Consider the following 72,089-nt stretch of genomic DNA (forward strand, 5'->3'; position numbering starts at 1 on the left):
GCTCCCTTTGTTGCAAACTTGTATATAGCCTGACTCCTCAGTTTTCTCGGAGCTACTGAGATGCTGTCTCCCAGGACTGGAGTTGTAAACATTCCCACTAAGTAAAATAACTTTCTATTTTCAGGTTGTGACTATATTTTTTAGTTGACAACTTCAGTTCAGTTGCTTAGTCGTGTGCACCCGATAGAAGGCAGCACGCCAGGCTGCCCTGTCCATCAACAACTCCCGGAGTTAACCCAAAGTTGTCCTTCGAGTCGGTGATGCCATCCAACCATCTCATCCCCTATCGTCCCCGTCTCCTCCCGTCTTCAAATTTTACCAGCATCAGGATCTTTTCAAAGGAGTCAGTTCTTCGCATCAGGTGGCCAAAGTATTGGAGGTTCAGCTTTAGCATCAGTCCTTCCAATGAATATTCAGGACTGATCTCCTTTAGGATGGACTGGTTGGATTTCCTTGTAGTCCAAGGGACTCTCAAGAGTCTTCTCCAACACCACAGTTCAAAAGCATAAATTCTTCGGCACTCAGCCTTCTTCACAGTGCAACTCTCACATCCATACATGACTACTGGAAAACCATAGCCTTGATTAGACGGACCTTAGTCTCTCCTTTTGAATATGCTATCTAGGTTCGTCCTAAATTTTCTTCCAAGGAGTAAGCGTCTTTTAATTTCATGGCTGCAATCACCATCTGCAGAGATTTCGGAGCCCCCAAAAATAAAGTCTGACACTGTTTCCACTGTTTACCATCTATTTCCCATGAAGTGATGGGACCGGATGCCAGGATCTTCGTTTTCTGAATGTTGAGCTTTAAGCCAACTTTTTCACTCTCCTCTTTCATTTTCATCAAGAGGCTCCTTAGTTCCTCTTCATTTTCTGCCATAAGGGTGGTGTTATCTGCATATCTGAAGTTATTGATATTTCTCCCTTCAATCTTGATTCCAGCTTGTGTTTCTTCCAGTCCAGCGTTTCTCATGATGTACTCTGCATAGAAGTTAAATAAGCAGGGTGACAATATACAGCCTTGATGTACTCCTTTTCCTATTTGGAAGCAGTCTGTTGTTCTATGTCCAGTTCTAACTGTTGCTTCCTGACCTGCATACAGATTTCTCAAGAGGCAGGTCAGGTGGTCTGGTATTCCCATCTCTTTCAGAATTTTCCATAGTTTCTTGTGATCCACACAATCAAAGGCTTTGGCATAGACAATCAAGCAGAAATAGATGTTTTTCTGGAACTCTCTTGCTTTTTCCATGATCCAGCAGATGTTGGCAATTTGATCTCTGGTTCCTCTGTCTTTTCTAAAACCAGCTTGAACATCTGGAAGTTCACGGTTCACTTATTGCTGAAGCCTGGCTTGGAGAATTTTGAGCACTACTTTACTACCCTGTGAGATGAGTGCAATTGTGCGGTAGTGTGAGCATTCCTTGGCATTGTCTTTCTTTGGGATTGGAATGAAAACTGATCTTTTCCAGTCCTATGGCCACTGCTGAGTTTTCCAAATTTGCTGGCGTATTGAGTGCAGCACTTTCACAGCATCATCTTTCAGGATTTGAAATAGCTCAACTGGAATGCCATCACCTCCACTAGCTTTGTTCGTAGTGATGCTTTCTAAGGCCCACTTGACTTCACATTCCAGGATGTCTGGCTCTAGGTGAATGTTCACACCATCGTGATTATCTGGGTCATGAAGATCTTTTTTGTACAGTTCTTCTGTGTATTCTGTCCTTTATTGAGCCCATCTTTGCATGAAATGTTCCCTTGGTATCTGTAATTTTGTTGAAGAGATCTCTAGTCTTTCCCATTCAGTTCTTTACCTCTATTTCTTTGCATTGATCGCTGAGGAAGGCTTTCTTATCTCTCCTTGCTATTCTTTGGAACTCTGCATTCAGATGCTTATATCTTTCCTTTTCTCCTTTGCTTTTCGCCTCTCTTCCTTTCACAGCTATTTGTAAGGCCTCCCCAGACAGCCATTTTTCTTTTTTGCATTTCTTTTCCCTGGGGATGGTCTTGATCCCTGTCTCATGTTCAATGTCATGAACCTCCGTCCATAGTTCATCAGGCACTCTGTCTATCAGATCTGTTCCCTTCAGTCTATTTCTCACTTCCACTGTATAATCATAAGGGATTTGATTTAGGTCATACCTGAATGGTCTAGCAGTTTTCCCTACTTTCTTCAATTTAAGTCTGAATTTGGTAATAAGGAGTTCATGATCTGAGCCACAGTCAGCTCCTGGTCTTGTTTTTGCTGACTGTATAGAGCTTCTCTGTCTTTGGCTGCAAAGAATATAATCAGTCTGATTTCGGTGTTGACCATCTGGTGATGTCCATGTGTAGAGTCTTCTCTTGTGTTGTTGGAAGAAGGTGTTTGCTATGACCAGTGCATTTCCTTGGCTATACTCTATTAGTCTTTGCCCTGCTTCATTCCGCATTCCAAGGCCAAATTTGCCTGTTACTCCAGGTGTTTCTTCCTACTTTTGCATTCCAGTCCCCTATAATGAAAAGGACATCTTTTTGGGTGTTAGTTCTAAAAGGTCTTGGAGGTCTTCATAGAACCATTCAACTTCAGCTTCTTCAGCATTACTGGTTGGGGCATAGACTTGGATAACTGTGATATTGAATGGTTTCCCTTGGAAACGGACAGAGATCATTCTGTCGTTTTTGAGATTACTTCCAAGTACTGCATTTGAGACTCTTTTGTTGACCATGATGGCTACTCCATTTCTTCTGAGGGATTCCTGCCTGCAGTAGTAGATATAATGGTCATCTGAGTTAAATTCACCCATTCCAGTCCATTTTAGTTCGCTGATTCCTAGAATGTCGACCTTCACTCTTGCCATCTCTTGTTTGACCACTTCCAATTTGCCTTGATTCATGGACCTGAGATTCCAGGTTCCTATGCAATATTGCTCTTTACAGCATCGGACCTTGCTTCTGTCACCAGTCACATCCACAACTGGGTATTGTTTTTGCTTTGGCTCCATCCCTTCATTCTTTCTGGAGTTATTTCTCCACTGATCTCCACTGATTTCTCTGGCATATTGGGCACCTACTGACCTGGGGAGTTCCTCTTTCAGTATCCTATCATTTTGAGTTTTCATACTGTTTATGGGGTTCTCAAGGAAGAATACTGAAGTGGTTTGCCATTCCCTTCTCCAGTGGACCACATTCTGTCAGACCTCTCCGCCATGAGCCACCCATCTTGAGTTGCCCACGGGCATGGCTTAGTTTCATTGAGTTAGACAAGGCTGTGATCCTAGTGTGATTAGATTGACTAGTTTTCTGTGAGCATGGTTTCAGTGTGTCTGCCCTCTGATGCCCTCTTGCAACACCTACCATCTTACTTGGGTTTCTCTTACCTTGGACGTGGTGTATCTCTTCACAGCTGCTCCAGCAAAGCGAAGCCACAGCTCCTTACCTTGGACAAGGGGTATCCCCTCACCACCACCCTTCCTGACCTTCAACGTGGGCTAGCTCCTCTAGGCCCTCCTGTGCCCGAGCAGCCACCGCTCCTTGGACGTTGGGTTGCTCTGCCCGGCCGCCCCTGACCTCAGACGCGGGGTAGCTCCTCTCGGCTGCCATCTCTGGCCTCGGATGTGGGGTAGCTCCTCTTAGCCGTTCCTGCACCATCACAGCCTGGCACTCTCGGCTGCTGCCCCTGACCTCGGACGTGGGGTAGCTCCTCTTGGCTGCGCTTAGTGAGCCGGTCACAGCTGCCGGCGCACTAGATCCTTGTTGGGGAGTCCAGATGAGCTGTTGCTTGGTACCCCCGACTGGATCTTCCTATTCAAAGGCAAAGATGGGCTGTGACACTGGGGCGAGGTGTATGCAGAAGAAGGCATCCTTGAGATCTAGGCAAGTATAAACTTTAGTCCTTGGTGAGAGGCGGCTAAGTGAGGTATAGGGGCTTGGAACAGTGGGGTGTAAAGTTACAGTAGCCTAGTTGACTAGCCTGAGATCTTGTACAGGCCTATAGTCCTGTCCTTCCTTTTTGACTGGCAGGATTGGTGTATTTCAAGCTGACTGGCACTCGACTAGAATGCCCACTTGTTTCAACCTACTGATGCAGTATGCCAGCCCAGGCCTCTATCGGTAGTGGGTACTGGCACTTTCTAACTGGGATGGTGCCTGGTTTGAGTTCTGTTATCACTGGGGCTTGATGTTTAGCCATCCTGGGGGTGGGAGGATGGGGGGTTGTCTTCCACCCAGACCTCAGGGGATAATTGAGTTAGCTCTCTCTCATGCTCTTCTGGCCCACCCGTTCTTCCTTTGGAGACTCATGCAACCTCCACTCATCTTGGGGAGTATTGAGAGAGCGAGCAAATAAGTCATAGTGCCCATCCGGAAGGTGGGCCTCTCCTCAGGGGAGAAAGTCACTTGTGCTCCTAGTTTGGAGAGCAAGTCTCTTCCCAACAGGGGTGCTGGGCACTCAGGAATGTAGAGGAATTCATGAATCACTTGGTGCCCGCATCTGACATTTTCTGGGCTGGCAAATGATTTAATCATCTCTTCTCCCGATACCCCAGTTAACAGCGGTAGTCTTTTTGGACAGTGGCGCCACAGGCTTTGTCACTACTGACAGTTCTGTTCCTGTATCCACCATGAAGTCAATGTTTTGGTCCCCCACTTTTAAGATTACCATGGGCTCTCGGGAACCCGGTATCTGAGCCCCAGCAGCCCTATTCAGTTTCCAAGCCAGCAAGCCCCACAACTGCAGGAGCTTCCTCTTCCTTCCTTGCCTTAGGGCATTCATTCTGCCAGTGGCCAAAACCTCACCACCAGGCACACTGGTTGGCTGCAATGGGGCCGGGGTCTCTGTTGGGACCGGTTGAAGGACTGTCCTGTCCCTGGAGCAGAGGAGGTTTCCCAGAGTAGCAGCTAGCATGGCAAATCTCTTGTCTGTTCTCTTTCGTTCTCTCTGGCTCTCTGGCAGAGCGCAGTCTCTGCTTAATTCCAACATCTCCCTCCCCTTCCTGTCAGTACTCACCGCGAGAGGCGGGTATAGCTTGTGCGGTTTGGCTGGAGCTGGATCCTGGAAGGGTTGGCCAGAGGCTCCTGCCACCAGGATCGGAGCCTGCCAAAACGGCAGCTCTATGAACTCCGGGAGAGCTGGTGGAGGAGCAGCGGCTGCTGCAGGAACTTCACCTGGCCCTGGATCGGGCATTAAGGTGGCCTCCGGAGCACTGGTGGAGCACTGGGCCGGTGGGCGCATCATTATCCAGTATAGGGGAGGGGCAGCTCATCTTTGTCCAAATCCTGCCAGATCTCAGAGGGAGAAGAAGGATTAGCGTGTCTTCACCTGCCGGTCAGCAAGGCCAAACCAGAACACTATGTGGTCCAAGACTGTTTCTCCCTTAAAGTCCGTTCTGCCTTGGTGGGCTTGATCAGGTGCAGATGAAAACATGAAAGTGAAAGTGAAGTCGCTTAGTCGTGTCTGACTCTTTGCGACCCTGTGGACTGTAGCCCACCAGGCTCCTCTGTCCATGGGATTCTCCAGGCAAGAATACTGGAGTGGGTTGCCATTTCCTTCTCCAGGGGATCTTCCCGACCCAGGGATTGAACCCAGGTCTCCTGCACTGCAGGCAGACACTTTAACCTCTGAGCCACCAGGGAAGCTCAGGGCTTCCCAGGCCATCTCTGGAAAAGCCAATTCATACTCAGTTATGTATCCCCCTCCTTCTAGCCTGACAATTCTGAAGGGGTCAAGAATTTCACAACAGATGGGACACCACCTGGGGGAGGGCAGAATATGAGCATACAAGGACCAGTTTCCTATCCTAAAAATCCCCTGGCGATCACTGGTAATAATTTTCCCTGAGATGGCATGGACACACCTCCTAAATGACCTTCGCAAATTCCCTTCCTAAGCCCTAGCACACTCGTTGACCTGTTGCAGGAAGGCGGACCCCTTCCAGGGCCTGAAACTGGGCTCTTGTCTAACACTTGGAAATGAATTGTTCGAGGAGACACATCTGCTGACAAAGTAAGAGATTTTATTGGGAAAGGGCACCCAAGTGGAGAGCAGTATGGTAAGGGAACCCAGGAGAACTGCTCTGCCGTGTGGCTCGCAGTCTTGGGTTATATGGTGATGGGATTAGTTTCCAGGTATTCTTTGGCCAATTATTTTAATTCAGAGTCTTTCCAGGTGGCGCACACATCACTCAGTCAAGAAGGATGCTAGCGAGAGGGATTCTGGGAAGTGGACGGACACATGGTGTCTCCTTTAGACCTTTCCTGAACTCTTCCGGTTGGTGGTGGCTTATTAGTTCCATATTCCTTGTCAGGGTCTCCTGTCATAAAACGACTCATGCAAATGGTTACTATGGTGCCTGGCCAGGGTGGGCAGTTTCAATCAGTGTGCTTCCTCTAACAGACCTGTGTACCAAGCAATCGCTGCCTGCCTATTTCAGGCTTCTGTGGGTCCTCACTCCTTCTAGTCCCTCCCAGAGGGGTGATCAGGCCCCCTCTTCCACCCTGCTGGGTGGATTCCTCTTCACCTGAGCGCTCAGTTCCTCTGCTGCCGTCCACTACCTGCTAACGTGAAAGGTCCGGGTGTTGAGAAGCAGAATCCTTCCAGAAGGGCGAGGCGCCTTCCTCCCTCTAGAAGATTCAAGTCACAAGGCCTCGCAGTAGTCCGAAATGGGAGCTGTCTCCTCAAAGTGAGGAGTTTCCCGACCAATGCACCAAATGTAGCCATGCGTCCCGGGAAACAAACTCATTCAGGACAAGGCAGATAGTGGAGTGCAGTTTATTATACCAGCGGGCCCAAGGCAGAGTCTCCTCTTAGCCAAGGACCCTGACCAATTTTTGTGAAAACCTTATATACCCTAAGTGTACTTGCTCAAACACACCTCCCCAGATTTCTTGAAACTAGTCTGGACAAGGTAAAAATAGAGATACGATCGAACCCTTGATTCATGTGTCACAAGACTAGATAAACAGTGGATATTTATCAATGGGCCTGATAAACATAATGGAATTTACCACTTTGTTCTGTTACAGAGATAATTAGCATATCCTTTTAGGCAACGGAGAGTCCAAATACAAGTCTTGAGGCTCTTTTATCCGGGTGTCTGGTTTTCCATTGGTATGCCATTTCTATAGACACTGGGCACAAAGCTCAGAGTCCACTGGGAGGGTGACCATGCATGTAGCCTAATGTTCGCAGCCTGGCCTAAGATGGAGTCCAGCTGTGTTTCCTCCTTCATGACCAGTGGCATAATTTCAGTGGCTCTTTTTCATGGTTGAGTCCATTGTCTATACGTAACACATCTTCTTTAACCTTTAATCTGTCAGTGGACATTTTGCAGATTCTGTTTTGGCTGTTGCAAGTAGAGCTGCAGTGAATGTTGGGGTGCGTGTGTTTTATTGAATAATGACTTTCTCAGGATATTGGCCCAGGTAAGGGGGTGTTGAATCCTGGGATTGACTCTCTTGAGAGTTTTTTTTTTTTTTTTTTCTGATGTACAGAGGCTGTGCTTTCTAGTGGCTGTTGTCAATGTCCATTTCCACTGAGCATGCCATGGGGTTACCTCACCTGCCAGCTCTCTCTTGAATTTATTGTTTGTAGACTTGTGAGGATGGCCAGTCTGGCTGGTAGAATCTGATTTCCCACTGTTGTTTTGATTGGCATTCCTGCAGCAATTAGGGATGCTGTTTATCTACTCCTGTGGGTGGAGGTTTGCTTTTCTTTTTTTCTTTCTTTCTTTCTTGTTTCCTTTATATTAAAGTGTGTGAAGAAAATTTACTGTGGCAATTGGCTTCTTGAAACTCTGTTGTGTTTGGAAGTTATTCCTGCAACCCCTTCCTCAGGGCAGCTGTCATTAACAGAAACCCCAGGCCTTGTGAATTAGAGGTACTGGTCAGCCTCTTTGGTTAAGTTATAGTTACAGGAAATGTTTACAGGTGACTGCACATTTTAAAACACATCTCTGGTTCCTTGGAAAGTCAGAATCCTGGGCTGTGGATTAGAGTAAATTGTTCCTGAGCAAACACCTAAGGGCTTGTGTTTCATTACTTTTCCCCAGTAAAGCATCGCACACACACATACACACACACCGGACTAATTATGACTGGGTCCACAGCATCCCGCTGAGTGTGCTTAGGTGCCTAGGAGGCTGCACTCCAGAAAGGAGGCTTGAGCTAGAATGCCCAGCACCAAGGGATGTGCTGGGTTTGTAATATTTGCTCCCAAGTCCCTGGAGGCTTGAATCCACTGGGGAGTCTGGTCCAAGCCAGACCATAGCAGACAGTAGATGTTTAAAAAAGGTTCAGTGACGGGCACCCTGCCAGGCTGTCTCAAACTCACCCCAGTCCAGCAGTAAGCTCCAGGGATGGGGTAGCAAATGCCAGCCAGGGAGGTCAGGGGGAATAAAGTAGGCACTGTCTCTGTTCCCTTCTCTTTAATATGCCAATGTTATGTTGCAGTATAGTCAATTTGCAATGTTCTAATTGCTGTATATAGCCCACCTGTTTCAGGTAAACGTCTCTATGAGATATGTTTATTCTCTTTTGGATTTTTTGTCATAGAAGGTCAAACAGGTGCTGGTAGATTATGTTACTCAGATACAGTTTTCTGTGTATACAAAGAAGGAAGGTAGGAGATAATTTCTGTGGATTCTCTCCTAGTAATGCAGATTTCCATGTATATGGGAAAGAAAGTAAAGAAGGGAGAAAGGAAGAGTTGAAAGTTGAACAGAAAAAGTTGAAAGGAAGGGAGAAAGGAAAAGTTGAAAGTTGAAGGGAAAAAGTTGAAAGGAAGGGAGAAAGGAAAAGAAAGGCACAGAGTTGCCAGCCTGAAATAGGAAATTTTCCCTGTTTCAGCCTGGGAACCTGGAGCACAGAGTTACTGGCCTGCAATAGGATATTTTCACTTTTGTCTACAGCCTCCATGCTGGATTTACCACTAACCTTGGAGCATCAAGATTCACAGTCTTGTATGAGATTTCTATACTGATGCAAGAATTCTCAGCACACCAAATTCACCAAAAGCCTGCATGGGCCATCTACCGTGAACAAGTGATGGGGATTCCACACAATCATCTCAACAGATGCAGCAATAGCATTTGACAAAATTCCATGTCCACTTATGGTAAACTCTCTTTTCAAAATGGGTACAGAGAGGGAGTTCCCTGGTGGCCTAGTGCTTAGGATTCCTGGCTTTCACTACTGGAGCCTGGGTTTAGGGACCTGAGATCCCACAGGCTGTACAGAAAAGCTCCCCACCCCAGCATCCCAAAAAAGGTGCCAAGGGAATATTTCACAGCATAACCAAGGCATAGTTGATAAACTAAAAGGTACTATCATACCTCTCAGTGTATGATATTAGATTTGGAGCCCCAGAGAGAAGTCAGACTCCGCATCATGATGTGTGGGCAGACAGAATGGGTGTGGCCTCCGAGTTTGATGGGGGTTGGGGGGGAAGAAGTGCAAGTCTGCAGTACTGGACCTTTGACACTGGACCTTAGAAAGTGTTTCATGCTGAGGAAAGTACTTTAAATGAAAACAGGAGACAGAGTCCATTGTCAGCAGACAGGCAGCAAAGGAGATTTTACATAATTTTAGAGTAAAAAGAAAATGGGCCCAGATAGAAGATGGAAAAGAAGAATGAAACAAGAAGCTAACAAGTAAAAGCTGTGTGTGTAGGCATGATTAAATGTTGAATAGAGGGAGAAGAGAACATCTTGTACAGGGTAGGTATTAAAAGTGTAGAATTAATATTTGAAAGGTCAATGGGAATTCTCATGAGAGAGCAGAACTGTGAGCACTTAACACTGAAGCCCTGGGACTGCACAGAACAAAGGGGAAAGGTAAATATCATTAGATTGCTATGGCTCAGTTATCTTCTGTGCTCTGTGAAAACCCTAATGTGAAAGTGAAAGAGCATCTAAGTCTCAGGCTATCAGAGAGGAAAATTAGCCAATGGGTTAGATCCACCCAAGACGAGCAGGCCCAGGTAGGATGGGGGGTGGGGGTGGGGGATAGGGAGTCCTGGTGAACCAAGGCAAGGAGTAAATGTCCTGCCTTGGAAGTTCATCCCCCAACACGGTCAGTTTAAGTGTCGGAAGTATGTTCAAAACTGCAAAGGGAAATAGTCTGGAGAACCATGACATATATTTCTTCTGGTCATGACCCGGTAGTAGATTTTTTTCCTCCCCTGAAAACAAGTACAAAATTTTCACAAGAGTGAAATATTTGTTGTCTCACATTGGGCACCAAGAGACAGTCCCCTGCACAGTCCCCTGTGCTGAGAGGGGATCAGCACATGCCCAGGGTGGGGGGAAGGAACCTACCACAGTCCAGGAGAGCTCCTTGGACAAAGACTAAAGGGAACACCCTCGGGGGCTCTCCTGTGGTCAGGGGCAGCCTCCCTCTTCACCCACTGGGGCAAGGGGAACACAGTCTGCTAATGAGGGGGAACATCAGATGGAGGACTCTGAAGGGTTTCACAGTGCACTGGGGAAATGTTGCTCCTATGCTAAATGCTGACCCAGTAAGTCCTGTGTTCCCGGGTAGCACTCATGGACACAGCCCTTCCACTCTCCCACTTCAGCTCTACCCTCTGCCTTGCCCTGCGACAGTTAGTAGTCCAGTCACTCAGTCATGTCTTTGTGACCCCATGGACTGCAGCATTTCAAGCTTCCCTGTCCATCACCAACTGCCAGAGCTTGCTCAAACTCATGTCCTGCAACTGTTACCTAATCCCATTAGGAGACCCACCCAACAACCCCCTTTTGTCTGTCAGTATCTCCTTGGTAGCAAGTGGCCGCAGCAGATGGTACAGATCTGGCTGCTCTGCTCTGGGACCCTGCTTTGAACAGTTCACATTGGCAGATGTCCCTGAGCTGGGCCCCAAGGCTGGCAGAGGGCTAGGTCACCCTGAGGGCAGCCCTTTGGCTGCTTGGGCTCTGGGCAGTGCTGGCTCCTGTCCAGTGTTCTCCAGGATGTCCTTCATGGCACTACAGCCCTTCAGAGGCGGTGATTCCCAGGAGGGAGCTGCACTGAGGCAAGGGTGTGCAGGTGCTGGGCTGGCTCTTTAAAAGCCTGTGTTTTGGGGGCCAGAGGCACATTATCCACACACAGCGCAAGAAATGATTTGGCCCAGACAACTGCCTCTGATGACTCAGGATGACCAAGGAACCCGCCAGATGGGCTACTCCTTCATCCCTTCAGACTGTTACTACCTCAGCTACCTGGAGGAGATTCCTCTGCCCGTCACCTTGGACACTTGCTATGGGGGGTCTCAAAGGTATCATGAAGTTGGATGATCTTACCTATGAAATCAAACCCATCAAATATTCTGAAAGGTTTGAACCTGTAGTTTCTCAGATTGTGGCAGACGCCAATGCAACAGGACCTGAGTATAGACCGAGACACAAGGAGGATAGGCAGCCATGGCTCCCTGAAGTTAATGAATGTCAATATAGCCCCTAGGGTTAGTCCTAGCTTGTTTGCAGCACATGAGGGAGTTTTAAGAGGATTTGCTCAGTTTTCTAATTCAGTGTATCATGTATACAATAATGTAACTAAGTGTATAGAAGCCCTGATATGTATGAGTAGTGTAATAGACACTTTTTATCAAGCTCTTTTTACAAGGTACCATCTCACTGCAATGCTACTGTACACTGAAAGAGATCCAGCTATCATGAATAATCATAATGTACCAGGTGGTACATATGCTCGTTATCATGGAGATAATTTGCTACCAGTTATATATCCCTCTACGTCTTTCATGATGAATCATGATGGGTCACAACAAGGTTATTTTCAGCCAAATATAGTGTATGTAAAGATAGCAATATTCTACTTTCTGTTAGTTATTTAGGCAGGCATTATTACATGTTAGCTGTTGTAACATCACCATTTATTTGTGAGAAGTGTGGGTCTGTGGCATAATAATGTTACCTGCTTTTTCATGAGATGGACAGCCTGCCTCCATGGCACCATACCCAGTCTTGTCAGATTCCTTCAGTAACTGTTCCATTGCACATTGGCAGTACATAGTAGGAATATGGGGCAATTGTATGTTAAACCTAACAGTGCATTATTTTAATGAAAGTCTGACAAAACCTCATTGTGGAAACACTATAGTGTAGGATGGGGAGCAATGTGACTGTGGCTCCTTCAAGCAGCGTTATAACAAGAAATGCTGTCAACAGGACTGTAAGTTTCAGGGAGATGCTGTTTGTAATACAGGACTATGCTGTACAAACTGTACATACTCTCAACCTGGAACACTCTGCAGAACAATCAATCAATGTCCAGCAGATTTTTATATGCAGGATGGAACACCCTGTACTGAAGAAGGCTACTGCTATCATGGGAACTGCACTTACCACACTCTGCCTTGCAGAGAAATCTTTGGAAGACACGCTAGTAACAGTAATGATGAATGCGATACAATATATAGCAGAGGCAGATGATTTGGACACTGTACAAGAGATGATAGGTTTTTGAGATTCCATGCTTGCGGTGCCAATGACCAAAAGTGTGGAAGGCTGCAGTGTGTCCATGTCACTCTTATCTGGTTGCAGGAAGGTGTTTCACTCTTTCAGTCAGAGGTGTCAGGTGTTTGGTGTTGGGGGTTAGGCATACACTATTCCCCAGGAATAACTGATGTCAGTCATGTGAGAAATGGTACCCCCGGGGCTTCTGGGAAGTTCTGTCTTGATAACAGCTGCAATGCTACTATAGAAGCAATAAATTATGACTGTGACCATAAGGTATGCAATCATAAAGGAATCTGCAGTAACAGAAAGCATTGCCATTGCCATGCAGGCTGGAAACCTCCGCTGTGCTTAAGCAGAGGTGAGGGAGGGAGCGTGGACAGTGGACCCACTGCAAGAGGAACATGCTCAGTGAAACAAAAGCAAGACCCAGCTGTTTATTTGAGACTGGTCTTTGGTTGCATTTATGACCTCATAGCTGCACTTCTCTTTGGTGTGGTCACCAATGTTAAGTGTCAAGACTTCCACGTTTAAGGAAGTGATAGTAGGTGAGGAAGGTAAGGAGGTAAAAGTAGATGCTGAAGTTCAGGAAGCCACAGTAGGTGTGAAGTAAATTATAAACCAGCTTGCCGACCCCCGTGCAACCACTGGTAATTTAGAAGTTATATCAGTACATGTGATGATAGCAGTAATAAGACTGCAAAGTTGAACTTCATGTTCAAGAAGTTTGCAGGAGACGACAGTGGACTTCCACACATCGGGATGGTCAAGAGGTATTGGCATTCTCATATCAGATCTCTTTGAACAGCACTTGCAAATAAATCTTGAAAAAACCACTTGTTGGTGTCCTGTAATATTTGTAAACTCTAAGAAAGCAAACTGAGCCAGAGACTGGCCAGAAGAGCGACCTGGGTCGGCAGCTGTTGGCAATTTGATCAATGGACATCTAGGTTGCTTTCATATGTTGCTTGCCTTCCTTCTTTTTGACAAAAAATTTTTAAATCTATTGATTTCCTTTTGGCTGCACTGGCTCTTGGTTGCTGGGTAAGGGCTTTCTTCAGTTGCCGTGAGAGGGGCTTCTCTCTAGTTGCGGTGCACAGGCTTCTCACTATGGTGGTTTTCCTTCTGGTGGAGGACGGGCTGTAGAGCATGGGCGCAGTAGTTGCGCTGCATGGGTTTAGTTGTTCCATGATGCATGGGATCTTCCCAACCAGGTGTAGAACAAGTGTCTCCTGCACTGGCAGGTGGATCCTTTACTACTGAGCAACCAGGGAAGCCCTATCTATCTATTTATTTATTGCCCACACACCTGGCTTGGGTAATCTTAGTTCTCCAACCAAGAATCAAACCTGGGTCCTTGGCAGTGAAAGCACCAAGCCCTAACCACCGGACCAGCAGAAAATTGCAAGCGTCCTTCTTCTTTTTATTTTTTGCATCTTCTTTTATTATCTTTTGTTGTAATCTAATGATTTTTCTTAGTGATATGCTTTGATTTCTTCCTCTTTTGTTTCTGTGTTTCAATTACAAGTTTTGTTCCATGGTTACTGTTAGGCTTATATAAAAATAACTTATAGCAGCACATTTTAAGGTGATAACTTCCTAGATTTTATGTTTTTATATCAGAATTTCATCATTTTATCATGTGAATTCACTACTCATTTATGCCATTATAGTTAATATTATCATTTTTGTCTACAACCTCCATGCTGGATTTATAGGTGAATTACCCACCAGCATTGTAACATTAGAGTATTCTGAAAGTAAGTATACATTTTCCTTTCCTGGTGAGATGTATTCTTTTATATGCTTCTCTGTTACTATCAGCCTTTTGTATTGGCTTGAAGCATTTTCTTTAAGAATCTTTGTAAAACTTCTCTAATGGTGATGAACTCTTTCACATTTTGCTTGTTTACACAGGTCTTGCTTCTGTTTCTCATCTGAAGGACCACCTTCCTGGGTGGAGTACTTTGGTTGGCAGGGGGTTTTCTCTCATCACTTTGACTGTTTATGCCACTCCCTTCAGGCCTTCAACATTTCTGCTCAGTAACCTGATGATTAACTTATGAAGTGAAGTGAAATGATGTCGCTCAGTCACGTCCGACTGTTTGTGACCCCATGAACTGTAGCCTCCTAGGCTCCTCTGTCCATGGGATTTTACAGGCAAGAATACTGGAGTGGGTTGCCATTTGGAGGTCCCATATATGCTCTTCTCTTATTGCTGTTAAGAATCTTTCCTTGTCTTTACATTTTGAAAATTTAAGTATAATTTGCTTCAGCATGGGTCTCTTAATTCATCTTATTTGGAGCTATCTGAGCTTCTTGAATCTAGATATTCCTTATTTTCTGCATATTTGGTAAGTTTTCAGCCAATTTAAAAAAACCTATCATCATCGTCATCATTATCTACGAGTATACACATATACTCATGCACTGAGTTGTGTCTCACTCTTTTATGACCCCTTGGACTACAGCCCACCAGGCTCTTCTGTCAATGGGATTTCCCAGGTGAAAATACTGGAGTGGGCTGCCATTTCCTTCTCCATGGGATCTTCCTAACCTATGGGATTGCGCCCATGTTTCCTGCATTGGCAGGCGAATTCTTTACCACTGAGCCACCAAGGAAGTCCCATATATATATGTAGGTATTTACCATCTGTGAAAGTATATATTAATATATTTTTCTGTATGTGTATATCTACCATCTATATATATGCATGTAAGTATTTATCATCTATCTGTATGTATCTACCTATTTTTCATCTACCTATGTATGTATCATCTGTATATTTGTAGCTGTGTGTGTATATATGCGTGTGTATAATTATCTATCTACATTACTTCCGTTTCTCTGGAGAACCATGACTAATATATTGACAGTTGCACAAGCTCATCCTTATTGGGCAGGGAGTGTATCTAGGTGACTATGACTTTGCAGTACAGAAACTAAACAATTAAGTATAATTGGAATTTTTCCAATGTTCACATACTGATGTTGAACTTTTTTTCTGTTACCATAGAGATATTTAGGACTGCCTTTTCTAAATTGTGATCTCTCAAACTTGGGAATAAATCAAATCCTGAGGATGTCTCGAAGTGGTGCTACAGAGGTTGGCATTTACGGAGTTGTCTTGTCTGAGATGTTCATGTGACACCTCATTTCAGGAAGAAGGTCATTTATAATTGGCTGGCATTCGAGGTGGGATACTGGAGGACAGAGGGAACTCAGTGTCCAACTCCACATTGTCCTGACCTTTTAGGTGGGAAGGCTTTATACTACTTGTTTCCATATGAGACTAAAATGCCACTGTGTTCACAGACAAGATCAGAGCACAAACTGAAATTCCCTAGGTCTGGGGCAATTCAGCCCTTTGTCACTGGTCATACTGGCACCTGCACACCTCCACTCCTGTGTGCTCTTGCCAGTCTGGAAGAGCAGAACAGGCTGGGCAGTTCTGAAATAGAGGGCCTTCAGGTCAGCTCTGGCACCTCTTTTTCTCTCTCACACACACTTTCTGTCTCTCTTCATCTCTCTGTCTCTCTCTCAAAGAAAATTATGACTCTTTTCCCCCCATTGTTATTGGATCTGGAGTGCAGTCTTAATTTAGCATTATTTATATAGTTGGATAAGTAATACCTAAAAAATATTTATCTCCAAACTAGATTATGACATAAGCGGAGGGGAAATGGCATTAGTATTATGTGCTTACCATGAGCATTTACGTGTACTCGTTCATTCAGTCCATCCTCAAAACTTTGTAAGTTATATATCACTGCTTTCATTTTATAAAAGAAGAAACTTAACTTCACAGGGGTAAATAACTCACCAAAAGAAAAACAGTGAATATGGTGCTGAGAGTGCAAATCAAAATTAAAATCTGTGCTTCAATGCCTCTAGAACTCATATATTTTCTACCAAAATGTTAAAAAAATAAAAAAAGGAGGAAGTGGGGGGGGGGAACAGAGAGAAGGAAAGAAAGAAGGAAGAAAAGGGAGAGAGAAAGAGAAAAACAAAATGGGTGTGTTGCAGGAAAGGGGACCCCTTTCAGGGCCCCAAAGTGGTCTCTTGTCTAACACTCAGAAATGAATGTCTGAGGAGACACACATGCTAACAAAGCAAAAGATTTTACTGGGAAGGGGCACCCGGGCAGAGAGCAGTAGGGTAAGGGAACCCAGGAGAACTGCTCTGTCATGTGGCTCACAGTCATAAAACCATGGTTCATGGTTTTATGGTGATGGGATTAGTTTCCAGGTCATCTTTGGCTAATCACTCTGATTCAGAATTATTCCTGGTGGTGCACACATTGCTCAGCTAAGATGGATGTCAGTAAGAAGGATTCTGGGAGGTGGCTGGACATGTGATAATCACCTTTTGACCTTTCCCAAACTCTTCCGGTTGGTGGTGGCTTATTAGTTCCGTTTTCCTTACCAGGACCTCTTGTTATAAAATGACTCATGCAGATGATAACTATGGTGCCTGGCCAGGGTGGACAGTTTCTGTCAGTGTGGTTCCCCTAATAACTCCCCACTGAGAGACTTCATACTCAAGATACTTCTTGGGAACTGGGATGGAGGTATCTTTTTTCTGCAATTTCTTCCTTCTTTGCATGGGTGTAGGCCTGCCTAGGAGAGCAGAAGTCTCTCTCTGCCTGATGTAGTCAGTCAGTCAGTTCAGTCACTCAGTTGTGTCCAACTCTTTGCAACCCCATGGACTGCAGCACACCAGGCTTCCCTGTCCATCACCAACTCCTAGAGCTTGCTCACTCATGTCCATTGAGTTGGTGATGCCATCCAATCATCTCATCCTTTGTCATCCCTTTTTCCTCCCACCTTCAATCTTTCCCAGAATCAGGGTCTTTTCAAACTACTCAGTTCTTCACATCAGGTGGCCAAAGTATTGGAGTTTCAGCCTCAGCATCAGTCCTTCCAATGAATATTCAGGACTGATTTCTTTTAGGATGGACTGGTTGGATCTCCTTGCAGTCCAAGGGACTATCAAGAGTCTTCACCAATACCACAGTTCAAAAGCATCCTTTTTCAGCACTCAGGCATCTTTATGGAACAGCTCTCACATCCATCCATGACTACTGGAAAAACCATACCTTTGACGAGATGGACCTTTGTCAGCAAAGTAATGTCTCTGCTTTTTAGTATTGTCAACTACAAATTGGCACTTGCCAAGACGGTTGCCCACGACTGAACAACAAGGGCATTTGCCATTTGCTTCTGCGGAGACTAAACTCTGCACTGTTGAAGCTGTCGACCTTCAACACCCCCTGAGGGAGTTCAGAGTGGAGTAAGGCACTCTGCTCCAGGCAGTCTGGTGGGACAGGTCTTGAGATAGATGTTTTAGGAACAGATTTTATGATCTCAATTCTTGCATCTCCTCATATCTAGAAATGGAGAAGGAAACGGCAACCCAATCCAGTGTTCTTGCCTGAAGAATCCCAGGGACGGGGGAGCCTGGTGGCAACCGTCTATGGGGTCGCAGAGTTGGACACGACTGAAGCGACTTAGCAGCAGCAGTAGCAGCATATCTAGAAAAGCACTAAATCCCTTCATGGTGACTGGCAAAAAACTTTTTGTAAAATGAATGCTTCAGTTCAGCTCAGTCACTCAGTCGTGTCTGACTCTGCCTCCCTGCCCATCACCAACTCCCGGAGTTCACTCAGACTCATGTCGATTGAGTCAGTGATGCCATCCAGCCATCTCACCCTCTGTCGTCCCCTTCTCCTCCTGCCCCCAATTCCTCCCAGCATCAGGGTCTTTTCCAGTGAGTCAACTCTTCGCATGAGGTGGCCAAAGTACTGGAGTATCAGCTTTAGCATCATTCCTTCCAAAGAAATCCCAGGGCTGATCTCCTTCAGAATGGACTGCTTGGATCTCCTTGCAGTTCCAGCGACTCTCAAGAGTCTTCTCCAACACCACAGTTCAAAAGCATCAATTCTTCGGTGCTCAGCTTTCTTCACAGTCCAACTCTCACATCCATATATGACCACAGGAAAAACCATAGCCTTGACTAGATGGACCTTAGTCAGCAAAGTAATGTCTCTGCTTTTGAATATGCTATCTAGGTTGCTCATAACTTTTCTTCCAAAGAGTAAGCATCTTTTAATTTCATGGCTGCAATCAACATCTGCAGTGATTTTGGAGCCCCCCAAAATAAAGTCTGACACTGTTTCCACTGTTTCCCCATCTATTTCCCATGAAGTGATGGGACCAGATGCCAGGATCTTCGTTTTCTGAATGTTGAGTTTTAAGCCAACTTTTTCACTCTCCACTTTCACTTTCATCAAGAAGCTTTTTAGTTCCTCTTCACTTTCTGCCATAAGGGTGGTGTCAGCTGCATATCTGAGGTTACTGATATTTCTCTCAGCAATCTTGATTCCAGCTTGTGTTTCTTCCAGTCCAGTGTTTTTCATGATGTACTCTGCATAGAAGTTAAATAAGCAGAGTGACAATACACAGCTTTGACGTACTCCTTTTCCTATTTGGAACCAGTCTGTTCCATGTCTAGTTCTAACTGTTGCTTCCTGACCTGCATATAGGTTTCTCAAGAGGCAGGTCAGGTGGTCTGGTATTCCCATCTCTTTCAGAATTTTCCACAGTTTATTGTGATCCACAAAATCAAAGGCTTTGGCATAGTTAATAAAGCAGAAGTAGATGTTTTTCTGGAACTCTCTTGCTTTTTTGATGATCCAGAGGATGTTGGCAATTTGAATGCTTAATGGTATTGAACTCCCCTTTCACCAAAACCTTATATATTGACTTTCCCCCACTGCCGCTTTGGAGCAGTCTCTCAGAGCCATCTGAGGTGCTGCCTCCTGGGCTGCAGTCCTCATTTTGCCCCAAATAAAACTTAACTCACAACTCTCAAGTTGTACATCATTTTTTTAAGTCAACAATATGCTGTCTAGGTTGGTCATAGCTTTTCTTTCGAACAGCAAGAGTCTTTTAATTTCATGGTTGCAGTCATCATCTGCAGTGATATTGGAGCCCCCCAAAATGAAGTCTATCACTATTTCCATTATTTCCCCATCTACTTGCCATGAAGTGATGGGACTGGATGCCATGATCTTAGTTTTTTAAATGTTGAGTTTTAAGTCAGCTTTTTTACTCTCCTCTTTCACTTTCATCAAGAGGCTTTTAGTTCTTCTTCACTTTCTGCCATAACGGTGGTGTTATCTGCATATATGAAGTTATCAATATTTCTCCTGGCAATCTTGATTCCAGCTTGTGCTTCATCCAGCCCAGCATTTCACATGATGTTCTGCATATAAGTTAAATAAGCAGAGTGACAACATACAGCCTTGATGTACTCCTTTCCCAATTTGGAACCAGTCTGTTGTTTCATGTACAGTTCTAACTGTGTACAGATTTCTCAGGATCTAAGTTGCGATATTCTGTGCCTGAAACCAGCATTCCCCCTTATAAGAAGAGCAATTTAATTGGAAGCTGTTGGTCCCTATCAGAGATGAAACAGACAGGGGTAAATAGGAGGGCTAAAAGGATGGTCATCACTGGGGCCCAGAAAGAGAAGATAAGATTTGGGGTGAGGGCTGCAGGGTGTGTGATTTTCTTCTGATTGGTTGGTGGTGAGGCAACAGAGGGGTGCTCCAGGAATCTTGTGTTCAGCCTGAAGTTACTCAAATACATTGTTATGCATATTTCTTGAGTAAGAACTAGGACCCTGCCTCAAGGCTGTATCATCCTTTGATTGCTCCTCCTGTTTCTATATCCCCTCCCTTCTCTGATTAGTGACTGTTTGAATCTGCCCTTTGGGACTTAGGGAAGGTCAAGGAGGCTGAATGAAGCCTATATCCCACAGACAAGAAATGGAGAACACAGAACAGATCTGTACTACAGAGCCCCTGGGAGTCCTGCTCAGTTTTAATTCAGAGAACTGGGCAACTATGACTATGATAACTTTTTGTCAAAATGGGGTATAGGACTGCCTTAGCTTAGAGAATAGACACTGAATTGCAAGTATTCCTGAGTTCCCTGTCCTAGATCTGAGTCTTGTATGATTAAAATCTCAATCCCTTGGTCTGCCATTTTGATGTAACAGACTCAATTAGAAGCGGTTGGAGGAGTGACAACTGGAATTTTAATAGACAAAATAAATCTCATTTTCTTTTCAGAAGAATAGGCCTGAAACCCAGTTTGGACTTGACAATTCAGGGAAACTTGTAACCAGGTAGCCAGTTTCCTAATTTTATTAAAAGTAAAGTTGCAGTTAGCCAGCTGCCAGCAGACATTGTTTTGAGAATGTCTGGTAGCATCCAAGCCTAATACAACTCAGAAAACTCAAGTGCTTAGCAATACAAGGTCTAGTCTGAAATTACACCCATAGTATTACCTAGTTATTACCTTGGATGTCTGAAACATAGCTACTCTATTTTGACTTTTAATTATAAAATTCTCCTTAATAGCCAAAGCAGATGTCACCATTAATGATGTCAGTGTTTCTCTGACATTGTATGAGAAGATGCAAGAATTGGGAACCATAAAAATCTTATCCTGAAAAGATTTAATGATCTGAAGGCCTTTTCTGTCAGTTTTTCCCAGAGCACAGAGAGCCTCATCCCTGATTTCTACCCTGAACTCCTTTCAGGGGTGTTTAAGGTCAGCAGCTGCAGTGGTCATGATTTAATCTTTGTAGAGGTAGATGGCAAGTGTCACTTTTCAGTTGGCAGGGCCACTTCTTGGTCATAAACTTGGCCATGATTTTGAAGGAGGGGATTTCATGACCATTTCATCCCATGGTGCTGTGAATGTCCCTTCTCAGGTCTGGCAAAGATTTTGTTGACAGGCCACTCAAAGAACTGTCACCGGACTAGGCCATAAAACAGTATTCAGAATTCTCTGGACCACCTGTTTTACTAGCCTTTTGGTCCAGGAAAACATTCCCTCTTGTTGCTTCTTCCCATATCTAGAGTTACACTGTTACCATCATTGATCTAATATGGAACTATATATTATTTTATCAGAGACCTCAGTCACATATTTGGCAGTATAAGAAACAGAAATTTTGTAAAACAGGCAAAAGACAAATAACATAGCCAGCAGTATTAGTAAAGTCATAAGTAAGACTTAAGCTAAAAACTTCCATTATATGTAGCCCAGTATATCTCAGGTCATCAGACTTAGTCTATTCTGTATGAATCTTTATCTTCCAGGGAAATTATATGTTAGCACTGTCTATAAGGCACATAGCCCAGTTTCCTAGTGTTATCTGACTGATTATCCTTAGTATGATTTAATTGTTTCCAACATAGAGGAGACTTTCAACCTAAATTACCATAGACTGGTATTATTTATATAAATCTATCCCATATGCTTTTGAACTGTGGTGTTGGAGAAAACTCTTGAGAGTCCCTTGGACTGCAAGGAGATCCAAGCAGTCCATTCTAAAGGAGATCAGCCCTGGGATTTCTTTGGAAGGAATGATGCTAAAGCTGAAACTCCAGTACTTTGGCCACCTCATGTGAAGAGTTGACTCATTGGAAAAGACTCTGATGCTGGGAGGGATTGGGGGCAGGAGGAGAAGGGGACGACAGAGGATGAGATGGCTGGATGGCATCACTGACTTGATGGACGTGAGTCTGAGTGAACTCTGGGAGTTGATGATGGACGGGGAGGTCTGGCGTGCTGCGATTCATGGGGTCGCAAGGAGTTGGACACGACTGAGTGACTGAACTGAACTGAACTGAATATGTTGACATCATGAGATGTGTTTATGTAGAAATGGACTAATTTCTGTAAGAAACAATGTCAGTAGGCATAACACAAAAATATTAAATGTGAATGATAAAAGAACACATTAGAGGAAAATCCTTCAACTATAACCTCCTGAGATGTGTGTCTTGCAAGCCTTACATAACACGATTAAGCCAGAGAAGCTGAGCTCATGGAGAGTATTAACAGATGGTGGTGAGTGCGCTTTACTTGAAAATGGGACATTAAAAAATTAATATCCAACATATCTTTTTCACAATTACATAAAAAGTGGATAATGCATTTAAAGTGCATATTGATGCATGGTACACAGAGAGCACTCAATAAATACCAGCGATTATTATTATACAGTGGAAGTGACAAATAGATTCAAGGGATTATATCTGATAGACAGAGTGCCTGAAGAGCTATGGACAGAGGTTTGTGACACTGTATAGGAGGCAGAAATCAAGACCATCCCCAAGGAAAGGAAATGCAAAAAAGGCAAAATAGTTTTCTGAGGAGGACTTACAAATGGCTGTGAAAAGAAGAGAAGTGAAAGGCAAATGAGAAAGGAAAAATATACCCATTTGAATGCAGAGTTCCAAAGAAAGGCAAGAAGAGATAAGAAAGCCTTCCTCAGTGATCAACGCAAAAAAATAGAGGAAAACAATAGAATGGGAAAGACTAGAGATCTCTTTAATAAAATTAGAGATACCAAGGGAACATTTCATGCAAAGATGGGCTCCATAAAGGACAGAAATGGTATGGACCTAACAGAAGCAGAAGGTATTAAGAAGAGGTGGCAAGAATACACAGAAGAACTGTACAAAAAAGATCTTCACGACCCAGATAATGACAATGGTGTGATCACTCACCTAGAGCCAGACATCCTGGAATGTGAGGTCAAGTGGGCCTTAGGAAACATCACTATGAACAAAACTAGTGGAGGTGATGGAATTCCAGTTGAGCTATTTCAAATCTTGAAAGATGATGCTGTGAAAGTGCTGCACTCAATATGCCAGCAAATTTGGAAAACTCAGGAGTGGCCACAGGACTGGAAAAGGTCAGTTTTCATTTCAATCTCAAAGAAAGGCAATGCCAAAGAGTGCTCAGACTAACACACAATTGCACTCATCTGACATGCTAGCAAAGTAATGCTCATCCAAGCCAGGGTTCAACAGTACATGAACTGTGAACTTCCAGATGTTCAAGCTGGATTTAGAAAAGGCAAAGGAACCAGAGATCAAATTGCCAACATCCTTTTGATCACTGAGAAAACAAGAGAGTTCCAGAAAAACATCTGCTGCTGCTGCTGCTGCTAAGTTGCTTCAGTCGTGTCTGACTCTGTGTGACCCCATAGATGGCAGCCCATCAGGCTCCTCCATCCCTGGGATTCTTCTGCTTTATTGATTATGCCAAAGCTTTTGACTGTGTGGACCATAACAAACTCTGGAAAATTCTTAAAGAGATGGGAATACCAGACCACTTGACCTGCCTCTTGAGAAATCTGTATGCAAATCAGGAAGCAACAGTAAGAACAGGACATGGAACAATAGACTGGTTCCAAATCAGGAAAGGAGTACGCCAAGTCTGTATATTGTCACCTTGCTTATTTAACTTTTATGCAGAGTACATCATGAGAAACACTGGGCTGGATGAAGCACAAGCTGGAATCAAGATTTCCAGGAGAAATATCAATAACCTCAGATATGCAGATGACACCACCCTTATGGCAGAAATTGAAGAAGAACTAAAAGCCTCTTGATGAAAGTGAAAGAGGAGAGTGAAAAAGTTGGTTTCAGTTCAGTTCAGTTCAGTCACTCAGTTGTGTCCGACTCTTTGCGATCCCATGGACTGCAGCATGCCAGGCCTTGCTGTCCATCACCAACTCCAGGAGTTTACTGAAACTCATGTCCATTGAGTTGGTGATGCCATCCAACCATCTCACCCTCTGTCATCCCCTTCTCCTCTCGCTTTCAATCTTTCCCAGCATCAGGGTCGTTTCAAATGAGTTAGCTCTTCGCATCAGGTGGCTGAAGTATTACAGTTTTAGCTTCAACATCAGTCCTTCCAATGAACATTCAGGAGTGATTTCTTTTAGGATGGACTGGTTGGATCTCCTTGCAGTCCAAGGGACTCTCAAGAGTCTTCTCCAACACCACAGTTCAAAAGCATCAATTCTTTGGTGCTTAGATTTTTTTTATAGTCCAGTCTCACAAAAGTTGGCTTAAAACTCAACATTCAGAAAATTAAGATTATGGCATCTGGTCCCATTACTTTATGGCAAATAGATGGGGAAACAGTGACAGACTTTATTTTGGGGGGCTCCAAAATCACTGCAGATGGTGACTGCAGCCTTGAAATAAAGATGCTTGCTTCTTGGAAGAAAAGTTATGACCAACCTAGACAGCATATTAAAAAGCAAAGACATTACGTTGTCAATAAAGTTCTGTCTAGTCAAAGCTATGGTTTTTCTGGTAGTCATGTATGGGTGTGAGAGTTGAACTGTAAAGAAAGCTGAGCACCAAATAATTGATGCTTTTGAGCTGTGGTGTTGGAGAAGACTCTTGAGAGTCCCTTGGACTGCAAGGAGATCCAAGCAGTCCATCCTAAAGGAGATCAGTCCTGAATATTCATTGCAAGGACTGATGCTGAAGCTGAAACTAGAATGCTTTGGCCACCTGATGTGAAGAGCTGACTCATTTGAAAAGACCTTGATGCTGGGAAAAGATAGAGGGCAGGAGAAGGGGATAACAGAGGGTGAGTTGGTTGGATGGCATCACCGATTGAATGAACATGAGTTTGAGTACGGTTCAGGAGTTGGTGAAGGACAGGGAGGCCTGATGTGCTGCAGTCCATGGGGTTGCAAAGAGTTGGACACGACTGAGCGACTGAACTGAATGCACTGAATGCAAGAAAGATGACCATCGTCATCCATGAGGCTCAGTTATTTCTTTTTGAGACTTATTTAGTAAAAGGCTAACTCCAAAGCTTCTCTGGTGGCTCAGTGGTAAAGAATCCACCTGCCAATTCAGGAGACATGTGTTCCATCCCTGGTCCAGGAATACCCACAAGCTGTGGGGCAACTAAGCCTACAGGCCACAACCACTAAGCACACACACCATAGAGCCTGAGAGCCACAACTTCTGAGCCCACATGCCGCAAGTATGGAAACCTGCACACCGCACAAAAGAAGCCACTGCAAGGAGAAGCCCATGCCTGGTAACTAGAGAGTAGCCCCCATTCGCTGCAACTAGAGAAAAGCAAATGCAGCAATAAAGACCCAGCACAGCCATAAATAAATACATACATAAACACTTTTTTAAAAGTCTAACTCCAATGACCCATGAGTGATTTTGACCCTGTTTGGTTCTGCCTCATCATGGAACTGTTAATATTTAATGGAAGCAACACAAGCAGTGAAACCTGTTCACTAAAACCTGTTTGTAAGGCCTTCCTCATAAACTGCAGGACATCAGAACTTGAGCATTTTTGACTCACCGGATTCTGGCGCTTCACACAATTCAAATAGGTCCAACCACACTCTCTAATAAAATATGTCAAGGGCGTGCTTGGGGTTCAGAAAATGGGATGTCTCATTTGCCCACTAGAATGTACAGTTCATGGGATGGGAACCTGCCTGGCCCATCACACAATATTTCCTCAATAAATATAGGAGTAGCCTTTTCCATGAAGTTTTTGAACTTACACTTGCCTCACATTTAAAGCAAAATGTTACTTGCTCCTTTCTCTGTTTTGCTTTATTTAAAACAACAAAACTCCTGAGAGAACTGTAAAGATGGCGGAGGAATAGGATGGGAAGACCACTTTCTCCCTCACAAATTCCTCAAAAGAACATTTCAACGCTGAGCAAACTCCACAAAACAACTTCTGTAGGCTGGCAGAGGACATCAAGCAACCAGAAAAGCAGACCATTGTCTTCAAAAACAGGTAGGAAAAAATATAAAAGACGAAAAAGGAGACAAAGGAGGTGGGGAGGGAGCTCCGTCCCGGGAAGGGAATTTTAAGAAGAGAGGTTTCCAAACACCAGGAAACACTCTCCCTGCCGAGTCTGTGGTGAGCCTTGGAAACACAGAGGGCAACATAACAGGAAGGAAAAATAAATAAATAATTAAAACCAAGAGATTACAAGCCCAACAGTAACTCCCCCAGCGGAAAAGCAGCACAGACGCCTGCATCCGCCATTGGGAAGTGGGGGCAGGGCAGGGATGCGCGGGAGGCGCGGGCTGCAGTGCTTTGTAAGAATCGGGCAGGAACGCCCCACGCGCAACCAGAACGATCTAACTTGGGCTAGCAAACTAGACTGTGGGATAGCTACCGCAGGAAAAGCTCGAACATAAGACACCGCCAGGACTGAGCACAGAACAAAGGACGGAACGGAAAAAGCTGGCTGCAGACCATCCCCCGCTGGGGACAGGCAGCCAGAGCCGTAAGGACTGGAAAGGGGCAATTGCAGACCCGGAGAGACTTTACTTACCTAACTGCAAGCAGACTCCTTTGCTAAGACTTCTGGGGGTGCTGGACAGTCACAATCTGCCTCACGGGGGGCGCCAGCGGTCCACCCAGAAAGATGAGCAGCAGCGGCAGAAAAGGTGACAAGCCGCGGAGATCGTGCTCACCAAACTCCTGAGCTACTCAGACCTGGGAACGGCACAAAACGCAGTCCCAACCGAATCTGTGCCTCTGAGGGCTGCCGAACCTGAGCGGCTTGGACCGGGGAAGTGCACGCAGCCTAGGGCCGGCCTCAGACGGTTCCCGGCTGAGCATCGTAGAGCCTGAGCGGTTTGTGCGCCGCGAGAAGGGACAGGTCAAGCGGGGCTGAGACACTGTGTGCACACGACAGTGCTATTTGTTTGCAGCATCCCCCCTCCCCACAGTGTGACTGAACTAGTGAGCCTAAAAAACCAGCAAACAGAAGAAGTTAAACAGAGGGAACCACCTTGGAAGTGATCCCACACAGCCCACAACATCAGAGAAGGGCTAGATATTTTTACTATTTTTAAAATCATTCCTTTTTTTTTGTTTTTTGTTTTTTTTCTTTTTTTTTCTAACTTTTTTAAATTGTTAAGTCTTCTATTTCTCCTCTAATTTTTATTTCTATAACCTACTATTACTATTTAAAAAAAAAAGACTTTTTTTTTTTTTTTTAAGGCAAACACCATATATAGTCTTTGGATGGTTGTTGGTGGTTTTTTGTGTGTGTTTTTTTTTTGTTGTTGTTTGTTTTTTTTAAATAATTCTTGTTTGTTTTTTTTCCTCTTTCTTCCTTTTTTCCTTCTGCTTTTCTTTAATATTGTATCTTTGAAAATCCAACCTCTACTCTAGATTTTTAATGTTTGCTCTTAGGTTTTTGTTGTCAGTTTTGTACATTTAAAAACCCAAACTTCACTACCCAAGTTTACCTGAGAGCGAGATTACTGGCTTGACCACTCTCTCCTCCTTTGGACTCTCCTTTTTCTCCACCAGGTGGCCTCTGTCTCTTTTCTCCCCCATCTCTTCTCTATCCAACTCTGTGAATCTCTGTGTTTTCCAGACGGTGGAGAACACCTAAGGAACTGGTTACTGGCAGGATTTGTCTCTCTCCTTCTCATTCCTCTCTCTTATCCTCCTGGTCACGTCTGTCTACTTCCTCCCTCTCCTCTTCCCCGTATAACTCCATAAATACCTCTGAGCGGTCCAGACTATAGAATGCACATAAGGAAGTGACTACTGGCTAGCTTGCTCTCTCTTTAATACCCCACTCACACCTATGGACAGATCAACTAAACAGAAAATTAACAAAGAAACGCAAACTTTAAATGATACATTAGATCAGTTAGACCTAACTGATACCTATAGGACATTTCACCCCAAAACAATGAATTTCACCTTTTTTTCAAGTGCTCATGGAACCTTCTCCAGGATAGATCACATCCTGGGCCATAAATCTAAACTTGATAAATTCAAAAAAATCAAAATCATTCCAAGCATCTTTTCTGACCATAATGCATTAAGATTAGATCTCAATTACAGGAGAAAAACTATTAAAAATTCCAACATATGGAGGTTGAACAACACACTTCTGAATAACCAACAAATCACAGAAGAAATAAAAAAAGAAATCAAAATATGCATAGAAACTAATGAAAATGAAAACACAACAACCCAAAACCTGTGGGACACTATAAAAGCAGTGCTAAGAGGAAAGTTCATAGCAATACAGGCATACCTCAAGAAACAAGAAAAAGTCAAATAAATAACCTAACTCTACAACTAAAGCAACTAGAAAAGGAAGAATTGGAGAACCCCAGAGTTAGTAGAAGGAAAGAAATCTTAAAAATTAGGGCAGAAATAAATGCAAAAGAAACAAAAGAGACCATAGCAAAAATCAACAAAGCCAAAAGCTGGTTCTTTGAAAGGATAAATAAAATTGACAAACCATTAGCCAGACTCATCAAGAAGCAAAGAGAGAAAAATCAAATCAATAAAATTAGAAATGAAAATGGAGAGCTCACAACAGACAACACAGAAATACAAAGGATCATAAGAGACTACTATCAGCAGTTGTATGCCAATAAAATGGACAACGTGGAAGAAATGGACAAATTCTTAGAAAAGTACAATTTTCCAAAACTGAACCAGGAAGAAATAGAAAATCTTAACAGACCCATCACAAGCATGGAAATTGAAACTGTAATCAGAAATCTTCCAGCAAACAAAAGCCCATGTCCAGACGGCTTCACAGCTGAATTCTACCAAAAATTTAGAGAAGAGCTAACACCTATCCTCCTCAAACTCTTCCAGAAAATTGCAGAGGAAGGTAAACTTCCAAACTCATTCTATGAGGCCACCATCACCCTAATACCAAAACCTGACAAAGATGTCACAAAAAAAGAAAACTACAGGCCAATATCACTGATGAACATAGATGCAAAAATCCTCAATAAAATTCTAGCAATCAGGATCGAACAACACATTAAAAAGATCATACACCATGACTAAGTGGGCTTTATCCCAGGGATGCAAGGATTCTTCAATATCCACAAATCAATCAATGTAATTCACCACATTAACAAATTGAAAAATAAAAGCCATATGATTATCTCAATAGATGCAGAAAAGGCCTTTGACAAAATTCAACATCCATTTATGATAAAAACTCTCCAGAAAGCAGGAATAGAAGGAACATACCTCAACATAATAAAAGCTATCTATGACAAACCCACAGCAAACATTATCCTCAATGGTGAAAAATTGAAAGCATTTCCCCTAAGTCAGGAACAAGACAAGGGTGTCCACTTTCACCGCTACTATTCAACATAGTTCTGGAAGTTTTGGCCACAGCAATCAGAGCAGAAAAAGAAATAAAAGGAATCCAAATTGGAAAAGAAGAAGTAAAACTCTCACTGTTTGCAGATGACATGATCCTCTACATGGAAACCCTAAAGACTCCACCAGAAAATTACTAGAGCTAATCAATGAATATAGTAAAGTTGCAGGATATAAAATCAACACACAGAAATCCCTTGCATTCCTATACACGAATAATGAGAAAGTAGAAAAAGAAATTAAGGAAACAATTCCATTCACCATTGCAACGAAAAGAATAAAATACTTAGGAATATATCTACCTAAAGAAACTAAAGGCCTATATATAGAAAACTATAAAACACTGATGAAAGAAATCAAAGAGGACACTAATAGATGGAGAAATATACCATGTTCATGGATCGGAAGAATCAATATAGTGAAAATGAGTATACTACCCAAAGCAATTTACAAATTCAATGCAATCCCTATCAAGCTACCAGCCATATTTTTCACAGAACTAGAACAAATAATTTCAAGATTTGTATGGAAATACAAAAACCTCGAATTGCCAAAGCAATCTTGAGAAATAAGAATGGAACTGGAGGAATCAACTTGCCTGACTTCAGGCTCTACTACAAAGCCACAGTCATCAAAACAGTATGGTACTGGCACAAAGACAGGCATATAGATCAATGGAACAAAATAGAAAGCCCAGAGATAAATCCACACACCTATGGACACCTTATCTTTGACAAAGGAGGCAAGAATATTAAATTGAGTAAAGACAATCTCTTTAACAAGTGGTGCTGGGAAAACTGGTCAACCACTTGTAAAAGAATGAAACTAGATCACTTTCTAACACCCCACACAAAAATAAACTCAAAATGGATTAAAGATCTAAATGTAAGACTAGAAACTATAAAACTCCTAGAGGAGAACATAGGCAAAACACTCTCTGACATAAATCACAGCAGGATCCTCTATGATCCACCTCCCAGAATTCTGGAAATAAAAGCAAAAATAAACAAATGGGATCTAGTTAAAATTAAAAGCTTCTGCACAACAAAGGAAAATATAAGCAAGGTGAAAAGACAGCCTTCTGAATGGGAGAAAATAATAGCAAATGAAGCAACTGACAAACAACTAATCTCAAAAATATACAAGCAACTTATGCAGCTCAATTCCAGAAAAATAAATGACCCAATCAAAAAATGGGCCAAAGAACTAAATAGACATTTCTCCAAAGAAGACATATGGATGGATAACAAATACATGAAAAGATGCTCAACATCACTCATTATTAGAGAAATGCAAATCAAAACCACAATGAGGTACCACTTCACACCAGTCAGAATGGCTGCGATCCAAAAATCTGCAAGCAATAAATGCTGGAGAGGGTATGGAGAAAAGGGAACCCTCCTACACTATTGGTGGGAATGCAAACTAGTACAGCCACTATGAAGAACAGTGTGGAGATTCCTTAAAAAATTGCAAATAGAACTACTGTATGACCCAGCAATCCCACTGCTGGGCATACACACTGAGGAAACCAGAACTGAAAGAGACACATGTACCCCAATGTTCATCGCAGCACTGTTTATAATAGCCAGGACATGGAAACAACCTAGATGTCCATCAGCAGATGAATGGATAAGAAAGCTGTGGTACATATACACAATGGAGTATTACTCAGCCGTTAAAAAGAATTCCTTTGAATCAGTTCTGATGAGATGGATGAAACTGGAGCCGATTATACAGAGTGAAGTAAGCCAGAAAGAAAAACACCAATACAGTATCCTAACACATATATATGGAATTTAGAAAGATGGCAATGATGACCCTGTATGCAAGACAGGAAAAAAGACACAGATGTGTATAACGGACTTTTTGGACTCAGAGGGAGAGGGAGAGGGTGGGATGATTTGGGAGAATGGCATTCCAACATGTATACTATCATGTAAGAATTGAATCGCCAGTCTATGTCTGACGCAGGATACAGCGTGCTTGGGGCTGGTGCATGGGGATGACCCACAGAGGTGTTATGGGGAGGGAGGTGGGAGGGGGGTTCATGTTTGGGAACGCATGTAAGAATTAAAGATTGTAAAATTAAAAAAATAAAAACTAAAAATGCATTGTAAAAAAAAAAAAAGGCGAGAGTTCCAGGAAAAAAAAAAAAAAACACAAAAACTCCTAAGTCTTCTATTCTTAAAGTTTTCATCATATCCAGACCTAGTCTTCCTAGAGAGCCTTGGTTGCCTTATTCAGAACTAACAACTATAGAAAAATTAGGGAAAAAATATTTTTTCTCCCAATACAAGGGGTCTGGGTTCAATCCCTGGTCAGGGAACTAGATCCCACATGTCACAAACAAGACCAGGTGCAGAAAAATAAATAAATATCTAAAAAATAAAAAAAAGTTTCTATTTCTTATGAGATTGTTTCAGAAACATTTCAGACCCATGATACTGTATTTTCATATGTATGCACAACAGGTTTTACAATAATCAATGCTATAGTATCATAGAGCATGACATTGAGAATAATCTTCACCAAAGACCAGATAGGTCTTAAATGATATGACATTGCTTAATTTACTGCAGTCCAATACTGGTCTTCCATTTCATCTGTATTACAGTAGTAAAATGTACAAATAAAAGCATAAATATACCACAGTAAAAGTAAAATAAATAAGTACTGTGGTCAAGAAACCGTGGTCAAAGGCCCTCCATAGTTTCTCGACCTAGAGCTCCTCCCGGAGAAGGTGATGGCACCCCACTCCAGTACTCTTGCCTGGAAAATCCCATGGATGGAGGAGCCTGGTGGGCTGCAGTCCATGAGGTCGCGAAGAGTCGAACACGACTTAGCGACTTCACTTTTACTTTCCACTTTTATGCATTGGAGAAGGAAATGGCTGCCCACTCCAGTGTTCTTGCCTGGAGAATCCCAGGGATGGCGGAGCCTGGTGGGCTGCCGTCTATGGGGTCACACAGAGTCGGACACGACTGAAGCGACTTGGCAGCAGCAGCAGCAGCAGCAGCAGCAGCAGCAGCAGCAGCAGCAGCAGCAGAGCTCCTCCAGGCTCCACCTGTGCCCCATTCCCACTCTACCTCCTCAGGACACCTGTCCTTCCTCACCGCCCTGCCAGCTTTTCAGATGAATTCAGGAACCCTCCTGCAGCCCCTCATATCAGTCGTGAGCAACAGTGCAAGTAAGGTGAGTGTGTGATGTGTTTACATTTTTAAAGATTAAATTATAAATGCCAATAAACTAACAATATGTGAATCTTCAAGACAAGACTTTAAAATGTGTGAAATTATGAGTGCTATGCGACTGAAATTTGACAAAATATCCAAGACTGCTGACTCTCATTGCACAGCTTTCATGTTCTGTTGACGGGAAGGGATATTTATACAAATAATTGAAAACAGTGATTTTGCTGAAATGAAGGTAATAAAAGTTTACAAAATATAACTCATTTTTCCCCCATGTAAATACCACTTTCCCTTCAATAGATCACCTTGATTTGTTCAATCAAAATTATATTACTTCAACATTATCTTTAAAATGAAAAGATACATTAGAATGAGAAAAATAAAGAAATCAGAATGACTTGAATTAAGCTGAATTTAAATGCTTTTGAAGATGTAATTAAATAATTTATTTTTATAAAGATAAGACTAATGCTTATCTAGTTTAATATCATTTACCTGCCAAAATAAATTACGGATGTAACATTACACTCATGTTTCATCTAAAGCTACCAATTTGAGAATGGTGTTGTTTAACATGGTAAAAGTTTTGTAAAGTATTGTGGTCCTTTAAGACTATATGAATTCTATGATAATTTGGGAGAAATTGATACTTTTATTTTTCTCTCTTTTCCATTTTGTTGACATTTTCCATTACTTCTTTCAGAATGACTCGATTGCTTTATTTATATAGATCCTGTGGCTTTCTTGTGGACATTGTTTATAAGCATTTTATTATTGCTCTATCATGGAAAGATTGTTTCCAATTCTATTTCTAGGAAAGCCTTGCTATCCTACAGATAAACTATTGATTTTCGTATTTATATCTTTTGTCAACTTTAGGCTTTAGCAAAACACTGTCAAAAAACCCCACTGAGCAGACAAAGCTTACTTTGCTGGGTTTGCTGAAATAAGAAAGGAAAACACCCTTGCAGAATCTTAACCGCCCAGACAGGAAGAGTGGAGTGAGGGGTTTGAGGGTCTGACTGGGTGACAAGATTCTCAGACAAGTCTTGTGAGATTGGGAACTCCTTGGGAACTGGCAGAGACACAATTGGGAACTGTGAGACACAATAGCTTTATACTCATGTGCATACAAGACCAAGTTCTGAGCCAAGTCTGCTCGACAGTCTTGATAGTTCAGGTGTTTTTGCTAATTTATAGCTAATATTCAGGGCTAAGTATTTCCCAGAGCCAGACTTACCCTTTCATTTTTCTCAACCTTCACACAGTGACAATAATGTATCTTGGGGATGTATAGTTTCTAATCACGGGGAAAACCAAAACCGTGTGGGTTTAAGCTCTCAGCCCCTCCTTCGTGACATCCATGTCACCCCAGGATGGAGATCACAACACCACTGTCTGCAAACAGAAGCGATTTCCATCTTCACTGCTTTTTGGTGAGCTGCGGATATATGCGAAGACTCTGCTGGCAGTTTTCCAGAATCTATTACTGTCAGATTTGCTACTTCTCTTTGCTCAAAGATCACTTGTTGGATCACTTGAAGGGACAAAGTCCATTTCTCAGTATTTCTGTTTTGGTGATGACATATATCTTAGCAAAGTGACATGGAATAATACTAAGAAAGACATGTCTCAGGGTTTGGAGTCCTGTATTCAGCAGGAGCTCATTGGAAAAGACCCTGATGCTGGGAGGGATCGGGGGCAGGAGGAGAAGGGGACGACAGAGGATGAGATGGCTGGATGGCATCACCGACTCGATGCACATGAGTTTGAGTGAACTCTGGGAGTTGGTGATGGACAGGGAGGCCTGGTGTGCTGTGATTCATAGGGTCACAAAGAGTCAGACACAAACTGAGCGACTGAACTGAACTGAATTGAAGGGTGCCCAAGCTCTATTTCTGTGAAACATGGGCTACAAAGTTGCCAAGGGTTGTTATTGTTCAGGCAGACATCTTCACGTCTAGGTCTTGATGGGAGTTTTATTTTTCTGGCCACTTGACCCATTGTTCTGTCATTTACAAAGTACTTATTGCTTGATTCCAGTTACACAGAAAATCACCTTTCTTATTGCAATGAACTAGCATCAGAGGAAGCTGGTTGTCATTCAAACGAACACAGGCAAAAACAATAATTACATTGAACGTGCACCTTAATCAAAAGACACACAAAGGAGTGACTCAAAGTATTGAAAGAAAAAATAAAGATGGGAAACATATACACATTGTAGATAAGAGGCTTGAGTATCTGTTAATAATCTAGATTCTTAAGTAAGTGAAGAAGAAAGTGAGAACGCAAGGAGAGAACACAGGAGAGCAGGTTGAAAGAGGACCACCTGTCTCTGCTATTGGGAGCTACCTTCTTGGGTCTTCTGGAGAAGTAGTCTCCTGGATGAGTCGTCATCTTCGTTGGTGTTCTGGGATTAGGTTTATGGCCCCTGAAAAAGTCACTATAAACTTCTTGAGGAGCCTGGCTTGAGATCTCTGGACCCTTTAACTTAAAGATGTATGCTCACTCCCGCTAAAAGTTGCGGGGGAGCAAATTTTGAGTAGAGACCAGGAGTAGCTCTGGAGATAGCTGGAGGCATTTGAGAAGCTGCAGAAATTCAGACCATGAAAACCAAGGTACAGTCCCAACAGATCTTAACAAGACAGTCAATTTATGAGAGTATGAACAAAAGATACCTAGATTTTTTTTGCTTGAGAAAAGTTGAAAATGTTAGTCACTCAGTTGTGTTTGACTCTTTGCAACTCCACGGACTGTAGCCTGCCAGGCTCATCTGTTCATGGGATTCTCCAGGAAAGAACAGTGGTGTGGGTTGCCATTTTTAAAAATTTAATGAGCTATAATTAATAATTTATGCACATTTCCACAATGTAAGCATGTTATGATTAAACATGAACTTAAGTGTGATTGACCCTTACTGTCATATATTTCAAAGTCCTGCCTACCTCCTTGGATACATGAATGTGAAATTTAAAACATAACTTTAGAAAGTATTTGAAGCAGTATTAACTTCCCCCATTCAAAGAAAAAGAAACTCAAATTTCTTTAAAAAGTGTATAAAAAAAAAAAGTGTATCAATCTGATTGCCAGAGTGTGTTAATGGCCGGGAGAAGAGTATTCTAAAAAGATTCTGGGGGTTTCTCTGGTGACTCAGTGGTAAAGAATCCACCTGGCAGTGCAGGAGGCATGAGTTCCAACCTTGATCTGGGAAGATCCCACATGCTGCAGAGCAACTCAGCCTGTGCCACAACTACTGTGCCTGTGCTCTAGAGCCTGGGAGCCACGACAAGAGAAGCCACCCTGCACCACAGCTAGAAAAAAGCCCACACGGCAATGGAGACCCAGCACAGCCATAAACGAATAAATAAAGAAAAATTTTTAAAAGATTCTGTGCTGTGCAGTAGGTTCTCGTTAACTATCTATTTTATTCATAATATCAATAGTGTATATATGACAATCCCAATCTCCCAAATCATTCCACCCTCTGTCCCCCTTGGTGACCAAAATGAGAAGGAAATCCAAAAAAAGAGAGGATAGATACATACAGCTGATTCACTTTGTTATACAGTAGAAATGAACAGAACACTGTAAGGCAATTAAAATAATTAGGCAATTAATTAATAATTTTAAAAAAAAATGAGAAAAGAGATTCTGATCTCATGCCCCATTTAAACCCTACCTTAAAGACAGACCTCTCTCTCTAAAAAGAATGAGTCAGGTGAAAGCAGCAGTGGCCTTGAACCTGCTAAAATATTTTAGGTGGCTTGTACAGTCATGTAAGATAACACTTGTGAGTTTCTATATTGCACAAAAACAGCATGTCAAGGATTCAGGGTGGTCCAGTATCTCAGGCAATGATTTATTATGTAAACAAACATCTGATGGGGAGACCTTGGTGTGGTTCCCAGGAACAGACTACTTAATCTTCCGAGTCTGTCATTTAGGAATTGCACTGTTGGGAAGGCCTCTGAGGCCTTAACTGAGGCCTCAAGACTAATGTCTTAACTGTCTTCCTATGTGGCCTTGAATATCTCATCTCCAAGACAACCAGTCATTCATACACACTTGTCTGCCATGGAGTTCATCACATCCTGCCGACACAGCCACATTATCAAGCTCTGCTGAATTACTTGCACAAATGTCCTCCCAGCTTGTACTTATAATGTGTGGTTTCTGAGTATAGAGAGGATGAAGTTGGACTAACAAAACTGCATTTTCAAAGCTTTAAAAGTTATTATCATATAAATGTCATTGAAAACAAACTAGAGAGAAGCAACCCCATTATTAGTGAGGAACCCCTAGCACCAAAAGTAGAGAGACCTCCCTCACAGAGCCATCCACACCCCAAGCTGAGAGGAGGCATCCCCACAACTTAAGAGGTGCCCCGAGTCCCCTGCCACAACTCGAGAGGAGCCCTCCACCACAACTCGAGAGGAGCCCTCCACCACAACTCGAGAGAAGCCACTGGCCACAATGAGAGAGTAGCTGCCGGACTTCGAACCTAGAAAGGAGCCTCTCTGAAGCACATAAAGACGAGCCTCCCACCACAACCAGAGAGGAGACAGCACACGGTAACTAGAGAGAATCCAACTCACCACAACTACAGAGGTGACCCCTGCTGAAACTAGAGAAGAGCCCCATACCGCAACTATGTGCCACCGGCACATTGCAACTAGACAGGAACCACCCTGCACGTCGCTGCTAGAGAGGAGTCGCCCCAACACAACTTGAGAGGAGGGCCCACCGCAACTCGAGAGAAGCCCTATGCCGCAACACGAGAGGATCCCTCAGCCACAAAGACAGAGGAACTTCCCTGCCAGAGCTGGAGAGGATACCCCTGCCACAGCTAGAGAGGAGCCTGTAGGACATTGCGCCTAGAAAGGAGTCACTCTGCCACAAATAGAGATGAGCCCACTGAAGTAACTCAAGAGGAGCCCCTGAAAACTAGAGAGGACCAACCCTGTGAAAACTAGTGAGGAGCCCCCAGCACCAACAGTAGAGAGGACTGTCCACCCTGCGGACCTACCCCCACCACAACCTGAGAAGAGGCACCACTGCAACTCGAGAGCAGCCCTGAGTCACCTGCCACAACTCAAGAGGAGCTCTCCACCACAACTAGAGAGGGTCACTATGCCACCACAAGAGAGGAGCACCCAGACCACAATTAGAGAAGTGCAGCCTGCCACAACTAGAGAGGAACCCACACACGACGTCTGGAGAAGAGCCCCATCACACATTGCAATTATTGAGGACTATCCCTGCCCAATGCAACTAGAGAGGAGCCCCCTACCACAACTAGAGTGTTGACCACCCACCACAACTAGAGAGTTGAACCCCACCACAACTAGAGAGTAGCCCCTTGCCCATTGCAACTAGAGAGTAACCACTGCAACAACTCGAAGGAGGACCCCCCCCCCCAATTAGAGAGGAACCTCTAGTACAATGCAACTAGAGTGGAGCCCCCAGCCACAACTACAGTGTTGACCAACTGCCACAACTAGAGCGTTGACCCCGGCACAACTAGAGAGGAGCCTACACACCACATCTGTAGAAGAGCCCCCGCCAGCCCCCACCGCAACGACTGAGAAACACCACTGCCCAATGCAACTAGAGAGGAACAGCCGAATCTTCTGCTGCAACATGAGAGGAGCCCGTGGACACAATGACAGAGGAGCCCCCCTGCCAAAACTGGAGAGGATCCCCCTGCCACAAGTAGAGTGGAATTCCCCTGGACATCACACCTAGAGATGAGCCCCTCTGCCACAAATAGAGATAAGCCCTCTGAAGTAACTTGAGAGGAGGCCTTCACAACTAGAGAGGAGCAACCTCACTAAAATTAGTGAGGAACCCCTAGCGACAAAGAGGACATCCCTGCAGAGGCCTCCCATCACAACCCGAGAGGAGGCACCACTGCAACTCCAGAGGAGCCCTAAGTCCTCTGCCACAATTCGAGAAGAGGACTCTGCTGCTACTCGAGAGAAGCCACTGGCCACAATGAGAGAAGATGCCTCTGGACATTGCACTGAGAGAGGCGCCACTCTGTGGCAAATACAGATGAGCCCTACCACAACAAGAGAGGAGCTCCCTGCACACTGCAATGAGATAGGACTCCCCTCAGATATCACAAATAAAAAACCTCCCACCATAACAAGAGAGGAGCCTCAGAGTTGAGGCTAGAGAGGAGCACCGCAAGTAGAGAGGAGCTCACCGGTATACCCCAACTAGAGAGGAGCTCACCAGTATACCGCACCTAGAGAGCAGCCCCCATACCACAGTGACAGAGGAACCCCCCATCACAACTAGAGAGGAGCCCCCATGCCACAGCTAAAGAAGAGACCCTCTGCCACAACTAGAGAGTAGCCTCCAGCACATCACAACTATTAAGGAGCACATCATTACCAGAGAGGAGGCCCCCCACCACAACTCAAGAGGAGCACTCCACTGCAACTCGAGAGGTGCCCCCACACACCAGAACTAGAGTGGAGCCCCTCTACCACAACTACAGAGGAGTCACCACTGCCACAATGAGAGAGGAGCCTGCAAACCATAGCTAGACAGAAGCCCACCCATCACAACTACAGAGTTGATCCCCACTGCAGCCGTAACTAGCGAGTAACCACCTGTACACTGCAACTAGATAGGAGCCACCCTGCTCATCACTCCTAGAGAGGAGTCCCCCCAGCACAACTCGAGAGGAGGCACCACCACAACTCAATAGGAATCCTAAGTCCCCTGCCGCAACTCAAAGAGGAACCCCTAGTCCCGCGCCACAGCTTGAGAGGAGCCCTAGGCCACAAAAGTGGATGAGCTCCTGGCCACATCAACAGAGGAGCACCACCGCCAAAACCGGAGAGGATCCCCCTGCCACAACTGGAGTGGAGTACCCCTGGACATCACATGCAGAAATGAGCCCCTCTGTCACAAATAGAGATGAGCCCCCTGAGGTAACTCAAGAGGAGCACCGCACAGCTAGAGAGGAGAAACCACACTAATATTAGTGAGGAACACCTAGCACCGAAAGTAGAGAAGACCCCACCCCACGGAGCCCCCACCACAACCCAAGAGGAGGCACCACCGCAACTCGACAGCAGCCCCAAGTTCCCTGCCATAACTTGAGAGGAGCTCTCCACTGCAACTCGAGAGAAGCCACTGGCTACAATGACAGAGGCTGCCCCCCACCTGCCCACCACCCAGACAGTGCACCTAGAGATAAGACCCTCTACTGCAAATAGAGATGAGGCCCCACTACAACTAGTCAGGAGACCCCCTGCACATCTCAGTGAGAGAGGAGTCCCCTCAGACATCACAGCTGGAGAAGAGAACCCCACCACAACTAGAGAGGAGCCCACTAGCACGCCACAACTGGAAAGAAGCCCCCACAATACAGCTAGCGAGGAATCCTCCTCCACAACTCAAGAGGAGCCCCTAGAACATGAGAGGAGCCCACCTCCACAACTACAGAGTAGCCTCCCACCTCAACTTGAGAGAAGCCGTCGACCACTAGAGAGGAGCCCCCCACCACTAGACAGCAGATCCCCACCACAACTAGAGTAGCCCCTATGAACATGGCCACAAGAGAGGAGGACACCCACATACTGCAATTAGAGAGAGGCTCCCCGCTACCACTAGAGAGGAGCCCCTCATACTACAGATAAAGAGGAGGCCACCTGCCATGACTAGAGAGTAGCCCCCAGCTCATCACAACTATTAAGGAGCACCTCTGCACATCACTACCAGAAAGGAGGGCCCCCACCACATTCAAGAAGAGCACTCGTCCACAACTTGAGAGGTGCCCCCTACACACCACAACTAGGGTGAAGCCCCCCTACCACAACTACAGAGAAGCCCCCCAGCCACAACGAGAGAGGAGCCCGCCCAGCACAATTACAGAGTTGACCCCTGCTGCGGCTAGAGTGGAGCCCCATGCCACTAGAGAGTAGCCACACTCACGTTGCAACTAGACAGGAGTCACTATGTACCTCACTGCTAGAGAGGAGTCTTTCTACCACAACTCAAGGGAGGCTTGACTACAACTGAAGAGGAACAGTGAGTCCCATGCCTCAAATTGAAAGTTACACCAAATCCCCCACTGCAACTCGAGAGGAATCCATACACTGCTGCGTCCCCCGCTGCAACTTGAGGAGCACCCCCCCCCCCCGCCCCACTGCAACTGCAGAGGAGCCTGCACACCACATCTGGAGAAGATCCCCTCACCACACAGCAAATATTGAGGAACACCACTGTCAAATGCAACTAGAGAGGAACCACTGGTCCCCTGCTACAACTCTGGAGGAACCCCGAACCCCTTGTCACAACTCAAGAGGGACCCCGAGTCTCCTGCCACAACTCGAGAGGAGCCCTATGTCACAACACAAGAGGAGCCATCGGCAACAATGACAGAGGGGGCCTTGCAACAGAACTGGGGAGGAAATCCCTACCATAGCTAGAGAGGAGCCTCCAGGACATCGCACCTACAGAGGAGGCCCTCTGCCACAAATATAGACGAGCCCCCTGAAGTAACTCGAGAGGAGCCCGACACAGCTAGAGAGGATCAACCCTGCTAAAATTAATGAGGAACCCCTAGAGCCAAAACTAGAGAAGACCCCTCACTGAGGAGCCCCCCACCCCCAACAACCTCAGGAGGAGGCACAGCCGCCACTGAAGAGGAGGCCCTTGTTCCCTGCTGCAACACGAATGAAGCCCTCCCCTGCAATTCAAGAGAAGCCACCAGCCACAGTGAGAGAGGAGCTTCCCTTACATCACATCTAGAGAGGAGGCCCTCCACTGCAAACAGAGATGAGACCCCCTGCACATTGCAGTGAGAGAGGGGTCCCCCCGACACCACAACTAGAGAAGAGCACCCAACCACAACTAGAGAGGAGCCGACACACTGCAACTAGAGAGGAGCCCACTAGCACACCACAACTAGAAAGGACCCCCCACACCACAGCGAGAGAGGAGTCCCCCACAACACCTAGAGAGGAGTCCCATGCCACAACTAGTGAGTAGCCACCCGCACATCACTGCTAGAGAAGGGTCGGCCCAACACAACTCGAGAGGTGGCCCCACTGCAACCCCAGAGGAACCCCCTGTCCTGCAATGCAACTCAAGCAGAACCCCAAGTTCCCTGCTGCAATTCAAGAGGAACCCCAGTCTCCCGCCACAACTTGAGTGGAGCCCCATGCCGCAACACAAGAGAAGCCCCTGGCCACAATGACAGAGGAGTCCCCACGACAGAACTGGAGAGGATCCCCCTGACACAACTAGAGTGGATTCCCCTCCCCCCCCACCGACTCCAGGACACCACACCTACAGAGGAGCCCCTTTGCCAAAAAGAGACGAGCTCCCTGAAGTAACTCGAGAGAAGCCCCTCACAACTAGAGGGGAGCAACATAATAAAATTAGTAAGAAACCCATAGCACCAAAAGTAGAGAAGACCCCTCACAGCAGAGGCACCCTCACCACAAACCCAAGAGGAGGTACAATTGCCACTTGAGAGGTGGCCCGAGTCCCCTGCCATACTCGAGAGGAGCCCTCCGCCGCAAACAGAGACAAGACCCCAACACAACTAGAGAGGAACACCCATGCACATCACAATGAGAGAGGAGTCCCCTAAGACATCACAACTAGAGAAGAGCACCCCACCACAACTAGACAGGCACCCACACACTGCAACTAGATTGTAGCCCACCAGTGCACAGCAGCTAGAAAAAGCCCCCACACTGCAACTAGAGAGGAATCCCCCGCCACAACTAGAGAGGAGCCCCCTGGACATTGCAATGAGAGAGGAGTCCCTTCAGACATCACAACTAGAGAAGCGTCCCCCACCACAACTAGAGAGGAGCCCCCTGGACACTGTGCATAGAGAAGAGCCCCTGCACAGCAAATAAAGAGGAGTCCCCCACCACAACTAAAGAGGAGCCCCCCCCAATGGAATTTGAGAGGAACCCCCTGCTGTAACTTGAGAGGAGTCCCAAGCCAGCGCAGATATTGGAGAGGAGTCTCCCACCACAACTAGAGAGGAACCCACCTTCCAAACCTTGAGGGTGTCCCCCTGCCCCAATAAGAGAGGACCTCCCTCCCCAACATCGCACCTAGACAGGATCTCCTCCGATGTCAATAGGTATGAGCCACCTGCCGCAATTCAAGTGGAGCCCCCCACCACAACTAGAGAGTAGGCCCCAAGCTAAAACTAGAGAGTAGCCCCCCTGAACACTGTTACTAGAGAGGAGCACACCCACACATTGCAATTAGACAGAAGCCCCCTGCCACAACTAGAGAGGAACCCTGCATGCCACAACTAAAGAGGAGGCCCACTGCCACATCATGAGAGTAGCCTCTTGCTCATCACAACTGGAGAGGAGTACCCCAGCACATTGCTACCAGAGAGGATCCCCCTCACGACAATTTGAGAGGAGCACTCCACTGCAAATCCAGAGGTGCCCCCCACACACTGCAATTAGAGAAAAGCTCCCCTCCCCAACGAGAGGCCCACCCACCACAACTAAGAAATGACCCCCAGTGCAACTAGAGAGGAGCCTCATGCCACAGCTAGAGTAGCCACTTGTACATCACAACTAGACAGGAGCCACCATGGCCACAGTGACAGAGGAGCCCCTCGCCAAAACTGGAGAGGAACCCCCCCACCACAAGTAGAGAGGATCCCCCTGGGACATTTCACCCTGAGAGGAGCCCCTCTGCTGCAAATGCAGATGAGGTCACTGACATAACATGAGATGAGCCACCACACAACGAGAGAGGAGCAACCCCATGAAAACTAGTGAGGAGCCCCAGTGCCAAAAGTAGAGAGGATCCCCCACACTGAGACTCCCCCACGCTGCCTCACCTAGAGGAGGCACCACCGCAACTCAAGAGGAGCCCTGAGTCCTCTGCTGCAACTCGTGTGGAGCCCTCTACTGCAACTTGAGAGAAGCCCCATGCCAAACAAACGAGAGAGGAGTACAACTGTAGAACTGGACAGTGTCCCCCTGGCACAACTAGAGAGGAGCTGCCCAGACATCGGACCTAAGGAGGATCCCCTTCACTGCAAACAGAGACAAGCCCGCTGCTGCACCTAGAGTGGAGCCCCCCACAACTAAAGAGGCGCAACCTCTCCACATAGAGAGTAGCCCCCAACACTGCCACTAGAGAGGAGCATACCTGCACATCGCAATTAGGCAGAAGCCCCCTGCAGCAAGTAGAGAAGAGCCCCCCACACCACAACTAAAGAGGAGGCCCCCAGCCTCAACTAGAGAGTAGCCTGCACATTGCAACTAGAGAGGAGCACCCCGCCTCCCCCGCAACCTAACTAGAGTGGAGACAGCTCCCACCCTCGCCAACTAGAGAGCCTATGACGCAATTCCAGAGAAGCCCACAGCCACAATGAGAGAGGAGCCCACGTGCCAAAACTGGAGAATGTCACCCCGCCACAACTAGAAAGGAATCCCCCGCACATCGCACCTAGAGAAGATCACCTCTGCCGCAAACGGAGGAGCCTCCAGCCGCAACTTCAGTGGAGCCTCCCATTGCAAATACACAGGAGCAAACTCAGCACAACTTGAGAGCAGAACCCAAGGTGCAACTAGAGAGTAGCCCCCATGAACATCGTTCCTAGAGAGGAGCACACCCACACATCACAATTAGACAGAAGCCCCCTGCCACAACTAGAGAGGAGCCCTCCACCCCGCAACTAAAGAGAAGGCCCCCTGCTACAACTAGAGAGTAGCTTCCTGCACATTGCAACTGGGAAGGAGTGCCCCTGCACATCCCTACCAGAGAGTAATCCCTCACCACAATTCAAGAGGTGCCCCCACACACTGCAACTAGAGAAGAGCCCCCTCACCACAACTACTAGAGAGGAGCCTTCATACCACAACTAGAAGGGAACTCACCCACCACAACTAAATGTTGATCCGCACACCAACAGGAGAGGAGCCCCATAGTGCAGCTAGAGTAACCACTCACACATCGCAACTAGACAGGAGCCACCCTGCATATCGCTGCTAGAGAGGAGTCACCCCAAGACAACTCAAAAGGAGGCCCTACCGCAACTCAGGAGGAACCCCGAATCCCTCCATAACTTGAGAGAAACCCCTAGTCCCCCGCTGCAACTTGAGAGGAACCCCAAGACCCCTGCCGCCACTCGAGAGGAATCGAGACTGGCGCAACTTAAGCCCTTTGCTGTAACATGAGAGGAGACCCCGGCCACAAAGACAGAGGAGCTCCCCCGTAAGAGCTGGAGAGGATCAGCCCACCATAACTAGAAAGGAGCTCCCAGGATACATCACACCTAGAAAGGAGTCACTGCCGCAAATGGAGATGAGCCCACTGAAGTAACTTGAGAGGAGTGCAGTGAAAAGCCCACCTGGACACATGTAGAAAGGAAGCCCCTGCACATCACAACTAGAGAGGAGCCCCCCAACCACAAATAGAGATGAGCTGACAAATTGCAACTAGAGAGGAACCCCACCCCCTCGCCCCCGCCAAATGCAACTCGACAGGATTTCCCATACCACAACTAGAGGACCCCCCCAGGCACAGCGCAACTAGAGAGGAGCACCCCAGCACATCACATCTAGAGAGGAGCCCAACCGTCACATCTAGAGAGTTGAACAACTGCCACAACTATAGAGGAGCGCCAGACGCAATTAGACAGTAGCCACCTGCACATCATTACTGAAGAGGAGCCACCCCACTGCAATTCAAGAGGAACCCCGAGTTCCCTGCTGTAACTCAAGAGGAGCCCCCTGCCACATCTAGGGAGGAGCCCACACACTGCAACTAGTGAAAAGCCCACCCAGATAGCGCATGTAGAAAGGAGGCCCCTGCACACCACAACTAGAGAGAAGCCTTCCCCTTTCCTGGCACACCACAAATAAAGAGGAGTCCCCCACCATTATTAGAGATGAGCCCCCCCCACCCACAAATAGAGATGAGCTGACAAACTGCAACTAGAGAGGAGCTCCCCCTTCCCTGCATACTGCAACTAGACAGGATTTCCCATGCCACAACTAGAGAGGACCCCCCAGGCACAACACAACTAGAGAGGATTTGATTTCTGTTTGACTCTTCTGCCCATAGGGATTCTCCAGGCAAGAATATTGGAGTGGGTTGCCATGCCCTTCTTCAGGGGAACTTTCCAACCTAGGAATCGAACCAGGGTCCCCTGCATTGCAGGTGGGATTCTTTACCAGCTGAGCTACCAGGGAAGTCCCAAACAGTACCCTAAATAACAGTAATCTCTAAAGTAGTAAATACAGTTTAAGTAAAACAACATAAAATATTCATAATTGGTTGAAGTCTCTTTCCTTGAAAGTTTTGTAACAATCAAGAATTCTATTATAATTCAACAGTTGATACTTATTTTAAATACACACTAATAGTTTTGAAATCACATCCTATTATAAAAGCAACATATATTTTCAAGTAAATACATATAGTAAACATAAAACATTTAAAACTAAGAAACTTAGGAAAAAAGGGTTAGAATGTCTCATTTGCAACTATGTGATTTATTTCCTGAAGTTAGCTTATGGTTACATATCATACTTCTAGGATATTCATTTCATTCCATACTAAAAAATTTCATTCAGCATACATTCACACAATGTCTATTTTGTGACATATTCATGAAATTTATGGATATATGGCAGGGACTGAATTATTTTTGAAATAAGGGGGTACATAGATGCCAGGCATTGACTTAAGATAAATGCTATTCTCATTTGAAGGAGGACCAAAGACTAAAAGACCTGCTTCATTGATTCCAAAACTAAAACACAGAATTGCTAACTCTCATGTTAAATGCTTCTTCTAGTTCATGCTTCCTAAATCATACTTAAATTACCATTAAAAATTTTTTTTGGTATTATTTGCATGATGCTTTTTGTGTTCTTAATGAAATTCTAATTATTTTAAAAATAATAAATGTTCCCTAACCTAATGAACTTGAACTTATTTCTTTATAGAAATATTTTACTGCAAAGTGAGCCTAAAATAACATTTCACTATTTAGAGGGTATAAATAAAAATTGAGCATTTATTTTCTTCTACTTTCCTGGTTTTCAGACAATTATAAAGGAAAGATGTCAAGCCCAGTGTCACTTAAATTAAAACTGAAATATACTACATTAAGCTATTTATTTACTAGAAATTAATTAAGTCACTTTTATTAAGGTACTTTATGACAGGCTATACAGTCAGCAAAAACAAAATCGGGAGCTGACTGTGGCTCAGATCATGAACTCCTTATTACCAAATTCAGACTGAAATTGAAGAAAGTAGGGAAATCCACTAGACCATTCAGGTATGACCTAAATCAAATCCCTTATGATTATACAGTGGAAGTGAGAAGTAGATTTAAGGGCCTAGATCTGATAGACAGAGTACCTGATGAACTACGGAAGGAGGTTCGTGACATTGTACAGGAGACAGGGATCAAGACCATCCCCATGGAAAAAAAATGCAAAAACGCAAAATGGCTGTCTGGAGAGGCCTTACAAATAGCTGTGAAAAGAAGAGAAGTGAAAGGCACAGGAGAAAAGGAAAGATATAAGCATCTGAATGCAGAGTTCCAAAGAATAGCAAGAAGAGAGAAGAAAACCTTCCTCAGCGATTAATGCAGAGAAATAAAGGAAAACAATAGAATGGAAAAGACTAGAGATCTCTTCAGGAAAATTAGAGATACCAAAGGAACATTTCATGCAAAGATGGGCTCAATAAAGGACAGAAATGGTATGGACCTAACAGAAGCAAAAGATATTAAGAAGAGGTGGCAAGAACACACAGAAGAACTGTACAGAAAAGATCTTCATGACCCAGATAATCATGATGGTGTGATCACTCACCTAGAGCCAGACACCCTGGAATGTGAAGTCAAGTGGGCCTTAGAAAGCATCACTACGAACAAAGCTAGTGGAGGTGATGGAATTCCAGTTGAGCTATTTCAAATCCTTAAAGATGATGCTGCAAAAGTGCTGCATTCAATATGGCAGCAAATTTGGAAAACTCAGCAGTGGCCACAGGACTGGAAAAGGTCAATTTTCATTCCATTCCCAAGGAACGCTCAAACTACTGCACAATTGCACGCATCTCACACACTTTCCTGGTGGCTCAGACGGTAAAGTGTCTGTCTACAATGCGGGAGACCCGGGTTCAATCTCTGGGTTGGGAAGAGCTCCTGGAGAAAGAAATGGCAACCCATTCCAGTATTCTTGCCTGGAAAATCCCATGGACGGAGGAGCCTGGTAGGCTATAGTCCACGGGGTCGCAAAGAGTTGGACATGACTGAGCGACTTCACTTTCACACAGTAGTAAAGTAATGCTCAAAATCCTCCAAGCCAGGCTTCAGCAATACATGAACCATGAACTTCCAGATGTTCAAGCTGGTTTTCGAAAAGGCAGAGGAACCAGAGATCAAATCGCCAACATCCGCTGGATCATCGAAAAAGCAAGAGTTCCAGAAAACATCTATTTCTGCTTTATTGACTATGCCAAAGCCTTTGACTGTGTGGATCACAATAAACTGGAAAATTCTGAAAGAGATGGGAATACCAGACCACCTGACCTGCCTCTTGAGAAACCTATATGCAGGTCAGGCAGCAACAGTTAGAACTGAACATTTCCAAATAGGAAAAGGAGTACGTTAAGAATGTATATTGTTACCCTGCATACTTAACCTATATGCAGAGTACACCATGAGAAACACTGGGCTGGAAGAAGCACAAGCTGGAATCAAGATTGCCAGGAGAAATATCAATCACCTCAGATATGCAGATGACACCACCCTTATGGCAAAAAGTGAATAGGAACTAAAAAGCCTCTTGATGAAAGAGAGGACAGTGAAAAAGTTGGCTTAAAGCTCCACATTCAGAAAACTAAGATCATGGCATCACTTCATGGCAAATAGATGGGGAAACAGTGTCAGACTTTATTCTTTTGGGCTCCAAAATCACTGCAGATGGTGACTGCAGCCATGAAATTAAAAGATGCTTTTTCCTTGGAAGGAGTTATGACCAACCTAGATAGGATATTGAAAAGCAGAGATATTACTTTGCCAGCGAAGGTCCATCTAGTCAAGGCTGTGGTTTTACCAGCGGTCATACATGGCTGTGAGAGTTGGACTGTGAAGAAAGCTGAGCGCCGAAGAATTGATGCTTTTGAACTGTGGTGTTGGAGAAGACTCTTGTGAGCCCCTTGGACTGCAAGGAGATCCAACCAGTCCATTCTAAAGGAGATCAGTCCTGGGTGTTCATTGGAAGGACTGATGCTGAAACTCCCAATACTCTGCCCACCTCATGCGAAGAGTTGACTCATTGGAAAAGACCCTGATGCTGGGAGGGATTGGGAGCAGGACGAGAAGGGGATGACAGAGAATGAGATGGGTGGATGGCATCACTGACTCGATGCACATGAGTTTGGATGAACTCCAGGAGTTGGTGATGGACAGGGAGGCCTGGTGTGCTGCAACTCACGGGGTCGCAAAGAGTCGGAGACGACTGAGCAAGTGAACTGAACTGATGAAAGGCTAAGCACATTCCTGAAATAACTTTAATAAGAAGAAACCAGAAAGCTAATATAATTTCTCTTTCTGAAATGACATGCTATGCTTAAACTCAGGAATAAGTGTATCAATGTTTCCAAATAATTTAAATACAGAGATGCATTAGAAAAGATTTCTAGGTATCCACTAAAAGAATATTTAAATAATATGTGAGGAAACACAGGACATTGGAACTTTACTAATGATATATGCAAATAATACACTGTGTCTATAGAATTTCATATAAGGTAGAAAAAGTTCAAAAGATATATTATCGGCCATAAAAAATTATGAACCAAATATTTTTATGACATTCTTTAAAATAATCCCACTTATAGACTTTAATAACTGCAAGGTCCCAAAGGCTCTGTAGCTTACTAATACTTTTAAAAAAGTTATTCTTTAATTGGAAGAAAATTGCTTTACAATGTTTTCTTGGTTTCTGCCGAATAATAATGCAATTCAGCCATAATTATACACATATCATCTCCCTAAGCATTACTTTCTAATAAATAATTCAGTTGTTTGTTTTTTAAAAAATGTTAAACATATGTACTTCTTCCGTAACTCTTGAAAAATATTCAAAATACATAAAACTTCAGGATGTTCCTAAAAGCAATGCTTTAGAGTACCTTTTAATTCATAGCATTTCAAATGACCTCTTAAAACAGTGGGGACTCTCCACTTAAAAATGAATTAGCACAATGATTTCCTTAACTGATGGGGTGGAATAATTTCCCCATTATTGCCAGACTACATTAGAGGAAAAAAGTTTTTTGTCTCAGAAATATGCCTAAAAACTAAAAGCATTGCACAGATGGCATCAGATAAGAAATTTGCTTTCCCTAAATTACATATTTTTGGGGGAATTTTGATTTCATTTCTCCATTATAAAATAATAATTTGTTCAAGTGTGCTTTCTTGTCTAATTTGAAAAAAAGAAGTGTCAGTAAAAATATTTGTCTCACAGTCTGTTACAACTAAAGAGTCAATCTACTTTGTAAGCACTGAATAGAATACAAACTGGCCCCAAAGAGTGTGTACAACACAAGACTTTGTATTTATTACTCAGGGCTACACTTATAATTTGTACTTGTGCACAATTTTATATTTGCAAATAAAGAGTATTTTCCACATTCACTCCTTATTTGAAACCCAGATAACCATGATCCAACACTGAAAACAGTTCACAGTTGAAAAATTTACAAATGTCAAACTGGATTAAAAAATGAATTCTATTCACAGTTCTAAGTTTACATGTCAAACTTAACATATCCAAATAATACTTCTCTGTAAGGGAATGACAACTCAAATGAATGTACTCCAAATAGTAGACACAGAATCCAAAATTAATCCCCCTAAATCATACCCAAACATTTGTTACCTAATCTACAAAATAAGACTAGATCAAATAATTTATAAACTTCCTTTAAATTCTAACTTTTGGGGGATAATGGGATCAAACACCAGCTATGTTTAGTTTTTATGTGACTTTGCAAGTCATTTGTTTTTAACCTCTCAGAAAAGATGTTATTTAAAATATCTTAGCAAAGAAATTATTTCCTACAAGTCTTATGAAGTTTATTGAAAAATCTCCTTCAGTAACTTTGATGGGTTAAAAAATGCTCCACAAATAGTTAGAACTTGAAACTTGTAAATATGACCTTATATGGAGAGTCTTTGCAGACATAATTAAGTTAAAGATCTAGACATGCAATTATCCTGAATTAGGATGGGCTTTAATCCAAAGAGAAGGAACTGTCATTATAAGAGAAGGAAGACAGAGAGGAAGGCCATGTGAAGACAGAGGCAGATACTGGAGTAAGCCATCTATAAACCAAGGAATACCATGGACTGCAGAAAGCGAGAGGCATGGAATGGATTCTCTTCTGGAGCCTCCAAAAGCAGCTAACACTGGTGACATGTTAATTTTAGGCATCTAGCCTCCAGATCTGTGAAAGTTTTTTTAAGCCACCTAATTAGTGGTAATCTGTTATGGCTGCCATAGGAAACTAATACAGTAACGTATTTCAGAAAGAAAATCCAATTTAAAAGGTATTATCATCAACACAATTTATCTTTGGCCATCATATGCTTCTCATTAGGAACAGTGAAAGGACATCATCATTTCTAGATTTTTAACAAAAATCCACAACTTGATTCCTAGATAAACACAGAAGAGCCTCTATTTTACAACATTTACTTATCTGAGTCTATTTTACTTATGATTAAAATTATATTTACTAAAATGTTAAATAACTTTTCAATCAACAATATTACCTAATTGCAAATATTTTAAAAGACTTTGCTAATTTTTCTGAAGAGAATTAATAAATTAGTTTTAGTATTATAAAGCATGCTCAGTTTTCTTAAACCTGTATATAAAAAGCTTCTAAGCTTTCTGAGTGGCAAACAGTGTTAAAGAAATATGATAGCTATAATTTTATTTTTCCCATTTTTATTTAAGCTTATGGAGCAAGTCATAAATTTTCTTCAGTTCTTTACCATTTAACTTCCTCAGGTTTATATATATACATATATATAAACATATATATATACACACATACATATATATGTATGTGTGTGTATGTATTTAAAATACATATTTTAAATACATATTTAAATATGCATATTTAAAATATATACTTCAGATAGTTAAAACAAAAAATCTGATGTGATCTGAGGGGCCCCAGAGTGTCTAAAAGAAATTCCAAAATTTCTACTTAGTTTTCATTATAGAAATAGTCTAAATAATAAGTCTATTTTTAGAGTTCAAGATATCCCTGATATTACCACATGAACCTCTGAATGTCTTGACTATTAGGCCATTGAAAAGTCTTGTTCAGAAAGATATAAAAGGTTAGGAAGTTCACAATTGCATAGCAACCCAGCTCACAAACAAGTCTGGATGTGGGTGGCAGAGGTATATTAAGCCTATAAATAACATAGGGTAAAATGAAGTAACGAAATTCTAGCAGCTTCTGAGGTACTGTAACAGTAAATAAACATATGAAAAACATTAAATTCCAGAAAATTGACTTTGATTTTAATGAGTCAGCAATACTCCAACCAGCAAATATATAGACTGGAACTAACAAATATTTCACAATTTCGTATCTTTGAAAACTCTTTTCCACACATAGAATGTATAGTGTCTATTATCTGCTAGCAGGTATTTATGAGCATAAGTAAATTTCCAAACTAAAAATACAGAGACTAAAGTTATCACAAAAACTGAATTCTCCGTTTCCAAACTAAGCAAAGAAAAGCCCTGATTTTGTTAAGAGACAGCAGGTGAGGAAAGGAAAAAAGAGAGTAAAAGAGAAAAAGTAGAACAGCTGAGGAAAGTGTAGACAGGCTTCATGACTACTCCGGTCACCAATAACAATTCCACCATTAACTGCCACAAAAGCACAGAACAGAAACATGAGAAGAATGTAGGGCCAAGTCAAAAGTAAAAGCATACTCAAGTTCTTAAAGGACATGGAATAAGCCAAAAGAAACTGAAGAATTTTCCTGAATTCTGAAAATGGTCCTTTAATAGGGGCAGGCCTCTCTTCTTTCTTCTTCTGTAGCTCAGTTTTCCAAGCTTCAGTTAACTTTTGTGCAATGACATTTCCTGCACAGAAGATAGCCCAGATGATATTTGTTTGACGAAACATGAAGCCACAAAATCCAAGCAAGGCTGAAGTTTTATGATTTCCATAAAGACACATCAAGTAGGCAAAAGAGTAAAAACATGGATCCTGCTTCTGTATAATAAAGGAAGTTAAAAAAATAGAGTGTGGGAAATATTGCTAATGTTAATGTTGACAAAATCCTCTGGATACATGAGGAAGCCTATGAAAAGAGAAAATACAGTTCACAATAAAACCAATAGGCTATTTCTGCAGAGCTAAGGGAGAGATTTACTAAGGGAAAAAACCAAACAAACCAAAAACTGCCTGAGTTCTACATAAATAAAATTATTCAATATTAATCTTTGGAAAAATACAGTATATATTTATGAGGGAACTTTCTGATACTTTTTAGTTACACCTAGCAATTTGGAAGCCAATAAAACAATACATAAGTGTGTCAAAGCTTCTACTGCCTATTAGACTGAATCATTCAACAAATAGTTAAGGAGTTACTGTGGGCAAGACTATGAGCTCAATTCTATAGAGAACATGGGCATGAATGGGACACAGTGCAAGTGGTTCCATTTCAGTGAGCCTTCCATAAGCATTCACTTGGCCATCATCACCAATTTCTAGTGCAGTCTCAAAACTCTGCACCAGAGAGAATTTAAATACGTGTGTAACATTTATACCACCACACACAATGATCTTACTATTCTGTGATGAAATTACAGGGATCTTCCTGAAAATAGTGGGGCTCAGCTAAAGTTAAACATCTTCTTTTGGCCTGATAATCTATTTCAGAATTTGAAAGTACTCTTATTTCCTTGAATTCTATCTTCCAGTTAATCTAAATCACCAAGCCAGATCATGCCATTCCTTTGATTAAAATTAAGGGCTTTCCATCACCTACTAGGTAAAATTTAGAATACTTTCCATGACATAAAAAGGATATGCATGACTTCTCTCCTACCTACTTCTGTAGCCTCACATCCCTGTACTTTATAATCTTAGTTACAAATAGCAATTTCCTGTATCTTGTTGCTCCATGTCTTTCTATAATTCCTTATGTTATTTCTGTCAGAATTCATTCCTATTCTACAGCCCTATCCGTCATCAAGATTCAGATCAGGTATGATCTTCCTGATATGTGAAGTCTTACCCAATGCAACCAACAGCTTTCCTTCCCAGTCAGGCTGCAACAAGTGCTCTTCTGCTCCTTCTCTGTATTCTTGTAGTGTTTTACAGCTATTGTTATCCCACAATTTACACTACTGGAATCATTTAAGTTAAAACTATTATAGTTAATATTTACTGATTCCTTACAATTACATCTGGCAATATTCTAGGAACTTCCCATTTATTAAGCTCTTTTATGCTTCAGGATAGTCCTGTGAGGTTGAGTCTATATTTTCCCATTTAACAAATGAAAACATAGAGTCACTAAGGGGTAACCTGCCCAAAGTAGCACAATTAGTAAGTGGATAAAACTCAAACCCACATAATTCACCTCCAGGGTCTGCATTCTTAAATCATAAAAACTGCACAGGTAACATCTGTTCCCCCTAATGAAGACAAGTTTTATAAGAAAAAGACTGCTTCACTTACCTCTGTAGTCTCAGTGCTTAACACACAGAATAAGCTCAATAAATATTTACTGAACTGACTTAATTCATGGAAATTTATATATTTTATAAATAAGTTATTTTTCAAATATTTAAACACAAACATCTTCTAAAATGGGGGTAGAAGACTTGCTTTAACTTTATAAAATATATACAAATATTGTTAAAAACATTTTCCACAAAATTTCATAAATTCACCATAATTGTGGACCTTCCTGTACATAAACTTAAATTATTCTGGAAACAAACCTTGTGTCTGGGTTGCACTTTGCGGAGAAGCAAGTATAGTAAATAGAAGTTGCCAACACTGAAGAGAAGGTTAACAAATCGGAGCATTCCAATGGAGCAGACAACATGTTCTGACCATCCAAAGATCCAACTGGCAGGTTTGACTACTCCAACTGACAGCAGGTATAAGCCAGGTAATGTAGTAATCATGGGGTCCCACTTAAAAACAAAAGGTCAACAACGAAGCAAAAGCAAGAAACAGATTATATTGATAAGACTGACACAGAAATGTCATCTTTACCAACAATCAGGCATCTCTGGGAAGTTATCCTATGACAGTTAAATGAGTCCTTTTAACATCAGGGCAAATCAGACACTTCCTCTAAAGAAGTCTTCCTTATTGTCTTTGGTATTTGCTTTCTGACTGTTAAAGTATCAGCAACCAGCAGTCAACAACTTAAACTCAGTTTCCAAGACATCCTCTTTGGAGGGCCTGTCTGTTGGTGATTGAATTGTAAACGCTACAGTTTTTAAAAGCCTGGAAATACCTGCTGGAACTCTGAAGGGTATGAAGAGAAAAATAAAGAGATTAAAGCACAGGGTCCATAATGACAACTACAATATACTGAGCCAATACTCTGTATTTAATCCTGTAACAAGCCCTATAATAGATACTGTGTACCATAATTTTCAGATGAGTAATCAGAAACTCAGAAAACTTCCAAGCCACATGAATAGTAAACATTAGCACCGAGTTTTAAAACCAGGTTTTTCTATAATTATAAACTATATTTAACCATACTCTACAATGCCTTCTCCCAAAGGATTTTTATATCCATATCTGCATATGCTGCTGCTGTTGTTTAGGCACTAAGTCCTGTCTATTTGTGACCCCACAGACAGTAAGTAGCCTGGCAGGCTACTCTGCCCATGGGATTTCTTCCCAGGCAAAAATACTAGCCTGGGTTGCCATTTACAAATACATATTCAAACACTTCACTGGTTGACAGTTTATCCAGTTTACAGAAAGCTGTTAAAAACACCAAGGGTGGAACTAACATATCTTGTCACTTCTTAGTGGCTGAAGATATCCCAGCCCTCTCCTATCCCACTCTCAAAATACACAGTGAGATGCTTGACAGGTGACCGAATGTGAAATTTTATTTCCTAGGAGCAATCCAACGCCTCTAATTCTGGAACTGGCAAAGAAAAACTAGGATAGCTTTCAATAGTTGCCAAAAAGAGGGGCAATAACTTAGCTCCCCATTAGTTAATCTCCCAGAGGATTTCTTGCTAGGAGACAAATCTGCCATTTATGCACTCATTTAGCAAATATTTTACAGATCTCAGAGGAACAAAAATTACCCAGTTCCTTTCCTGTTTGGAGTGAAGGGAGCTAAGGATAAAGACGGAGGAAATTAGCGCTGGGGCCAGATCTTCCCTTTCTAGCCAGTGTGAGCGTGCAGACAGGTTGGGGACCCCACCTGCGAGAGAGAGAAATGGCCCTCACAGTAGCGCTGCGCCTGCGGCAGGTGGAAGATCTCGTCCATGTAGGGCTCTCGCAGGGCCCGGCTGAAAGCAGAGAAAAGGAGGCAGGACACTAAAAAAGTACAGCTCAGGGCAGCCGAGAAATAGTAACCCTCTAGCTGAGCCATTCCTGCCCCCATAGCCAAGAACCTAGGCCCGGAAAATCTGTGCAGAAATCTCAAGTCCGCAAAGCCGAGTTTGACACTCGGGATCGAAATGGGCGCGCAAAGCGGGACTCGCCGGAGGGAATCTGAGCACAGCCGGAAGACAAAGGATGCCGGGAGAGCGCGGACGCGGAGCTTCCGGAAGGGTCGGGTTCACTGTTTCCTGAGTGACGAATTTAGGTAACGGACAGGGCTCTTACTCTGTCAATCACGTTGCACAGGGCGCACTGAGTGGTCAGAGCAACCGGAAGAGGCCGACCTCGGCGATCTGAGGGCCACTGACTTGAGCAGTTTGACGCTTTGAAATGAAAGTAGTTGCTTTTCCTGAAGATCTTTGCCGGCCTTTTTCCTGCTGTTTCCACCTCTTACCATCAGGAGGCGGTATTTCTCCATGTTTGCAATCCCCAAACTAAAAATGTGTGCATTTCCCCCGCCCTGGTTATTTTTCTTTTCTCTCAAGTGATCAGAATTACTAAAACGTTCAGGTCCAAGGCGTTTGATTTCGTCAACTTTGGAGGATGGGAGGAGGAGCTTTGGTTATGAAAGGAAAGATGGAGACGTTCACATTTAAAACTTGAAGGTCCAAAGAGATCCTTCACTATTCAGCGAATTTAGTACTAAGTAATTTTTCAAAATGTGAATACTCTGAACCAGGATTAATTTATATCAGCATTCACAGTGCATTCAGGCAAATTGTAGTACTCTATGGGAGTTGGGGAAACAGTGTTTTAGAAATTGGGGCGTTTTAGTTGAAAGGAAAGCGTCTCTGTGCCTGAAAGTTTGATGATTAGCATCTCTGCAGAAGCGTAATGTTTTCTTGCCAAATAACTAGGATGCGCATCTTAATGGGTGATATACTATGTACCATGTGTATTTGTAGTCCCTAGAATGCCTTTCACATATTAGGCACTTAACTTTGAAGACTGTTCTAGATTCCGATGACTTTACGCAATTTCAGTATTGTGGTTGGAGGCTGGAGGTGAAAGTATTTGAAGACGGCAATGGCACCCCACTCCAGTACTCTTGCCTGGAAAACCCCATGGACCGAGGAGTCTGGAAGGCTGAAGCCCATGGGGTCGCTGAGGGTCGGACACGACTGAGCGACTTCACTTTCACTTTTCACTTTCATCCATTGGAGAGGGAAATGGCAACCCACTCCAGTACTCTTGCCTGGAGAATCCCATGGACAGTGGAGTCCGGAAGGCTGAAGTCCATGGGGTCGCTGAGGGTCGGAAACGACTGAGCGATTTCACTTTCACTTTTCACTTTCATGCATTGGAGAAGGAAATGGCAACCCATCCCAGTGTTCTTGCCTGGAGAGTCCCAGGGACAGGGGAGCCTGGTGGGCTGCCGTTTATGGGGTCGCACAGAGTCCGACACGACTGAAGTGACTTAGCAGCAGGAGCTAAATTATATTTTTGCCTGACATAGCTCACAATGTTTTGTAGAAAAATTACCTCTTGGGTAACCTCAATTACTGTTGTTTTGGTGGGAATACATGAGAAATGAGTTAGGATTTGTTTAAAGTTGCAAACCTCAGGGTTTTCAGTTCAACTTTTTCTCTGGAGCAAAGCTAATTCACACGCTCCTATTTAAGCAACTTTCTCAAATTAAACTGACTGCCTCTCTATTCAGTCTCTGCCATTTCCTTATTAATAAGATGGGTATGAGGCGAATATGTGGTGGAATAAAAATATGTATAAACCACTGAAATAAAATCATGTCAGGATCCTACTTTGATATGATACTTAGTATTGTATTCCCTATTCTCTCCCGTTTTATTATTTAGTCCATGCTGTACTTAATCTGCTTGATATCATGTTATATCAGGTGATCTAGTCTTCAAGAAGTTGATGTGATCTACAGTAACTGACTCCAGAACCCATGACATTCTCAATCACCATATACATATTATAAGGGCACAAAAATAGTTTTTTCCTCTACTCTTGGTACTGAACTCAGGTCTGGCTGTTCGCAGCTCCAAAATCAATACGAGAGAGAGAGACAGACAGGATTGTTGCTGGAAAGGAAAGTTGTCCTCCGTCCCCAACCCCCTTCCCCCCCCAAAAAAAGTGTCCAAAGATTCTGCTTCATTATGAAAGTTTTTAGAAGTGTGAAATGGAGTATTTTCTGCCATATCAATAAACAAGATATTACAGCCATCAGCTATTCCAGCCCTACAAATGTGAAATTCTGAACACAGAGAATGCCCAGAAAGGAGAGTGCTGCAACCTAGCAGTTATCAGGCTGCCACCACTCTCTATGGTGACCGAGGGACTAAGGATGTGAAAAAATTGAGTTGCTGGATGCTGGTCCTAGATAGCTGAGATGTATATGAAAGTAATGATTTCAGTGAATGAAATACATACTCTTGCAACTTTCCATACATAGAAAAGCATTAAATTCCTTAACTTGAGCTCTCTGATTTTCCTTAATTAACAGTAATCTTTTGATGCTCAGACTACTTGCCCCTTGCTGCAAACTTCTATATAACTTGGCTCCTCCTCCTCACCTCGTGGGAACAGTTCTCTCAAGGTCGCTTGAGATGCTATCTCCCAAACTTGAAGTCCTAAAAATTTCTGCCAAATAAAACATGACTCTCAACTTCTAAGTTGTGACTATTTTTTAAGTCATCAGAGGGGAAAACAATGTAATCTCAGTTAATCCTTGAAATAGGGATTAGAGTCATCACCACTGAGTGCAGGCTTATATGCAGACTTGTCTATTTCTTGTGATTTTTCTTTAGATGCTATCTTGTTCACATAGCTTGTTCACTAGTTTACTCAAGGGAAAGCTAGGAAAGAGAGCTGCTGCTGCTGCTGCTAAGTCGCTTCAGTTGTGTCTGACTCTGTGCGACCCCATAGACGGCAGCCCACCAGGCTCCCCCGTCCCTGGGATTCTCCAGGCAAGAACACTGGTTGCCATTTCCTTCTCCAAGGGAAGAGAGCTAGTCATCTGTTAATCACATTCTTCATTTCTATTTCTTTGATCTATGGAAAGAACCAACATTTTAGACAAGGTATTGTGTGATCAAAATACTTGAAAGGTGTGCTATGACTAGAGATGAGTAGAGCATGAGGGTGCTTCATTTATGGGTAGTGTCAAGAAAAATGGGGCTTCACACAAAAAGCTCTTTTCTGCCAAAAACTGCTTATACTCTTCTATGTCCTCAACTAGGGCATCTGTAACAAAAGATAGACTGAAAAGAAAGAAGCATAAGATTTATTTAATGTAAGTTTCATGTGATATGGAAGCCTTCGTAAGGAAACGAGGACCTGAAGGAATAGTTTAAACCTGATTTTTTAAAAATTAGACTTGATGGAGAGCAGATAGTCATGGAAAAATATAAGTGTATGAGGTAAGTGTAGTAAATGGAAGGAAACTTAGCAGGGCCTGTTTATTCAGGTTCCTCTATGTTCTTTTGACAGGGACAGAGTAATGGGACAAAATCCATGATTAAACAGTTAATCCTACTAGGGGATTGTAAGTAGAGAAAAAAGTATATTCCTATGTGATATTCCTGTAAGTTAATGATCAATCAAGAAAGCAGAATTGCTAAACCACAAAACCGAACAGGCTAGCTTAGCAAGAAAACCATGTAAGCATGAGGCATTCCCAGAACAATAGAACAGTGGTTACATGAAACTAACATCCTGCACAGTGAGCTCAGTAAGTTAATGATTCCAGGGTCATGCTCTTATAGGCATCAGTTCAGTTCACTTCAGTTGCTCAGTCGTGTCCGACTCTTGAAACCCCATGAATTGCAGCATGCTTGCTTCCTTGTCCATCACCAATGCCCAGACCTTAATCAAACTCATGTCCATTGAGTCAGTGATGCCATCCAACCATCTCATCCTCTGTTGTACCCTTCTTCTCCTGCCTTCAATCTTTCCCAGCATCAGGGTCTTTTCAAATGAGTCAGTTCTTTGCATCAGGTGGCCAAAGTATTGGAGCTTCAGCTTCAGCATCAGTCCTTCCAATGAATATTCAGGACTGATCTCCTATAGGATGGACTGGTTGGATCTTCTTGCAGCCCAAGGGACTCTCAAGAGTCTTCTCCAACACCACAGTTCAAAAGCATCAATTCTTCAGTGCTCAGCTTTCTTTATAGTCCAGCTCTCACATCCATACATGACTACTGGAAAAACCATAGCTTTGACTAGACAGACCTTTGTTGGCAAAATAATGTCTCTTACTTTTTAATATGCTGTCTAGGTTGGCCATAGCTTTTCTGCCAAGGAGCAAGTGTCTTTTAATTTCATGACTGCAGTCACCATCTGCAGTGATTTTGGAGCCCCCAAAAGTAAAGTCTGTCACTGTTTGCATTGTTTCCCCATCTATTTGCCATGCAGTGATGGGACCAGATGCCATGATCTTCGTTTTCTGAATATTGAGCTTTGAGACAGCTTTTTCACTCTCCTCTTTCACTTTCATTAAGAGGCTCTTTAGTTCTTTGCTTTCTGCCATAAAAGTGGTGTCATTTGGGTATCTGAGATTATTGATATTTTTCCCAGCAATCTTGATTCCCACTTGAGTTTCATCCAGCCCAGCATTTCACATGATGTACTCTGCATATAAGTTAAATAAGCAAGGTAACAATATACAAACTAGATGTACTCCTTTCCCAATTTGGAACCAGTCTGTTGTTCCATGTCCGGTTCTAACTGTTGCTTCTTGACACACATATAGATTTCTCAAGAGGCAGATCAAGTGGTCTGGTATTCCCATCTCTTGGAGAATTTTCCACAGTTTGTTGTGATCCACATAGGCAAAAGCTTTGTTGTAGTTAACGAAGCAGAAGTAGATCTTTTTCTGGAACTCTCTTGCTTTTTCAATGACCCAGCAGGTGTTGGCAATTTGATCCCTGGTTCCTCTGCCTTTTCTAAAACCATCTTGAACATCAGGAAGTTCATGGTTCACATACTGTTGAAGCCTGGCTTGGAGGATTTTGAGCATTACTTTGCTGTTTTGTGAGATGAGAGAAATTGTGCAGTAGTTTGAACATTCGTTAGCATTGCCCTTCTTTGGGATTGGAATGAAAACTGATGTTTTCCAGTCCTGTGGCCACTGCTGAGTTTTCGAGATTTGCTGGCATATTGAGTGAAGCACTTTCACAGCATCATCTTTTAGGATTTGAAATAGCTCAACTGGAATTCCATCACCTCCACTAGCTTTGTTCATAGTAATTCTTCCTAAGGCCCACTTGACTTCACATTCCAGGATGTCTGGCTCTAGGTGAGTGATCACACCATTGTGGTTATCTGGGTCTTGAAGATCGTTTTTGTATAGTTCTTCTGTGTATTCTTGCCACCTCTTCTTAATATCTTCTGTTTCTGTTAGGTCCATATCATTTCTGACCTTTATTAAAAGCCTCTTGATGAAAGTGAAAGAGGAGAGTGAAAAAGTTGGCTTAAAGCTCAACATTCAGAAAAGGAAGATCATGGCATCTGGTCCCATCACTTCATGGGAACTAGATGGGAAACAGTAGAAATAGTGTCAGACTTTATTTTTTTGGGCTCTAAAATCATTGCAGATGGTGACTGCAGCCATGAAATTAGAAGACGCTTACTCCTTGGAAGAAAAGTTATGACCAACCTAGACAGTATATTCAAAAGCAGAGACATTACTTTGCCGACTAAGGTCAGTCTAGTCAAGGCTATGGTTTTTCCAGTGGTAATGTATGGATGTGAGAGTTGGACTGTGAAGAAGGCTGAGCGCCGAAGAATTGATGCATTTGAACTATGGTGTTGGAGAAGACTCTTGAGAGTCCTCTGGACTGCAAGGTGATCCAACCAGTCCATTCTGAAGGAGATCAGCCCTGGGATTTCTTTGGAAGGACTGATGCTAAAGCTGAAACTCCAGTACTTTGGCCACCTCATGCGAAGTGTTGACTCATTGGAAAAGACTCTGATGCTGAGAGGGATTGGGGGCAGGAGAAGAAGGGGACGATCCAGGATGAGATGGCTGGATGGCATCATGGACTCGATGGATGTGAGTCTGAGTGAACTCCGGGAGTTGGTGATGGACAGGGAGGCCTGGCGTGCTGCGATTCATGGGGTTGCAAAGAGTCGGACACGACTGAGCGACTGAACTGAACTGATACGCACACTAAGAACAAAAATAGATGGAAAAGGTGACATTATACTGAACCTTGAAATTATTTGCCATTTTAACTATATGCTATTGCCTTTTTGTTTCCATTGCACCATGACAGTATTGGCTTAACCATGTAGGGAGAAAAATACTCCCCAGTCCAACATGCAGAAGGAACTGATGATGGAAATGTGACACCTACTCAAGAATGAGAAAGAAGGTGGTCTTTTTCCCATCCCCACTTTCCCTTTGACTAGAAAACTGTAGCCCACTAAGGTCCTGGGGTGTGGCATCTTCTTGCCTGCTCACTTATAAGCCTCACAAGCATCCTATTCTAATAAATCTTCTTGTATATCACTTTGCCTCACGTTAAATTTTTTCTGTGCCGTGACATAAAGAATCAAAGTTCCTCAGAGCTCTTTGAGATGCATTTCTGCAGTTTCACCTTTATCTTCAGAAATAATGATACTTCTTTCTTTTGGATATAGGGAGGGCACCTCTCATGTGAGGGTTTTCTGACCTACTTCAGGGAAAGGTAAGAATGTCCTTCTTAGCTTTTATGATCTGCTTCACTGGAAGATCAGATAGTTCTTCCTGTATATGCTAATTCTTAGGACTCCTTATGCTTGAGGTATTTAATATGTCAAGGTGCCATATTTTGAACTTAGAGTGTCCTGAACCCCTGTCAATAGCCTAAAACCTACTGACTTTTCCTGGAAATAGTGGGACTTTTTGAAGGCAATGGTACAAAGCCAAACACTTATGCTATGTATTTCTCTCTATAGCACTTGCCACCAAGGTCTTACATTGATCATCTGACCACTATACATGTCCCAGACATTCCTTTAAAATAATTGGAAAGTCTCATGGAAATAAGGGTTTTTAGAAATTTTAGTTTCTTTAATAACTTACTTATCTTCATTTTACAGAATAAGTTGAAGTCAAAATGAGTGATTTACCTGAAATCACATATGAAGTTAGTAGCAGAGTCATGGTTAGAAATTAAGCTGTCAGACTGACAGTAATAAAGTAACCGTATAGATTTCCGGTTTAAAATAATCTTCAACTTATACTGAACTGAATATTTTATTAATCTCAATAACTTTTTATTTACATTCTGTTCTTTTGTGGTTACATTCACCAAGTAAAAATATAGATTTTATTTTATTTTTTAATGTCGATGATACAGGCTAATTGCATCAAAACCTGCTGAGGAGCTTTGTAAAAAACTAGATTCCAGACTATTATCTCACACCACTGGGTAATAATTTTCAGATAATAATCATCAATGAAAAGCATATTACCCAAGAATGTTAAGAAACACTCAGGGCCCAATAAGGGTCTTCATAGAATACTCCATTGGTTTGTTGGTGAACTACTTTTACTGTTTGAAAATTGATGAAGTTGTTGTCACTTGTCTACTTTGGGACCATGGCACTTCTCATAACCTATAAATATTTTTCCAAGATATGCCACTAAATCAAGAGCCCACATTAACATAGTCATTTCTAGGGATTTTCATGAAATAAGTTATATTTTACTAGATCTATGTTTTAAAACTGTATCACCATTAATATTCTCCTTATGTTCTCCATTTTCCATAGGTCCTTATTTTTTGAAAAAGAGTCACTACTAGAATGGGCATCATAGATCCTCAATTAAGAATTTTATTTTGTGTTGTCTCTTGAATTATGATATAACAAGTTATGGCAAAATGGGCAATTTCTTTTGGAGTTCTAAAGATAGGTAGTGTGTATAAGAAATAAATTTTTGCTGATTTAAGCTATTAAGATTTTTCATTTACTGCTGCCATGAAACATAGCCCAGCCTGATCAATTTTGACATTCCTAATTTGGTGAACTCACATAATACAGTATATATTTAACTCTATGTGAAATGCTTATTCCCTAACAATGAGTTTCCCCAAACATTGTAATTCTGATAACTAAGAAATTTTGGCAAGTACTATCATTTGAAGTGATAGTCCAAGTACTATCTTTCCTCTTATTGAGGCCCTTTTCACTTTCTACTGAACCAAAATACTGACCACTTGACAGTCACAGTGATGACTTAACTGCACCTTGGGCCAAAAATATAGATGATAACCTCCAAAATGCAACTAGCCTTGAGCTCAATCTCAACATTCCAATTTTAAAAAATTAAAGTTAATCAACTCATTTAATTAAAAAGAAAACATACGCGAAATGCTGGTACAAAAGCAGTCAATATTTTAACTCTTTACTGAAAATATTTTGGAGATATGATACAGGGTGAACAATGTTCCTAGTTTGAGACTTTCCAGTTTTAGCCTTGCAAGTTCCAGGAAATGCTTTAGTCTCAGACAATCAGGGATGATGATTCATCCTCTGGAAAGTTTTACCACATGACTCAAAGCATGTGTACCATCTGGAATGGATCCTGTGTTATCACCTCTCTAGGATTTTGTCTTTTTATTTTTTTATCCATTTTTATCATCATAGAGAAAAATTTGACCTCTTCTTCAATTGTTCATCTCCAGGCTTTCCACAATGAAAAACACAGTGTTCATTGCCAAGCAACACAGAAGTTGGAGGAAAGAAATTTAAATACATACAATTTCATATTTTTCTATGAAAAATATTCAGAAATGGGAAATTTTTTATTTAAAAGAGTCTCTATGTGAAGAGGAATTCCCCTCTGTGAAAACATGAGTAGCTGGAATAAGTATCCTACAGCTATCACTACCAGTTTAATGAGAAGCGTTGCAAGGAAGATAAGCTTCACAAGAGACTTTGCCATTAAACTATATAAAAGTTAAGGTCATCATAAATTGATTATTACATGACTTAGGTTGTTATGTCAATAAGATTGCAGTACCATTAAATCAGCCAAAGTGACGTTAGAAGGGAAGACATTCACTTAACTTATAGTTTTAAATAAACACTATAATATGATTTTACTAATTTTAAAATTTCAGAGTTTGGACTGAGTTTCATGATACAATTAATATTTTGACACTCATTCAAGTTGAGGTGAAATATTGAAGAGAGTTTCAGTTTGTTTCCTGCTTTTATATCAGAGCCAGATGAAGGAATGAGGGCACCCTTTTGGGCTGACAATTGATACCCTGCACCAACTGGTAGTTTGACATATATTCAAAATATAATTCCTCAATTACTTGCATAAAATTAATTTAGTGAGGCCAGAAAAACTGAAATTTCATTAAGAAAATTTAAATATAGAAATGCTCCTTTAGATTTTATTTTTCGTAGGGAAAGCAAACACAGTGTAGGCAGAGGTAGATCACGATCTGCGGTCCTAGTTCTGCTTTCAGGTCTTTTTGTTGATGTTGCGCTTGTTTAGCATTGCTTTTCTGAATGAGACAGCACACCACATCAAAGGATTTATAATTATTTAATACACTAAAGTGAAACACACATTGCTTATTACTGTCTCAAAATTTTAGTTTCTGTAACTATCAAGTTTTAATGATTGATAATACATCTGTGCAAACATATTTAAGGGAGGCCTGTGTTGTTAAAGAAGTGATTTTTCAGACTTCTTTTCACTAGAGGGTGCTGACAACTTCTGTGAAATCAGGACCAATTTGTTACCTTTCCTTAAAAATTGATTCCAATAATGTTTTAGCTGACTGTTGATCAGCACTCCAATATATACTTAACAAGACTGTCACTCAGGATGGCTGTTTGTAGTTTTAAAAGTTCATTATTTTCAATATTAATTCATTACTATTATTTTTATATTGATGATATCTTACAATTGTCATATCATCATGCAAGAAATACTGGAGGCAGGTGAGAGACTGGAGAGAGGCTGATAGAGATGCGTGTGTGTCACTTGGGGACAAACAAAAAAACATTGCTCACTTTCCTGGACCCTTCATGCAAGTGAAGTGAATGCCTTAGACCTTGGGGGAAGGTGAGGAGATGTTTGCTTCCCAGGACCCAAGCAAAGCCCCACTGATTCTGGGAAAGGGAGAAAAGTAAAAACCTGGTGCTCGCGGAAGGACAAGAATGCCGTTGGGCCCAATATCCTGCACTACTTCAAAGAAGAGATCTGTTGCCATTAGGGGAGAGGCTAATGGCAGATGTAAACTCTTCATCTCTCTGGAGCAACTCTCCTTCCCTCTAAGGCTACCACAGATGCAAGGCTACCATAACATGGAGGAACAAGAACAATGTGAAAGTCCATCCCTAAGGCCTAGATACAGGGCATGCTTAACATAGAAGATGGGTCAAGAACACTAAATCAAACTCCTTTGAAACTATCTCTGAGTGACAAAGCAGTTTACTGTTGCAGTGGGACAAAGACATGGAGGGAGAAGCCTCTGAAGTGCGTGCTTGCGAAGGTGGATGAAAGTTGAGAGCGGAGCAAGAATGCTGACAAAAACACCTTTGACACCCATGGTTCAGTACTGGCACAGACTAAAAGCAGACCTCTACCTCTACTTTCCTGGTGGTTCAGTTGGTAATAGAATCTGCCTGTAATGCAGGAGACCTGAGTTTGATCCCTGAGTTGGGAAGACCCCCTAGAAAAGAGGCTACCCACTCCAGAATTTTGGCCTGGAGAATTCCATGGACTGTATAGTTCATGGGGTCACAAAGAATTGGACATGAGTGATTGTTACTCACTCACTCACTAGAATTTGAAGTCCATGATGTACCTTCATGTTGTGTGTGTGTCAGTTATATAATCTAAGCACATATTTCTATAGAGTATATAGCATATGCCTAGGATTGTAATTGCTAGTTCATAAATCTGTGTATTTTTAAGTTGAAATATTGAAAAAGAGTTTTCCAAAGTGGTTGTTCTAAATTATACTTATTATGACTTAGCGACTAAATGACCACCACCAAGCAGTATTTGAGAGCTTTCTTATTTCCTAGCCTTGTCAACATATGGTAAAAAATTAAAATTTTAGTAAGTGATGCATATGTCATGATATCTTATTGCCATTTAATTTACACTTCCCTAATTGATCTTATTGGAAAAGACTCTGATGCTGGGAGGGATTGGGGGCAGGAGGAGAAGGGGATGACCGAGGATGAGATGGCTGGATGGCATCACTGACTTGATGGACTTGAGTCTGAGTGAACTCCGGGAGTTGGTGATGGACAAGGAGGCCTGGCGTGCTGCGATTCATGGGGTTGCAAAGAGTCGGACACGATTGAGTGACTGAACTGAACTGAATTGATCTCAACGAGGCAGCAGTGAGTGGAGGCTTGAAGCAAGATCTTAATTCCTGCCCACGAATTAAACCTGGACAGCCTAGATGAAAACCAGGAAACCTAGCCACCAGGCCAGCAAGGCTTAGAGGCTAGAAGTTGATTTTCCCTGAATCTTTGCCACTAGTGAAAAATTCATTTATCATGGTGGCAGAAACTGTAAATGCAGGTACAAAGTCTATTGTTAGAGACATAGCACAACAACAATTGGGAGAGCACACAGAGAAATAGTTTATCTAGTTGAGATAGAAACAAGGCAGAGATTAACACCCAGAAAGAAAAGGTGTGAGCCCCTTAGTGAGCACAGTAAAGAGGCAGTTAAATCATTTATATAGGTCAGTTTGTCCAGGTTGTTGTTTTCTTCAAGGCCAATTATCTGGTTTCTTTTTCCACACCTGACCTTCCCTGGAACCCTACCCTGGGGTGCCCATGCACCCCTCAGCCAAGATGGATTTTGAAGTGAAGGCTTCTGGGAGGAGCAAGACTCATTATGGCCTAGCTTCATCCCTTGACTTTTGACCCACAAGAAGCCTTTCTGTACATGTGTAGTGTCTGCCTTCTCCTAAAAGAGGAGGAAGGGAGATCTCTCAATGCTTTACTCAAACAAGGTTTTGCCCCTCTTTATCCTTGCCATGACTATTAACTTAAGGAGCTTACAAGAGACAAACACTGGCTATTTACCTTATTTCTGTTGTTACTTCCATTTTGGAGGACAAAGTGAAAGTGAAAGTCTCTCAGTTGTGTCTGAACTCTTTGTGACCCCATGGACCATACAGCCCATGGAATTCTCCAGGCCAGAATACTGGAGTGGGTATCCTTTCCCTTCTCCAGGGGATCGTCCCAACCCAGAGATTGAACCCAGGTCTCCCGCATTGCAGGCAGATTCTTTACCAGCTGAGCCACCAGGGAAGGAGGCTGATTGTAAATGCCTTAACTGGAGCCCACCTATCTCTTATCTCAGGGAATGCAAATAGGAGGCTAGTTGTAAATGTCTAATCTGGAGTGCATTTATCTCCTACATCATTATAACCAATGAAAGTGAGTATGGTATTTTTTGGCATTAACAGTTTAAATATAATAGATTCATATTTAAGTAATTATATTAATCATAGCCTACACAAGTATATTTAAAATTTTGTATCTCATACATTGTTATTAGATGTCCATAAAGCATTTAGGGAAACTGGCAAAAAGATAAACATTACTGAATTTCAAAAAGTAGAATTCTTCTATGTGTGTGATTCAGTGATACATATATTCATATGTTACTTTCAAAATTATCTTCCACTATAGATTGTTATAAGATATTGACTGTAGTTCCTCGTGCTATAGTGTAAACTTTTGTAGCTTGTTGCATTTTTTTTTTTTTGGATTAGAAATCTAGTGTTCTCTTCATACTAAGTCAAACAAGTGGAACCCATGTCAAATATTTTAGTTAGGTAAAAGTTCACAAGTTTTCTAAAATATTTATATTCTCTATATAATTTATATATATGTATGCAAAAGCTTTTTTACTGTACTTTATACACACTTGAGAAAGAACATAAAAATAAAAAAAGGAGATGGAGAGATTGGAAAACATAAAGTAAATAAAATGGAGCATTGAATATGAAATAGAAAAAGTGAAACAAACTAGATAAAAGTAAAAGATCCTCATATAGTGCAGTTGTTTCTGAACACTGCTGTTCATTAGAAACATGCTTGGAGGTCTGGCCAAAAAAATAAAATAAAATAAAAAAGCAATACTCCGGCATTTGTATATTAAAAAAAAATTCCAAGATAATTTTGATATGCATCTGGACTTAAAAAAGTGATTATAGGTTTTTCTGTTAAATGGTAGTTTCAGTGCATAGAATTCTATAATTTTTCTGTTGACCAATCATGATACGATGGTATTAAGTGAGTAATAGTTCCATAATCACAATAATAAAAGATGTTTATCAGTTTTCTCAATCAATAGCCAGACCAAAAGTAAAATAATTATGACTGCAAGCCATAATAGGAACATGATTAAATTAACAGAATAAAGTAATTGTATACAATTAGAGGGGTCAAGGGAACGTTTCATGCAAAGATAGGCTCTATAAAGAACAGAAATGGTATGGACCTAACAGAAGCAGAAGATATTAAGAAGAGGTGGCAAGAATACACAGACAAACTGTACAAAAAGATCTTCACAACCCAGATAATCACGATGGTGTGATCACTCACCTAGAACCGGACATCCTGGAATATGAAGTCAAGTGGGCCTTAGAAAGCATCACTACGAGCAAAGCTAGTAGAGGTGATGGAATTCCAGTTGAGCTATTTCAAATCCTGAAAGATGATTCTGTGAAAGTGCTGCACTCAATACGCCAGCAAATCTGGAAAACTCAGCAGTGGCCACAGGACTGGAAAAGGTCAATTCTCATTCCAATAGCAAAGAAGGGCAATGACAAAGAATGCTCCAACTACCACACAATTGCACTCATCTCACATGCTAGTAAAGTAAGGCTCAAAATTCTCCAAGCCAGGCTTCAGCAATATGTGAACCGTGAACTTCCAGATGTTCAAACTGGTTTTAGAAAAGGCAGAGGAACCAGAGATCAAATTGCCAACATCTGCTGGATCATGGAAAAAGCAAGAGAGTTCCAGAAAAACATTTATTTCTGCTTTATTGACTATGCCAAAGCCTTTGGATGTGTGGATCACAATAAACTGTGGAAAATTCTTCAAGAGATGGGAATACCAGACCACCTGACCTGCCTCTTGAGAAACCTATATGCAAATCAGGAAGCAGCAGTTAGAACTGGACATGGAACAACAGACTGGTTCCAAATAGGAAAAGGAGTACGTCAAGGCTGTATATTGTCACTGTGCTTATTTAACTTATATGCAGAGTACATCATGAGAAACGCTGGCCTGGAAGAAGCAGAAGCTGGAATCAAGATTGCCGGGAGAAATATCAATCACCTCAGATATGCAGATGACACCACCCTTATGGCAGAAAGTGAAGAGGAACTAAAAAGCCTCTTGATGAAAGTGAAAGAGGAAAGTGAAAAAGTTGGCTTAAAGCTCAACATTCAGAAAATGAAGATCATGGCATCTGGTCCCATCACTTCATGGGAAATAGATGGGGAAATAGTGTTAGACATTATTTTTTTGGGGTCTAAAATTACTGCAGATGGTGATTGCAGCCATGAAATTAAAAGATGCTTACTCCTTGGAAGAAAAGTTATGACTAACCTAGATAGGATATTGAAAAGCAGAGACATTACTTTGCCAACAAAGCTCCATCTAGTCAAGGCTATGTTTTTTTCAGTTATCATGTATGGATGTGAGAGTTGGACTGTGAGGAAAGCTGAGGGCTGAAGAATTGATGCTTTTGAACTGTGGTGTTGGAGAAGACTCTTGAGAGTCCCTTGGAGTACAAGAAGATCCAACCAGTCCATTCTAAAGGCGATCAGTCCTGGGTGTTCATTGGAAGGAATGATGCTAAAGCTGAAACTCCAGTACTTTGGCCACCTCATGCAACAAGTTGACTCATTGGAAAAGACTCTGATTCTGGGAGGGATTGGGGGCAGGAAGAGAAGGGGGACAACAGAGGATGAGATGGCTGGAAGGCATCACCAAATCTATGGACGTGAGTTTGAGTGAACTCCGGGAGTTGGTGATGGACAGGGAGGCCTGGTGTGCTTCAATTCATGGGATCGCAGAGTCAGATACCACTGAGAGACTGAACTGAACTGAGAGGTGTCAAGCAGAGTGATGTGGTAAGCAGAAGTGCACAGATTTTCATCTGCTCAGTCAACATATATCTTTTGGTTAGTGATTTAATCGATTTATTTCTAGGTAATTATCAATGCTATGATCCTATTACTATTTTCTTAATTATTTTAGTTTTATTTTCTGTAAGTAGAGCTTTTCCTTCTCTAGTTTTCTTCCTAGAGAAGTTCCTTTGCATTTTTTGTAAAGCTGGTTTAGTGATGCTGAATTCATTTAAATTTTGCTTGTCTGGAAAGCTTTGAATTTCTCCATCAAACCTGAAGGACAATCTTTCTGGGTAGAGTATTCTTAGTTATAGGTTCTTCCCATTCATCGCTTTATATATGTTATGACTTTCCTTTCTGGCTTGTAGAGTTTCTGTTGAGAAATTAGCTGATAGCCTGATGGGAGCTCCCTTGTATGTTATATGTAATTTTCCCCTTGTTGACTTTATTTATTTATTTATTTTAATACTTTATCTGTGTCTTTAATTTTTGTCAGTTTGATTACTATGTGTCTTGGTGTGTTCCTCCTTGGGTTTATCCTGCCTGGGACTCTCTCTGCTTCCTGGACTTGGTTGATTATTTCCTTTCCCATGTTAGGGAAGTTTTCAGCTATTATCTCTTCAAATGTTTCCTCAG

General features: G+C 42.6%; 1 protein-coding gene across 1 annotated transcript; it reads right to left on the minus strand.

The window, feature by feature from the left end:
- Positions 1–50,258: 50,258 nt before the first annotated feature.
- LOC101104224 (ALG10 alpha-1,2-glucosyltransferase) lies at positions 50,259–56,474 on the minus strand. Its single transcript, XM_004006737.5, has 3 exons — positions 56,180–56,474; positions 54,717–54,914; positions 50,259–53,062 (listed from the first exon to the last, which is right to left on the minus strand). The coding sequence occupies exons 1-3, from the start codon at positions 56,360–56,362 to the stop codon at positions 52,916–52,918; spliced, it is 528 nt and encodes a 175-aa protein (XP_004006786.3). The 5' UTR covers positions 56,363–56,474; the 3' UTR covers positions 50,259–52,915.
- Positions 56,475–72,089: the final 15,615 nt, after the last annotated feature.

The sequence above is a fragment of the Ovis aries genome, chromosome 3, assembly GCF_016772045.2.
Source record: "Ovis aries strain OAR_USU_Benz2616 breed Rambouillet chromosome 3, ARS-UI_Ramb_v3.0, whole genome shotgun sequence".
NCBI lineage: Eukaryota > Metazoa > Chordata > Mammalia > Artiodactyla > Bovidae > Ovis > Ovis aries.

What these genes read in the sequence shown, in the direction of transcription:
- LOC101104224 (XM_004006737.5), bottom strand. Translation starts at nt 56,362, where the DNA reads ATGGGGGCAGGAATGGCTCAGCTAGAGGGTTACTATTTCTCGGCTGCC. An exon ending in GCCATTTCTCTCTCTCGCAG is followed by an intron (nt 54,915 to 56,179) that starts GTGGGGTCCCCA and finishes TTTGTTTTTAAG; the next exon opens with TGGGACCCCATGATTACTAC. An exon ending in AAGTGCAACCCAGACACAAG is followed by an intron (nt 53,063 to 54,716) that starts GTTTGTTTCCAG and finishes CTCTTTTCATAG; the next exon opens with GCTTCCTCATGTATCCAGAG.